This window comes from Anastrepha obliqua, chromosome 3, assembly GCF_027943255.1.
Source record: "Anastrepha obliqua isolate idAnaObli1 chromosome 3, idAnaObli1_1.0, whole genome shotgun sequence".
Classification (NCBI taxonomy): Eukaryota; Metazoa; Arthropoda; class Insecta; order Diptera; family Tephritidae; genus Anastrepha; species Anastrepha obliqua.
This window is the reverse complement of record NC_072894.1, coordinates 104016906-104088994: the sequence shown is the minus strand read 5'-3', so window position 1 is coordinate 104088994 and position 72089 is coordinate 104016906. Positions and strand designations below refer to the sequence as shown.

General features: G+C 35.8%; 1 protein-coding gene across 1 annotated transcript; it reads right to left on the bottom strand.

Annotated features, from left to right (window-relative positions):
- Positions 1-26687: 26687 nt before the first annotated feature.
- Positions 26688-62715, bottom strand: LOC129242829 (protein embryonic gonad). The gene is made up of 2 exons (XM_054879688.1): positions 62638-62715; positions 26688-28016 (listed from the first exon to the last, which is right to left on the bottom strand). Exons 1-2 carry the CDS (start codon positions 62713-62715, stop codon positions 26688-26690), a joined length of 1407 nt encoding a protein of 468 aa, XP_054735663.1.
- Between the last annotated feature and the right edge of the window lie 9374 nt (positions 62716-72089).

Sequence of the window (72089 nt, the reverse complement as noted above, 5' to 3'; positions counted from 1 at the left end):
TTATTCCGATAGCCAAGCGGCGATTAAATCTCCTGGTGGGGTTGCCACTAACTCCATCATTGCATCACATGACCTTTCCATTATCCTGGGAGTTTTCCTCGCTAGGGATATTTTTTAAGAACAGGTGTCTTATTTAGAATGAAAAAAAATTTGTAAATTTTTCTCTCTGCTTTTCAAAATTTCAGGATCCTTTTCCTTCATATTACGCTAAATGGCCTGCAGCAGGTCAGCGTATCACCCTGAAACCCTTATATATATATATATAATTGACGCGTACACTCTTTTTGGGTGTTTGGCCGAGCTCCTGCTCCTATTTGTGGTGTGCGCGTTTTGATGTTGTTCCACAAATGGAGGGACCTACAGTTTTAAGCCGACTCCGAACGGCAGATATTTTTATGAGGAACTTTTTCATGGCAGAAAAACACTCGGAGGTTTGCCATTGCCTGCCACCGAGATTTGAACCGACGTTCTCTCTGTGAATTGCGAATGGTAGTCGCGCACCAACCCATTCGGCTACGGCGGCCGCCACCCTGAAACCCTTAGTAGAGGGATAATAATTTCACTCAGTGTTATGTTCGCTTCTATTCGTAGTGTTCTCTTTACTCCTTTTCTATTGAAACGAGTTTATTTTCTCGCTTTACATAAAACTCTTCGAGTCAGATAAATCTGCTTTCTGGAGTGCGTCACGACTCTCTTAAAACTTTTGAAAGAACTCAGCGAATTCTTAAAATAGCTTGAAGTGGGTTTTTCTAGTGACAAGACTAAATTCAAATCAATATTGAATGCCTGCTTCGACACATTTGAAATTTGAAGAAATACCCAAAAGACTTAAGACACAAACCTCACTCGCATTCAAGCGGCTAGTGGCCTGTCGAATAGCAACGCATATTAATGCGTACAAATTTCAACTGTCAACAATGTGACGAAATAGAAATCTCATGTCAAATGTGAAACACTAAACGAAAAACGAAAACATGCAATAAAGTGCAGCAACAACAAATATTAGCTATGTACACACACGCATAGAGGTACATATATAAGTACATACATAAGTATATGGCATAGTGCCGCAACGCGCTGGGTGGCAGCTTGCAGTGGCCGATTCCAGTATACAAGCGGCTGGCCAAAACAATTCCCACAGCGATATGGAGAGAGATGTGTGCAGCGACAGAAAAAGTAATAATAATAATTATACAACAACAACATTGCCAATAGCCAGCGTCTTTTGGGGACATGCGTTGCAAGCAGGCCAAATTGTTGTTTGCAAAAGCGTTGTTTGTAAACATTTACTCTACCACTTCACTCTTCCCTGCCGCTTGCGCATTGGGCTTTCGTTACGCTACGTAGCCGCGCAGCTGCTAGCTGGTGGGCCGGCTGCTTGACTGGTCACTTGGCCAACAAAGTTTAGCTGATTCGCAGATTATTATCAGCGACACCAATAAAATGATTGCCAACACACAGCACACACGACGACAGTTGAGACTAAGACAATCGACGTAGCTGCGGCTGTGGTTGTGGCCATGGCTGGCGACAATTGCGGCGACAATAATCGTCGGTCGATTGCTGGAAAATCTGCACTACAACAACAGCGAGCACATTTGGGTTATGTGAGCGCAAAAAGAGTGCAACAACAAACCAGGCAATTGTCTGTGCAGCGCGTGTGCGCATCTTCTGCACTACTACGGCGTATTTTTGCCGCACTCTGCCGCTCTGCCCCGCTGGCGGTGGGCCACCATCACATTCACTGCGCATAAATGCATTTCATTTGCGCTTCACCATAAATGGCGGCCAAAGCTAACAAATGTCAAATTGTTGTCGGCCAACTGTGTTCGTTCCTTCGTTTCGTGGTTGGTGTTGTTGCACTTGTAGTTTGATGCCAAAGCTTTCTATTGCCGCCATTGTGTTGCGCGTGCAATAATTGCCGTGGCTGTTGTTGTTGTTTATGCCGCTGTTACAACTTCACCGCTGTTGCTGTGACTACTCTGCGCCGCTTGGCCGCTCTTCCCAAGGGGCGTGTTTGTAAAAATTGTTCGCCAGCGCGCATGCTCGTCGCTTCCATATGCATGCGTGTGTGTGTGCTTGTGTGTGTTTGTGGCTGTGTGAGCATTGCGCACGAGTGCGAATAAGTTGCAAAGCTTTTTATTATGCGCTTTTAATTTGCTATATTGTTTTTGTAGTTAAAGCATTTTCTTTTTTACTTTGTGATTTATTTGCTTTCAGTAAAGTGCCAAAGTGTTAAAAGCGACAAATAAAGACGAGCATTTTATGGCGCAACCCATTGGGAAAATTTTGTGGAAAATCTGGGAAGATTCTATAAGGGTTTGGAGTGACTTAGGAGCTTACAAATGGAGTTTACAAATTATTTTACGAAATTTATGGATTTAAAAAATAAATTGGCGTTAACAATTTTTAGTGTAAAGAGTAAGAGTAATTTCCGGTAGACCTGCAGACAAGATACATTGCGCGCAGTGCGGCAATAAGGCTGAGCACTTTAAGTAAGTGGTCAAACACAGACTATGGCCACGGTAAAGTCCTGGATGGCACGTTGGGGCTTCCCGGACAGGTGGACTATACAGTGCCGCTTATACTTGCCATTACAACGTTCATGACCCTCCTACCCTCGAGGAAAGAGTGGGTACGGGACGAGATAAGACAGGGCGAGTCCATCCATGTATACAAAGATGGCTCAAAGCTCGAAGACGTGGTGAGCGGAGGTGCACATTTTTGGCTTCACAACTACTGTAGTGTCCTGTAGGCTGAACTGATCGCACCCTTACAAACATGTAAACTACGTATTCTCGAAGAAATTGTAAGAGTAGCGAATAAAAGATGGCGTAAAGAAGCCACTTGCAAATTCGCCCGACAGCTGTGGCCGGCTCTCAATGCTAAACGCACAGAACTTTTACGAAGACGAGATAAGCACTGTCTTAACACACTGATTTCAGTTATTACAGGGCACTGTTTAATCGGAAGGCACGCCCAGAAAATGGGTGTGCAAATACATGACTTCTGCAGAAGTTGTCTAGATGAGGAAGAGATAGTCCCGTACTTTCTGTGTCACTGTCCTGCTCTATCCAGACGTAGACTCGCTATTTTGGGTAGACAATCCTTTAACCAGTTAACTGTGGCGCTCCCATTTAAAAGTGCGCACAGTTTTGTGTCGCCAGAATTGAGCTATGACGAGTATATTCGTCAATCACAGAGTAAGTTGCGCTGTTAAGATATTGGATGAAAAAGATAGTTGGATAGTTGCTCATTTTGGGGACAAATGAACTAAAAATAAAAAAATAGTAATTTACAGAACTTCTGGACAACTTTATAATATTTACGCACTTGAAATTCTTACGTTACACCATACTTATTTGATAAGAACCGCCGACACTTGGTAAGATATGCACTGACACACACGTGTTAGCTATCTAGTTTATAAATCCACTTTTTGACTTTTGCCTTTGCCCCTTTTAGGTTAACATCTAAAAAACGTTATCATCGCACATAAATAAATTCATTATGCGAACTGGTGAACTTTTTCAACCAGTGCATACGGGGAAGCATGACATTATCTCAAACTGTTTATATTTTCTATTTGTTTGTTTTATTCCGGCATAGCCTCAAAATATTCTAAACATCTTGAAATTTGAGAATATGTGTTGTTTTTCTCAAAAATTGTAATTTAAATAGCCAATGGTCACTAATTTATACGCATGACGAGTATACTCGTCAATACACAAAATTTTGCCACTTCTGCATGACGAGTATACTCGTCAATCACAGTTAACTGGTTAATGAATTGGAAGATCTCTGCTCTGTCGGAATTAAGGATCTTACAAAAATTTTGATAAGTAGACTCACTCAGAAAATTCATAATATATAAATTTATTTCTTCCCATCACTGCAACGCGCTTATGACAGCGTTTCTTCTTCTGATACGTTCATGCCTCTCGTCAAGGGCTGTTTTCTTTAGAGTGTCCTTACCGCAACAGTTTCACAATATTTGTATCGTTTTCACACCATCCATTCACAATCCATTTCTAACGCAAAATTTAAGACAAAAGCGTTGTTCCAGATTAAAATCCATTTTTAAAACTGTAAAAAATTTTTAGAAATGCCAAGTAATGGGGATAAAATTTTGGTGTGAATGTTGATCATAGAATTGGCAACCTAACAAAAAACAAAAAGAGACCTGAAATCAGTTCACTTAGAACATAACCTGGCGATTGTTCCGGAAACTTTTTGATCATACCACTTGGAAGATTTTTAGAGCTATAAAAAGAAAAGTAATAGAATAAGATGGTGTTTGGCCGAGCTCCTCCTCCTATTAGTGGTGTGCGTCTTGACTTTGTTCCACAAATGGAGGGACCTACAGTTTCAAGCCGACTCCGAACGGCAGATATTTTTATGAGGAGCTTTTTCATGGCAGAAATACACTGGGTGGTTTGTCATTGCCTGCCGAGGGGCGACCGCTATTAGAAAACACTTTTTCTTAATTTTTGATCTTTCACCGAGATTCTCTCTGTGTATTCCGAATGGTAGTCACGCACCAACCCATTCGGCCACGGCGGCCGCTGATTATACTTTATACAAAAAACACATGGCCGTCCTACAAAATCCAAAGGACGAATCCCCTGTTAGGATGTTTTCGACCAAACATTTCACGCATCACTGCAAACCTTACAGGTCACTGGTACGTAGGGGGATCATGCAGTCAGACTCAACCTACTCTCGATTACCATCTGCAGAAGCTGTCAAGCGGAAGGGGTGAAGGAAAGTCTTTTCCACTACTTACGTGAATGTCCAGGGCTAGCTAGGATACGACTCCGCTCCTTCGGTAAACCTTTCTTACAGCAAATTAATGAAATTTCAGATATCGAGATAAAGAATTTGTTGTTATACTTGGACCTCACTAAATGGATCTGACCAGTGGTAGTAAAATCGTCCTGGTCACTAATTATTATTATTTCAGGGATATTCAGCCACTTCAACAGCAACAACAACATACTTGCTTTGGATTCACCACTTCTCTGCTCGCTATAGAACTCCGCTGCTCGCCAAGAGAAAAATTTGTATATGAAAACAATTAGTTTACAAGTGCCATGCTAAGGCCCGTGCTTCCAGGAATGAGTAGGTATTTATTCTTCGAATCATATTGCATACTTTCAGGCCGTATATTATGAAAAGCAATGGAATTGCGTAACACTCTGGTTAGATGCAGGACGCTTGTCTTATATTGTATATAGTAGGCCTCTTCTATTCGCCACTTCCCTGCTCTGCTAACTTGACGAAAAATTTGCATATGAATACAACAGCAAAGTTATCGAGCAAGATTTTCCGCTAACAAGTATGTGTATAACTCTTACAACTGGTGTAACTCACTATTTTCAGTGTTGCCAAATCTATTTTTCTGATATTAGGCAAGTTTCATGTGACCGCAAATTAATTCAAATAAAATTTTGTTTTTTCAAGTGTTACCAATATATATTTATTTATACCAGTGGCTTCATTTAGTCGCAACTTGCTAACGCTTGGCGAAATAAAGAGGCCTATTATAGCATTTACAAAACATGCCATTAATCCGGCTTCCCAAGTAGTTCATCTGATTAAATTTGTAGTGTGACAGACTCGGATTATTGGTTGTTACGCAGGTGAGCGAACAGCTGATTATTGGTTAGTGTTGTCATTAAAAAATGGCTCGCAAGCAAAACATACGGGTATTAGCTACCCTGATACTAACAACTTATTATTTATTATAATAAAAAACAAAAGAAAATATTTAAACTGTAATTTCTCAAACTGCTCCGAAATATCAAATCATCAAATGTACGTTTAAGCGTGTTAGTGCAAATTAGCATTGATCCAGTCTTTTTTGCTCTTCTCTTTAAAAGTTTCATTATTTTTCATTCACAATTGATATTAATTGTAATTTTTCGGCAATGTTGCCATCGAAGATTCGGCGGATCCGCTCAGGCTAGTTGTCAATCCGTATTAGTTGCACTTAATTTCTGAGATAATTTCTTATTAAGTCGCTAATCTCGATTAACGTCATCTCCTGTCTATGCTACCAGATAGTTAAAAGGGCAGGACGAGATTAAAAAATTTGCATACTTTCAGGCGACATGATTTGCAATGGAATGACATCACATCACAGTTTGTCAAAACAAAAATAATGCAGTGACGCCAAATCGTAGGCAATGTTGGCTTCAAGGGAAATTTCTTGTTCTATTCGCTACTCGCTAGGTGGTCGGTGAATTCAAAAGGGTATAAATTACCCAATTAACAACTAGCAATTGTGGTTATCGGCCTAAGGCAACTATAAATACGTAGTGTTTTCTAAGATATCGAATAATCTCTTAAATGCAAATTTCCAATTTTTTTGAAGAATTTGTTTTAAAAAAAGTTTTACCCTCATTTGTTTCAAATAAGTTTTTAGTATTTGTTTTATAAAAATATATTTTATTCATAATAAAAACCACATAAATTTACGCTTAAAACTTTATGAAAAATTTGAAACCTTTAACCAATTTTCTTCAAAGATTCATACATTTCATTTAGAATTTTTAGGGAATTTTTGGGTATGCAGTTTCAGGGTTATTTAATTAATATTAGTGTAATAAAGTGTGAACCTGTAAAGGCTCAAAATTCTTGTTGATTTTGGAGAATTTTTTTCTCCAATTTTTCTCTCTCTTTTTAGAAAGCTATATAATCGAGTTAAGTTAATCGTTAATCAAAAATTAATCGATCGAATACGAAATTAATTGAAATAAAATATCTAATGGCAGCAATGTCACTCAAAACCTTTTTTTCATAGCGAAATTCGTAGCACATCTTGCTTCAAAACATATCAAAATGACTACCCTTTTTTTGATTAAAATAACTCTGCTATTTTTTAAAATCACATCACTGATCTCAATAAAAGGGCATACCCAAAGAAGGTTGTTTATACAAAACTTTACTTGTCCATTTCCAGAGCTAGCACAATATTTTTTGGGTATTTAGCTGAGCTCTTCCTTCTATTTGTGGTGCGGGTCTGGAAGTTGTTTCACAAATCGAGACCTACAGTTTACAGCTGACTCCGAACGGCAGATGTTTTTCTTTGTTCCTAAGGAACTTTTTGTTAGCAGAAATGCACTCAGAAGCTTGCCATTGATGGCCGAGGGACGACCGCAACTATTATAGAAACGACTTTTTCTACCAATAGTTGATTCGTGTCCGCTGTTTCGACACTGCATAGTTTCGAATGGTAGTCACGCACCAACTCATTCGGCTTTGGAGGTTTTTTATATGTGGTTATAATCAATAAAAAAAATTTGAAATAAGTTTTGTAGCATTTAAACACTAAAGATCAATTAATTGCAATTAATTTTTGTATATAGCAATCGAGAATTAAATGTTGGTTTGCCATCCTTACATTCCTTATATACAGAAAATGCGTAATATTTTCAGAGAAAATTCTGATCAAATTCCTTCAAATTTCGATCAAATTTTGTCGAGTTTTTATTAGTATGAACCTTGTTTCTATATGGCCTTTGTTATAAAATAGATTACCTGGTTTGCTATTGAGCTCTGGGGAAAAACAAAATTATAAGTAGAAATATTTGCGACTTGGGAGATTCAGCCGAATTCTTCACGATCATTTTACACTCGTCCAATCAGTCGTTGCTCAGATTCATCAGCTCAGCAGCTCATTCTTTCAAATTCACTCAGAGCCGAATAATGGTGTGCTGAAGACCGAACCTCTAAAAATATTTTCACCATGTGACTTGGGAGATTCAGCCGAATTCTTCACGATCATTTTACACTCGTCCAATCAGTCGTTGCTCAGATTCATCAGCTCAGCAGCTCATTCTTTCAAATTCACTCAGAGCCGAATAATGGTGTGCTGAAGACCGAACCTCTAAAAATATTTTCACCATAACTTCGGCTGCCACGGCATCGAGGACTCGATACGAGAATTCTGTACGCTCATTTCTCACGTGCTCACACATTCGTCCAATCAGTCGTTGTTTAGACGCCATCGAAGCAACTTGGAGGGGGGCTCCGCTGATTTTTTTCGTAAAAAACCAACACATACTCAGTTTTTTAGTAAAGAACTGTTAGCCTGACCCTAGCTACGTCAGCCAATCAGTTGATTCTTTCAAATTCACTCTGAGCCGAATAACGGTCTGATCTTGGTCACACCTCTAAAAATCTTTTCATCATAGATGCTTTCGCCAAAAATATATAAACTATAATACCGTTGCTTAATGGCTTTTTCAGAAAATCTCAATTAAATTTCCACAGTGCCAACTTTTCTCACTTTCTTACTGGGCGCGCATAAATAAATCGATAAGTAATTGCTTCTATTTATTTCCGTGTTTTCTATTTCCTACTCCACATGTCGCTTGCCTACTTTCTACCCTCCGCTCGTTCACCACTTACCTACCGATTTGTTCTGTCTGGCAAGTGTAAATGTATGTTCGGAATTATTCATGCCCAGTTGCTGTGGGCATTCGAGTTACCCATGTCTGAATATGTTTCCGAGTGCTGGCGCAACACATACAATAACACGCATTGGTGGCGCAAATTGTGTCGATTCGGTGCCGCTGATGCTGGCAACATACGCAGTCGGGCAATTTGTTAGAAATTTCACACTTTTTATTTATGTCTAGCTTAGATAGAAAAGTCGATTATTTTTTTCGCGTTGGAGCAAAGTGGTAAGAATAGCAAGTAACGCTTTATTGTACTTAATATAGTTTTAATTGGCGAGGAAAACTTTCATATGTGTCTGCTATAATTATTTATTAATTCAGCGAATATAGGCTAGGCAAGTGAATACTGTATCAAATGAAAAAATGTTGTGATGAAATTTTTTCGAATTATCAAACAAAATTATTGAGTTTTTACTTAATCAAGCTGATGGAGAGTAGACCACCGTAGTGGAGTTTCTATATCAAATATTTGTGAAGGATTTCTTTATAGTTGGAGTAGAAGTTGTTAAGCTTGTAGGCAACCACAGCTTCCCATAAAACACCACCGTTCGAAGGTGGCATAAAACTGTATAGTAAAAGCCTCCATTAATGATGATGGAATGTTTTATGGACATTCAGGAACACCCAATTATTTACTCTCAATCAGGCGATACATGATAGTAGACCCCTTGACTTATCCAAATCATATAGGCAACTCAGTCTAACAGACTATTCAAATATTATAGGTCTTGCAAATGAGATGCAAATTGCATTCCTCCATTTTCTTGTAATCCATTTACTTTTCTTGTAATAAAAGGTAAGTATTTCAACCCTCTAGCATTGGTCTTAAGAATCCAAGGATACAACTTTCAGTACCACCAGATATCGACGAGATTTCGACAGACCTGCTTGCGATACTTTGTTCAGTGATAGCTTTGGTGGCTAAAAGTTTCCTCGGGGGAGCTGCAACTACGAATATCTGATAGGAAATTGCCAGAAGATAAAGCATGAAGCGTAAACTGATATATTTGGAAATGTGATGGTTTTCTATTTCAACAACCAAATTAATTGGCTTTGTCAAGAAATTGCTAGTTAAATTCCTAAATCGGGTTGGTTGGAGAAATGAAAGTTTGTAAGTGATTAAGGTCAGCGCACATATCGAAAACAAAAGGGACATCAGGTAACATTCTTAATACACCTTTAGTAGGAAAATCTACTGCTCCTGGTGGGTCTACACGCTGAGCCAAAGTGGCTGAAAAGTCTAGAGATTAGTATAATAAGAGTTCTTTATACATTTGATGTGAATGTCTGATCTTGGCTGTTGTTCAAAAATCATTAAAAATAATGACTGATAAGAGCGCAGATAGCGACTAAAGCTGCAATAAAATAGTAGATCTCACTAGGGGAGAATGGGGAGTTGTGAGACGGGTTTTGTTTTTGGACCCGTATTACTCAAAATCTTAATATTCTGCATATGTCAACGATGGAATCTTTAGTCAATGAATACTGGAAGCTATTGGTATGACCTATTTAACAAAACTACAATTTTCCTTAAAATTAAAATTGTATATAATAATATAAAATATAATACAAAATACAAAAATGTGGGGAGTTGTGAGACACCCTGGTTTAAATCAATAAAAATGACTTATTTTAGTTGTTAGTTCTTTATTAAGATGAAAAATAAAAAAGAAAAGACAATTGTTATAAAAAAGTGTATAAAAAATGCAATGCCATCAATCTGATGATTCGAGGTGAGAACATGTGTAATAACCAGTTCGTAAATTGGCACACTTTAGGTGCACAGCTCGATCGCATACATTGCAATGAATGAAGTTGTTTCTGCTTAACTTTTTCGGCTTGCACCTTTGCAGATGATGCAAAAATCTTCTTCTTCTTCAAATTCTGATGAACTTGAAATTATTGCTGCTGAAAGATGCGTTAAAACGTCGAAAAAAACGGTGTCTCACAACTCCCCACATTTGTTGTCTTACAACTCCCCAAATCGTTTTTTTTATAAATGGCCGCGTAGTCATAAACACATCGAACGTTCATTCCCAAGTGAATGTGTAAATTCAAAGCTAATAGGACAATTAATAACACTGAATAACAACCCAAAAATATCTTGTTTGATGATTACATTTTCTAAAGCAGTTTTTCATGCTGATTACAAATCTGAAAACCGTTTTTCTCTATCACGTCAGGTTTTTAAGATATTAACATAAACATACATTTTTTAATCCCTTATTGTTACGAATGAATAAGAAAATAGAGTTTAGTTTACTAAGTTAATAACATATTTGCTATTTTTTTCAGTGAAAACAATGGCGTCTAGAGGCGGCATCAATTCACCAGACTTGTTTTGTTTTGTGTGCGGCTATCTCACAGACAAAATACACCGAAAGACATTTACACCATTTCTGAGAAAAGCTTATGAACTATACTTTGATTCAAAGGTTGACAGCGGCAAGTTATGGGCACCACAGTTCATTTGTTTAACATGTGCATGCAACTTACGAGGTTGGATAAGGAAGGCTAAAAATAACAACCATCTGGTATTTGGAGTTCCTATGATATGGCGTGAGTCAAGCAACCACATCACTGACTGTTATTTCTGTTTGACAAATGTCACAGGTTTCTCATACAAGACTCGTTCATCTGTGATCCAGTCAGTTGTCCAATACCAACATCACCTACAGAATACAGAGTCGATGATGCAACACAAGAAGAAAGTTCGTCTTTCAGCAACATGGCAGACTCTGACTACAATCCTGATGATGATGAAATTCATTTGATTAATAATGATGATCTTTGCGAGCTTGTACGGGACCTGGCACTAACAAAAGGTCAAGCTGAACTGCTAGGTTCACGTCTGAAAGAGTTTAATTTGCTATCACCAGGTACAAGAACTTCACAATTTCGACATAGACACAAAGAACTCGTGCAGTTCTTTGCAATGAGTGACAATATGTGCTACTGCACTGACATCCAAGGTCTTATGTCAAGCCTCGGTGTAGAACATAAGACTGAAGCATGGCGTCTATTTATTGATTCCTCCAAGGCAAGTTTGAAGGCTGTATTATTACACAATGGAAACATGTATGCATCAGTACCGGTTGGTTATTCTACTCATCTAAAAGAGACGTACGAAACCATGTCGCTACTTCTTGAAAAAATTTGCTATCGCGATTACAATTGGAATATGTGTGGTGATTTAAAAGTGATCACTATTCTCATGGGAATGCAGATAGGGTACACCAAGTACTGCTGCTTTATTTGCGAGTGGGACAGCAGAGATAGGAAGCACCACTATATAAATAAGAATTGGCGTATTAGAGATAAAATGGAGCCAGGTAGTAAAAACGTCCTGCGTGTGCCATTGGTTGAGCGTGAAAAAGTTATTATGCCTCCACTTCATATAAAGCTGGGGCTCATGAAAAACTTCGTGAAGGCACTAGAAAAAAACTCAGATGCTTTTCGGTACCTATGCAACAAGTTTCCAGAGTTGAGTTATGCGAAAGTGAAAGAAGGTGTATTCATAGGTCCACAAATAAGGAAGATCATAGCAGACAGTCACTTCGAAGATTTACTCAGCAGAACTGAAAAAAAACATGGCTGGCATTTAAGTCTGTTGTAGCCAATTTCCTTGGAAATAATAAATCTCCTGACTATGTAAATATTGTGCAGAAGTGCATTAGTGCGTACAAGTTAATGGGTTGTAACATGTCCCTCAAGATTCATCTCCTCGACTCACATCTCGACTTCTTTCCAGAAAACCTAGGTTCTGTTAGTGATGAACATGGTGAACGTTTCCATCAGGACATCTCGGTGATGGAGTCACGCTATCAAAGTCGATGGAGTGCAGCAATGTTAGCCGACTATTGCTGGATGCTTCAGCGCAACATGCCAAATTGTCAGCACAAACGCAAGTCTACAGCCAAGAAATTCAAACCAAACTAACTTTTAATTTAAGGAACTTTACGTTATACCTATGTGTTTTACAAATGTATTATATCTTAAACTATGTGTATTTATGTTAAGTAGTACTCTATTCAGCGATATATGCTCTACTGTGACTTGCCTGCGAGTTGTTTGCTTTGATACAATATTAAACATATATAAATGGTCAATGCCAAATATCTCAACAACGGTGGGTGATAGAAACAAACGGTTTCTATATTTGTAATCAGCATGTCTTACTTGTCTTGAAACAAGTGTTGGTTTCCAAGATATTTTCCGAAAGTTTTTTTTTGTTGATCAGTGTAATTTGTATATATTAACATTTGCAATTTGCTTCAACAACTGATCGAATGTATCGCAAAACAAAAGATGAAAAAAACTTACCGAGAAATTCCGAAACACAGTAACTGGAGAGACGCGTCGAATGCGAGTAAATATGATCAATGCTAGCTGAAAAGTGAGATCGCATCGAGAACACTTGTTGACACTTAAAATCGAATGTAAACAAACGAATAATGCCGAAAGGTAACAATGTCTCACAACTCCCCATTTTCCCCTACTATTTAAGTTTGAAAGCAAAACAAATCGATTAGAACATACTTAGGTATCCGTTTGAATATCGAAATCTTTGTATATATTTCAATAAAAATTGAGAGAAATGTTCCAAAAAAAAAAAAAAACAATGGTACAATTATTACAGTACACCACTTCATTCCACAAATGATTAATGAAAGTAATGAGAATAATTCTAAGAAAAATGAAAATAATTAGTGAAAATAAATAACATAGATTTGGGCGTTCAAATGTAGCGAAATTCAGAAATACAATGATGATAGAGAGATGATGAAATTTTACTCTATATGCATTTTAGTTATATACATCTTTTTAAGCTGTTTTTATGTCATTTCAATCATTACTTATTACAGCTATAAATCCTTTCATTAGGTGATTTAAAACTATTTACAATTTTTTTTACTATGTTTTGTACAGCTGCTTGAGCGCATTTTTTTGTATATTGAATGATTCTGTGTTGGTGATCCAATTATATAGGACATTCTCGCCAATTTTGCTGAAGATGTGTTTATTTTAAGGGTTGGATATAATGCAAAATAAACCAAGAAGATTTCGAAAAAATTTAATAATTTTGAAATTTATTCAATGTTGAAAATTTTGGTATAGAGAGTTCTTAAAGTGAAATATCTTCGGTAATTTTTAACATTTAACACAACAACAAATTTGTTTTTTAATTTTGAGGGAAAAACTTCATAGTTTTAATGAAAATTTGTAAGAAAAAATTTTCTCCAAAAAAAATTGTATGTGTTTATTGAAAATTACAAAAAAACAACAGTTCTTTTTTGAAAAATTATTTTTGTTAAATATTTTTACACAACGAATTGTTTCCGAAAAAATATTTTTTTTTAGTTTTTAGGAAAAGATTTACCTTCGAAAAAAAAATGTATAATTTTTTCGAAAGTTTGTAGCAAAAAAATTTTCTTCGAGAAAAACTTTATATTGTTTGTTGAAAATTTTTCGAAAAAAAGCTTAAATTTTATATTTTTGATGAAAAATTTTTAGAAAAAAAAAATTTTCTTTGAAAAAAATTTTATGTGTTTGTTAAAGGTTACAAAAAAAAAAACAAATTAAAAAAAAAAATTTTGTTAAAAGCTTTTAGGAAACTTTCGAAAAAACATTATATTTTTAATGAAAATTTGTAGGAAAAAATTTTATGTTATTGTTAAAAATTAAAAAAAAAAACAAATTCTTTTAAGAACAAATATTTTTGCTTAAAAATTTCTAGGAAGAAATTTTTCTTCAAAAAAACTTTTTATTTTTGTTGAAAATTTGTAATATAAAATTTTTCTTCGAAAAAACTTTATATTTTTCTTGGATGTGTGTAGAAAACAATTTTTCTTCGCAGAAAACCTTATGTTTTTGTTAAAAATTACTAAAAAAGAAACAAATTTTTTTTCGAAAAAATATTTTTTTAAAAGTGTTTAGGAAAATAATTTTCTTCGAAAAAACTTTATGTTTTTGATGAAAATTTTTAGAAAAAAATTTGTTCTTCCAAAAAAATTTTTATGTTAAAAATTAAAGAACTGATTTCGAAAAAATATTTTTGTTAAAAATTTTTGGACAAAATTTTTTCTTTTGTTAAAAACTTTAAGATTTTTCGTCGAAGAAAACTTTATATTTTATGGTTAAAATTTTTGGGAAAAATGTTTTCTCTGAAAAAAAAGGTTTATTTTTTTTGAAATTTTTTTGAAAAAAATTAATATACTTATTAAAATTGTTAAGGGAAAAAATTTTTGCTTGTAATTTTTGATAAACCTTAACCCTCAGACTTTTTTGCTAATTTTTTTAATAATGCATGAGACTATACTCAGGTAATCTCTGAATGTTTCATATAGGGATTCACATTACTCTTCACGTTATATTCAAAAACTTGGAGCAAATTAGTGAAAAGTACTGTGTATATGCTTACTAATGTACGAAGCGACGCTCTGATCGTTTTGCAAACGGACGTAATATATGAGGACGTATACTAGCGCTTCGCTAGTGCACTGATTTTTCACTAGCTCGCTGTTCGTATTTGAATATAAACTTTCAGGGTGTAGCCTCAGGTATTGAACGTTTTGAATATATTTCAAAAATAAAAAATTCCTAAAAATTTGTATAAAAAATGTACAATTTTTTTCGAAAAACAATTTTTTCCCACAAATTTTTAAGAAAAATACTTTTCGAAATATATCTTAAAACATTTTGTTTCTTAAAATTTTTAACCAAAATATTTTTTCGTAAACATTTTTTTTTTCAATTTTTAGCAAAAATACTTTTTTCGAAATATTTTTTCTTTCTTAAAAAAGTAAAGAAATGCTTAAAAATTATGCGAGACATTTCACTTAAAAGGAGTTGAGATTCGCTCCTTCCATAGGGTAATGTTAAATCGTTTCCGTTTTCTCTGTGACAGTGTGCATTGTGAGAGATACCCATTTTGACTGCTTGTTCCCCGATAGACAAAAAACCAGGTGTGGCTGTCGTGAGTCTTCCCGTCGTTACATGTTTATCAATGTTGATGTTTGTTTGTGGTTGTAGCGTCGGTTGCAACGTCCTGTTATTTTTGCATGTCGTCTGGACTCCCCATCTACAATCCGCAATTTGGAGATATTTTAAAGAAATTTCATTCTTGATGGGACCCAGTGGGGGGAATACCTATTCGACAATAATGTAATTCAAGGCAGATCTCGCTCTTCTAAGTTCATCTGCTTTTTCGTTACCTTCAATGTTTCGATGACTCGAAATAAAGTCCCATTGTGGTAGGGCTATGTTGACTAGAGCAATCAATGAGTTATCAATCTTATCGCTAGTCTTTGTTCACAGCACTACACCAACATAAACACATGCATGGGGACCTATTTAAAATTTCCTCTGCTTTTATCGCAGTTCCAACAGAAACGCCCCTGACTTGACCAGTGAGTTCTTCCGCTTCATTATGATTTAGCGGTGCATAAATTTTGTTTCTCTTCCTAACAATACTAATACTTTCCACAAAACCTTGCCAAGTACCCATTTCCCACAAAAAAAAAATTAAAAAAATATGTATTAAGGCCTCTTCTAAATTTAATTTAAATGACAATTTTTTTATCTATTTTCCATTTTCTTAGCTTTATTTTTCCCATAGCTCTCTTGCGCATCCTCAGAGTGAATGTCGAATATTGCTGCCAAAGATTTATGCGCACAAATGTCAACCTAAATTATGTGAGCGCGATAAAATATATAGCGCGCAATAAACAAATGAATATTCAGAGAATACAAAAGACTTATGAATCTACGATTTTTAAGCAAAACTAAGACTCTTCAATTTCATACTTACATACACACTTACACATGCGCACACACAGAGTAGGCACACACATATGCACGTAGGTATACATACAGCTCTGTGAAGAAGCTATTGCTGCCAGCTGCCTGGTGCTGGTCAAAGGTGCGCCAAGTGCACTCGCAAATCAAGTGAATTCCTTCAGCGGCATTGGCGGCTTTTGACAATATTTACAGAAAACCAAGCCAAAACAAATAATATTTGTATGAAAAATGTCTTTTGGCCAAAAGTCATGCCAGCTACTGGCAGTGCCTATCTACTTGTCTACCTACCTACATGGTGGACTGCCTACCGTCCAGCTTGCTGGCCTGCTTGCCTGCCTTGCTTGCTTAACTGCCTCAAGTAGCGGTGGCAAGTACATACATTAGCAACGGCCAGTGGCAACAAATAATGGCAAGAGCAACAACAACACCAATGCCTTTGGGTCAATATTGTCGCCGAATGCGTTGCCTTTTTTCTATTACAGCCGGCCATTATTGTTGTTGTTGTTGCTGTTTTTTCTATTGATATTGCCTACTTATGCTGCACGCTATTTTCTCTACAGCTTCGTTTTTTGTTGCATTGTCTTGTTCGGCGTCGCTCCCCAAGTTGACAGCTAAAATGAGTAATGGACAGTTTGACTTTTTGGCGTTGACTTTTTTCGAGTCGCGCGCCCTTGCGCTCCTTTCGTGCCAAACGCAATGTGCCAATGTGTATGTGTATGTGTGTGAGTGTGTTATTTGTGCTACTCCTAGTAAAGGCTTTTGACCACCGCCTCGTTGTCAGCAACTGCCCGGCGTTTTGAATTGATGGATTGTCATTGCTATTGCTGTTCTTGTTGCTGTGTTCTGCTGTGCCATGACAGCGGCAATATGCGTTGTCATCGTACCTGAGTAGTAGGCAGCAGCAACAAAATGCAGCAAGCACATGAGGCACATATGAGCAATGGCTTCTGTATGGTGTTAGTGTTACTAAAGTCAACAGCAACAACCACAAAAACAGCATTGAAACCAAACGCTCATGTTGCTGCTTTGACCGTTGCTGGTATGTTGTTGGCCAGCAGCAGCAGCAAGCAATTGAGTTGAAGTCAATGCAGTCGACCAGTGGACGTTGCAATATTGTCCGATTGATGCTGTGCTGACATGAGTTCTTCGATTTTGGCTGCAGCCACTACTACGGCTGACGACGACTGGCATTATTGAGTTGTTTTGCGTCAACTGTTGGGTGGCGGTTAAGAGACTTGTGAGAAAAAAGTGAAAATAACGGAGATATATTCAGAAGTGAGCGATGTTAAGATCCTTTCAAAAAATTTCCTGAAAGGTTTTATTAAAAAAAAAAAACAACTGCTCAACCATCTACCATTCGAAGGCGGCATAAAGCTGTAGGTTCCTCTATTTATGGATCAGAATTGGTGTAGGAGTTCCAATGAAATATATTTAGATATATAGGTATATATATGAAGACTGATCAGATCTCAATAAATACCTTGAAAGCATGCCATTCTACATTTCCAAAAGTTAGATGATTGATTTTGTTTAGACCGCAAACAGGAAAAAATTTTTAGTTAGCATCAGTTAATGGGTATGCCAAGCCTGATTGAGATATATAGTATCAATAAAGGATTGTTTTAACGTCTCGGTTAGAATTTCGAGCAAAATTAGAATATTTTTTTTTACAAACCTTATTAAATCAGTTACACTAATCTGACTCCTTAGCTGCTGGGTTTTATATAAATAATGGGTTTTATCACTTTTCGGTCATTTTAGAGCCATGAGCTTGATTTGGTGTCATAATAAGGGTAAATTGAATAAAAGGCAAAATCAGTAGTATAAAAAATGACACATATCTCATACATACATGAAAAGTCCATGAGTATAAAGTCAATGAACCGTTTCCGATGGTCCTAATTTCGGCGAGAAAACTAACATACTTGGATACTACATAGGATTATCCGATGTAAAGCAAATAGGTACCATTTTGTGCCAAAACTTTTGCCCATTCTAAAAGAGATTTGAGATTTCATAACTTCGAAAGTAAAGGAGTACTCTTTAGCAAAAAGTGTGACCAGTTTCTTCTCACAAGCTCATCTAAAAACCCATTTTGAATCATGAAGTTAAATTGCGTAAATTTTTAAAAACGTTGGAAAAAGGAAATTTGCTTAGTCTTTCGAGTCTTGGCGATTAGTTGAACAAGCTCATCGCAATATTTTTTGGCTATTGTTTTCATATGTCAACTACTTTTTTATAGCTATTTACCATCCGCCCGCCATAGCCGAATTCGTTTGTGCATGACTACTATTCGGTGAGGCCCTGGTAGACACGAGGCATCAAATTATGTAATAGAATAAGTTTTTTTTCCTATGAAAATGCTCCTCATAAAAATTGGCTGCCGTTCGGAGACAGAAAAGTATAGGTGAGCAACATCAGCATAAAATGAGTTGACTTTGTAAAGTTTCAGCATAGAGTGGTAAGCACCGATTTCATTCAAAAGACGTTAGCCTCAATAGCCCCAATTTATGTAGCATTCCAGCATCACCCTTTATTTGCGACCAACCCTATGGAAATGGTTTCAGATTTTCTTGTGGCAAATTTTCAGTTAATCTTTCTATATAAAAATGTATGTTTGTCTGTATGTCATCGATGAACTCAAAAACTAATGGACCGCTTATTACAAAAATTGGTACATGTATGTATTTTTCCACGGAGAAGGTTCGTAGAATATGCTCATTGATGCCACTCGCCATCAGGTGGCGCTGCAGAGTAGCCACTTCTGCCCCGTTCACCGATTGTCGTAAAAATTAGTATGCCCACAGAGGAAACGAATATGACATGTTCATAGATGGAAGCGCTTGATCGTACACTGCGAGATTTGAGAGGGAACAGACGTATCTTCGGTGGCGCACTCATTTTATTGTCTGGTGATTTTCGACAAACACTGCCCATTATATCATGTTCAACACCCGCTGATGAACTTAATGCATTCTTAAATCATCAGTTCTATGGCGACATTCACAGAAATTGACTTTGAAAACTAACATGCGAGTACAACTACAACCGGATGCATCGGGTGGAAATTTTGCAAAACAATTATTGAATATCGGAAATGGGCGGATGGAAATTGATGAATCTATACAATGTATCACCCTGCCAGCAAACTTCTGTAAGATCACAGAAAGCATCGACGAATTGGTGCAAAAAGATTTCCCAAACATTGCACAAAGCTACAAAAACCATTAGTGGCTCACTACGCGTGCTATATTAGCAGCCGAAAACATCGATGTCAATACCATCAACTTCACCATTCAGCATGGAATACCCAGTGAAACGACAACATATAAGTCCATTGATACTGTGGACAATCAAGACGAGGTTGTCAACTATCCAACTGAATTCTTGAATTCGCTTGATTTGCCAGGCATGCCGCCGCACGTTCTTACATTGAAAATTGGGGTACCCATTATTTTTATTCGAAACATAAATCCACCACGACTTTGCAACGGAACCAGACTCTAAGTCAAGAAAACGATGAACAATGTTATCGAGGCAACAATTTTGAAGGGAAAATTCAAAGATGAAGACGTGCTGTTGCCACGTATCCCAATGATCCCGACAGATATGCCATTCGAATTCAAACGTTTACAGTTCCCTGTGCGACTCGCTTTCGCAATGACTATTAACAAAGCACAAGGACAATCGTTACAAGTGTGTGGATTAAATTTGGAGAATCCATGCTTCTCACATGAACAGCTCAATGTGGCTTGCTGACGTGTCGGAAAACCTTCTGATTTATTCGTCTACGCACCAGATGGAAAAACAAGAAATATCGTATATCCCACAGCACTTGTAATGTCAGAATTTTTTCGAAATAAACAAAATCAATAAAATGGTTTAGAATGAGTTAAATATTTGTGTACTGATTTTTCTTTAAAGTTATTTTTCTTAAATTTGTTTTAGTTGTTGGCGTAGCAACGCGCGCCAGGTACAGCTAGTGAACAATAAAATAAAAGCTTTCATGCCGGTTCCACTCTACGATTTCCATGACATATGCGACGATTGGCATACCAGGAGAGCTTTTTAATTTTCATGTCCATATCACCGGAATGTAATTATTGCAACCACCATTTTGCCATTGAATTCTGTACATAAATATCAACAAATTTTTTACTTCGACGCAACATATCGCACAGTTTTCACGTATTTGTAAATACGAATCTTTTAGGTAACCAGCGTTTAGAAAATTCTCTGAAATTCTATTGAAATTTTCTGTCCTTAGTTGTGACTTTAAGAGTTTATTAAAATTTTCAGTCACAGTAATCGTAATGCCAGATAGGCTATGTTCACTACAGAGGTTAAATTTGAATCAATATTTCTACTATTGAGGGTTTTTGTACCAGTGAGACCACGCGACGGCCGAAATACCGAAATAATCACGCATCTCAATGATTCGCTTCAAGATGAACCAATTCAGTCGATCTACACTGTTAACAGGGACTGGTAATCTTTCAGTCCACAGCGTGGCGAATTTTTTCTAAAAGTTCTAGCTAGCAGCCTCATAACATCAAATTAGTTCCAGAAGTGAAGTTTCTGTGAAGCCTAACTGTGGAGGAGCTGCGGCCGATTGTTGAAAGTTGTATAACGCCTTTCGAAACCAAGTGAGCATACTTTTTTTAATAATTTTTTTTCAATTATCATTTTTTTTCTATTTATTTTGCATCTGCTTTAATAAACTCATATTTTCATGTCATAATAGTCAATGCTGCTCCTTTCATTTTGTTACAAAATTTATTTTATTTTATTTTATATTATTTTATTACAAAATTTATTACCCACAAAAAGTGTCAAATGCCCTTAAAAAATTATACGAAAAGACGAAAAAATAATTTCTTTCTATAAACTTTATTTTATGCCACTAATTTTTATTGCTTTAATTTATTTGATTTTCCATAAATTTTTTCTTGCTAAATTTCTATCAACTTGTACAAAAATAAATAAACTTATGCGTATTAATAAATTATTTATACAGAAAAAATTTCATTACTTATTAAAATAGTCAATAATAATATTCAATAGTAATAAAACAAAAAAATATTTATGCATGTAAAACAATGGAAAAACGAAAACAATACATTTAATTTAAAATTAAAACTAAAATTCATATTTTACATATTTTTTGACACATTAAATTAAGCTAAAAACAAACTATTTGTTGAAATATAAATTAAATTATTTTCTTGAAATTACATAAAACAGATTCGTATACAAAACAAAATTAGCTAATACATTTCATAGATCTTCATTTGTATTTTATTCAAAATTCTATTAACACTAACGCTTAAATTCTATTACAAAAAATTGACTTAAGCTAAAACTATTTATGTTGTATTGTATAAGAAATAATTCACTATTAAGTATAAAATTTTAAGTTGACTGGTTTTTAATTTATTTCAGTATTTAATACAGTGAAACTGTAGACTGGGTTTTGGACGTTTGTGCCTCTAAAGGATTAGCTGCATATTTTACTCGTGTTTTGAAATAGAAATTGGCATACTTTTAATATATTTTATACATACATTTTTTCAGTTTATTATGCAAAATATGTCCAACTTGCAATGAAAAGTTGTATTTTTTAGTTATGTTTTTACTAATACTTAAAAATTATAAAATTCGAAAATGATAGTTTGTAGGCTTGCAATTCCATAATTTTGAGCGTCAAATTTGTGAGAGTTATATTTTTGGTAAGAAAAAAAGTATTATATGTATTTTAAGGAAAATATTTCTTAAAAGAAATATTATGGAAAAAATGGAATAATATATTTGGGAGGAGAAAAGTATTTAAGAAGAGATAAATTTAGGTGCGAAACATTTTTTATAATATTAAGAATATATTATTAAAAAGCAAATTATGTGGTGGGCGAAATATATTTAAAATATTTTTTAAAATATTTTTTTTTTGACGGAAAATATTAAGAAATTTATACGATGAAGTCATTTTATGGACAAAAATTTATAAAACTAGTAAGAAATTTTTTTGGAAATTTTGGTATCTACAGCAAAATTAAAAAAAAATTGAGGAAAATATTTATTATTAAGATATTATTATTTATTATACAATATTATTATATTTATAACAACAAAGAAAAAATGAGGAATATATAAAATATTATATTTTGGGAAAGAAAATCGGAAAACAAGTTTTGAAGCAAAATTTAATTTTAGGAAAAAAATGTATGGAAAAAATAATATTTAAAAAAATTAGGAGAAAGGGAAAATTAGACTTTACAGACTTATTATTTTATTTGTGGAAAAGATAAATATTTTTAAGGAAAATTAGACTTTACAGAAAAAAGGAAAGAAGAGGAAAACAAAATCGTGTAAAAAAGATTTCCTTCAATTGAAAAGAAACATCCTTTAATGTGATTTAATGAAAATAAAATATTAAAAAATTATAAATAAAAAATTTAAAAATTATAAAATATTAAAGAATAAAATATGAAAAAATTATAAAATTTTTTAAAGAAAAGTAAATTTTAGAAGAAAAGCATTTAAAGCAAAAAGAATTTTTTTAGAAAATGAGTTCCTAAGGAAAAGTTAATTTTAGGGCCCAAAAAATTTCAAGCAGAACATTTTTAAAAGGAAATGAATTACCAAAAAAAAAATTAAAAAAATTATTCCCAAAAAAAAAATAAGTTTAAGAAACGAAAAAAATCAGGAGAAGAGTTATAAAAAAAATTCAAGATATATATTTCAGGGGAAAAATTTGTTTTTGGGAAAAATATGTTAGGCATTTATTATATATGTAAGGAAAAATAGTTTTAAGAAAGAAACCGAACTATTTTTAAATCAGAAACTTGAATGCGAAAAGAAAACAATTTTAAAATAACAAAACAGTTTTAAAAATTTGAAAAAATGCTCGAAGAATTGAAAAAAGAAGTTTTGTTAAAAATGATGTAACAATATTACGAAAAATATAAAAAAATTCAAAAAATATTAAAATATTACAATAAAAAAAAAATATTGAAATATTATAAGAGAAAATTTGGTTTTGGGGGGGAACAATTACGCTGTTATTATATTTTTACCAAATTTGTGTTTCAAATGATTGAAAAAAATAGAGATAAAAAATTTTAAGGGAAATAAGTATTTTTAACCACAAACTTGAAACAGAAAAAAATGTTCAGCAAAAATAAAGTAATTTAATAAATAAAAAATATTTCTGGAAGGATTAATATATGTACACTATTAGTAAACTCCTGTACAGAAGAAATCAAATCTCTTGGGTGTGCAGGGAGCATTTCTCTAATCTAGGCTCCAGGACATAGGAACATAGAGGGAAAGAAAATTGCTGATGAACTTGCCAGTAAGGCGACTGAATTGGCCTCAGAGACCTCCTACCCGGTCATCGGCATTCCCTTGACAGTTTAAAGGGGAACTGCACAAATTATTTCTCAGGAAAGCGCAGAAAAGGTGGAGCTCGATTTCTTCATGTGCTATTTCGAAAACCCTTTGCTCCCGATACGATATACGAAGAACTCAGAAAGTTGTTTGGACTCCTTGCAATTCAATTTCCAAACTCGTAGCTGTGTTTACCGGTGACTGGATGATCGGCACACACGCGGAAAAGCTAGGGTTACCATTAAACCCCCGTTGCAGAAGCTGTGGGGACCTTTCAGAGAAGGAGACTGTAGGTGTAATGTCGGGGTTTGGCAGCTAGACGACTAAGGTTATATATATATATAATTGACCCTTTTTGGGTGTTTGGCCGAGCTTCTCCTCCTAATTGTGGTGAGCGTCTTGATGTTGTTCCACAAATAGAGGGACCTACAGTTTCAAGCCGACTCCGAACGGCAGATATGTTTTATGAGGAGCGTTTTCATGGCAGAAATACACTCGAAGGTTCGCCATTGCCTGCCGCGGGGCGACCGCTATTGGAAAAATATTTTTCTTAATTTTGGTGTTTCACCGAGATTCGAACCAACGTTCTCTCTGTGAATTCCGAATGGTAGTCACGCATCAACCCATTCGGCTACGGCGGCCGCCGTACGACGACTAATGTTACTGGGAGCTAAATCCAATCAATCCTCTCCTTTATATCAATAGCTCTGATATCTACCTGTTGGAGGTCTCATAATGGTATCAAAACAGCGCTTTAGTGCTACTTGAAGAGTGCCAGGTGCACTTCAACCATTTTACCTACCTACCTACCTACCTACCCTACGACCAGAAAGTACCGTGAATGTTTAAATAAAAAAAAGAGTTAAAATTCAGGAAAATTTATTTTATCACAAAGTGGAAACTTCAACTTGGGAAACAAAAAGAAGTCGCTTGGGGTCATATCAGGAGCTTGCACGATGGTATTTACTTGGTGTTTGTTCAAATAATCCAGCACAATTTCGGCTCGGTGCGATGGCGCGTTATCATAATGCAAAATCCAAGTATTATTGTTTGCCCACATTTTCGGCCGTTTGCGACGTACAGCATCGCTCAAATGCTTCAAAACGGATAAATAATATTCTTTATTGACTGTCTGGCCCGATGGAAGCTACTTATGGTGCACTACGCCTTGGCAATCGAAGAAACAGTCAACATCACCTTCACTTTACTTTTTGATCGCAGGGTAAAAAGAACTTTTTTAAGAGTAATTGAAAATATTTTAAGGGAAAAATTAGTTTTTAGAAAAAAAAAATGTTCGGCTAATATTAATTTTTCAACAAATTTTGCAAAAAAAAAACTTTAAGAGGAAAAATATTAAGGAAGAAAAGATTGTAAAAATAGTGTTTTTAAGGAAAAAAAAAACAAAAATTAAAGAAAAAAAGATTTAGGTTAGCCTGGTTGGCTATAAGCCTTTTGGTCCCTAGCTATAGAAAAAAATATTTAATGGAAACACAAGTTTTTTAAGGAAACATAAGTTTTTTAAAATTGAAAAAAAAAAAAAAAAAAAATATTTAAGAAAGTAAAAACAGAAGAAAATCTTATAGGGGAGAAAATTTAGGGCTATTTTTAATTGCTTACCCAAATTTTTGTTCAAAAAGATTTTGTAAAGAAAGAATATTTAAAGGGGAAAAAAATATTTTTTTTTAAACCAGGAATGTGTGAGGATAAATAAGATTTTACTAAAAAAGTGCTTAAGGAAAAAACTTCATTGAGAAAAAAAAAAAAAAATTTAAGAAAGTTCTTTAGGGAATAAAGAAATAAATAGTAAAGCAAAAATAACAATGTTTAAAGGACAGAAAATTCAGGGGTATTATTACTATTCCCTCCAAATACTTTTGCTATTAACTAATTTTCCATTTTTTGTACAAATATTTCATATTTAATTCACCAGGGTTTTTACTATGGCACAAGGGAATTCTCAGGTGTGACTTGGCCAATTGAATATTTACAAAAAATTTAAAAAAACTATTTCATAAATATATAAACAACAAATAAAAATATTTTCAATAATGCATGTATGATGAATACAAAATATAAAATAAAAAAACAAGTAATAGAAAAAAAATATTTTCAAATAAAGAAAAACAAAAAAGGAATATAAAAATTATGAGTTTGGAACAAAGGTTTTGGAACTAGCATAAATATTTCAATTTAATAAATTCAGTGAAAGATAAAAATTCAAGTAAAGAAGTTTAGTATGTTTTTCATGAAAGATGCAGTCCAAAATATGTTTAATATAAATTAATAGAAGAATTAGGAACAGCAAAAGCTCGATAATTTGCAACTGTTCGTTTGGTTTTTTAAGTAACGCGTGCAAAAAATGTGGCGGTAATTCAGATATTGAATACGTACAGTTGTGGGCAAAATAATAAGTGTGCGACGAATTAGTGGATTCTACAAAAAAATGCATATAACTCAAAGCGTAAAACTGTGTACAAAATTCACAAAAATAACCAATAAAAAAATACACTAAAATTTTGAATAGTTTGAAAAATTTCAGGTATGTAGCTTTGCTTGTGTAGCCCATTTATCTTTTGGTAAAACATGTAAGTTAGAAGACGCACAAAGAACGCGTTGATTTTTGACAATTTTTGTTCGAGAAGGCGTTGAGGATTTCCTTCCATGCAAAAGACTTTCGAAAATGTGTTTTATATGAAAGAAAATTCTTAGCATCGTAAATAATTCAACATAAAAAAGTAAAAACCAAACTGAAACTTGGTAATATCTTGCGCTCCCATTATTTTGCACACAGAGGTAACTAAAGACTTCTAGAAGAGAGAAATTTCCATAGGCGTAGGTATATCGAGTCATACTCATGATGCCAATCAGCTTTGAATGTCGGAATTTAGCTTTATCAAGCTTTTACTGTTAAATAAATATAAATAAGTGAAAAACAGAAAAACCTAAAATATATAACAAATAACAAATAACAGATAAGAACACAAAAAAACAAAAAAAAATACAAACGAATGTCAACAATTCCCATTATGTCTACCCTCACCCCGTTAGCGTCTGTGAGCGCACCAACGTCAAGTCCAACGGCGTTGGTTTGTGTATCACAGCGTGCGACAACGCCGACGCTTCCGCATTTAGTTTAGCAGGTGACGCGTTCGCATATGGCGGCGTTGTGGAAGTAAGTGAATTGCCCCCACCATCCGCCAAATGTTGATCATAACTCGCACGTGCCGCTGCAAGCCGCCGTTCCAATTCACGCCCCTTCAATGACAAGTCGATGGGTTCCTCTTGCGCACCACCAACGGCAGAACAGTCAACCGTTGCTGTGACTGCTGCCGCCGCTGCCGCTGCAGCTGCTGCTTCGCTAACACGTTTGATTTCCTCCTTCAAAGCGGCGGGCATAAGATGCGCTGGTGGACTACCTGCAGCAGCACTGGTGGAAAGTAACGTTACTGGTGGTGCGCCCAGCGGGGATACATGCGGCGGTAAGGCAAAGTGAACGAACGGGCTGCGCAAAGGTTCTGAGTGGGAACGATATATTTGCAAGAGTTGCTGGTGACGACGCTCTCGCGCTTCTGCTTCCTCCATATCATCGCAGGTTATAGAAGCGAGATGTTGTGCTGAATTGCAATTGCGTTCTTGACGGCCCGAAACGCTGCTGCGAGCATCATCCGCCGCATCGCCAGCGGAAGATGCGCCTGAATCGCTAGGCGTTTCGCTGAGCCGGGTTTCCGCCTTGCCATAGCCAAACGGGACTAAGTGGTGCTGTGACTGCTGGTGTTGGTGTTGTTGTTGATGTTGTAGCTGGTGCTGCGACTGCTGGTGATGATGTCGCGCGCTGTCTGCCACGCCATTGAGAAATTTCGCCGCGTTGCTTAGTAGCGCGTGTTGCGCAGGTGGCTGCGGTGAGCCTCTGCTATTCGCAGCAACTGCCGCCGCTGCTGCTGCACTAAGCGCCAAGGCTGTTGGTGACATGCTGGCTGATTTGATGCAGGGATTCGTTTTGTCTTGGTATGTTTGACGCGCCTGCAGTTGATGCAGTCGCGCTAGTTGTTCAAAGCTGGCTCTGTTTGTACTACTGTCACCGATGGAGCCACCACCCCCACCACCACCACCGCCAATGCCACCTCCGCCTCCACCACCGGGACCATTGCCGGGTACGCTTTGTTGTTCCTGCAGTAGGCAGTGTATCTTAAACCAATTTGAACGACGTCCATAACGTGAACCGCTCTTTGACATGCCCACCAACAGACACTTGCGCAGGCGACACGCCTTGCAGGCAGTGCGATTTTTCTTGTTGATCACACAGTCACCGTTGTTTTTGCAGCCAGCGATGGCAGAAATGTTATTGTACGTGCGGCCAAAGAAGGACTGTAAAGAGAAGAGAGGAAAATTAAGAGAGGCATCAAATAAAAAGTTCAGAAAAAGTGACATGTCGAGCTTAAGCTATGAAACTGGAGTTTCAGAAAAATATTAAAAAATATAGATATATTTTTACAAAAATTAATGTAGGCAATGCAAGTGGCTTAAACCGTTAGCTTTTTAATTCTTTAAGGACTCCGCAAATTCTAAAAAAGATAAGACAAAATTTAAAATAAATCTTTTTTAATATTTTAAAATAAATTAGTTTTAAAATAATACACAAGATTTTACTAAAAAGTCTGAGTAAAACATACGAAATTTCGATGAAAATTAGGTGTTTGATTATAAATGAGGTACTCGGTTTTAAACCTGAATTGATGTGATTTTCGTTACAGACTCAAATTTATTTTTCCATCCGTACGCCGCTATGCAGAACTGCTGTCGGGATTCCTAGATTTTGCTTTTGAGGTACCGCGACAAAGAAAAAGTTCATTGGGGTAAGGTTGGACGAATTGGGTGGCCAGAATATGTCATTGAAATGGCTTGTCAGTTTCTTAAAAAAGAAATCACGCAATAGCGCCATGATATCGTTGGCTAACCACCCCGTGGGAGTACTGAAGGAAGGATGTTCTCTCATTAACGACATAAAATAATCGTCCATCCATAGACATTTGAAAAAAAATATTGTCCAATTATTTCACTGCTTCATGAAGACAACAAACTGTTACTTTGGGAATGTGTCGTTGATATTTTATAGTGAGTTTTGTCTTTTAGGTGACCAATAATGGCAAGTTTGCTCATTTACACCTCCAAATGAAAATTTACTTCATCACTCCAAAATATATAGGTTGTGCTTACTGTACGATATCGCTCCAACATTGTCTTGTAGAAATTTTTTTACGCATTTTTCTTTTTGTCGGAACAGACTAACAAGCACAGACATATTTAGACATAATTAAGTCATTTGTACTGCACTCGAATTCCCTTTTTTATTTTCTTTAAACCTACTCGACCTCCGAAGAAATCCGAGTGGTGCCAAGGAGCCAAGGTGGCCGCTTCTTAACACATCAGTGCCAAAGACCTCAAGCCTTAATCGAGCGAAGGCTAATTACATACTGGGCAGAGTGCACTGTCTGAGTTGCCTACCTTTTCCATGTGCTTTGCCCATAGAAAGTGGCCCGTCATCAGTCCAACCAGCCTTCTACAGCCCCTCTGCTTAGTGACAAAAGGAACTGCGACAGTCAGTCGGACATGACAAGTAACACCAGTTTTGTCCAACTGCAGCTGTAGACCCCAAAGCCGGAACCGTGCTCAGTCCTGGAACCATCCTTGAAAATGCGAAAACAGTGTTTGCCAGGGTCATTTTCTGAGTTTGACCAAAATTGAACTTCTAGCAGCACCACACTGTATCTCTTGTCAAGCACGACTCTGGATGGCATGAAGTCAAGGGGCATGACGAGGATCACTAGGCATAAGAGCTTGCACGACTTGATTTGTGAAGCATTAAAGTCTAAAATTTTTCTTAATAATACTAGTTCTTGTAAGTCTCACGGCAGACTCTTTATTTCACTTAGACTGACGAGGACAAACTTGTAGCGTCGAGTACAAAGTTAATGCGGTCCCCTATCCACGCATACGTTCAACTATTAGAGAGAAGCTTTAGATTTAAAGTTTAGTTCCGCCATCGTACACCCTGTTCTCTGCATGCCCTTGATTGCTATAATTGGGAAATATAGAGAGCTTGGTGTACTTTGAAATCACTGGTATCCGTCTGAGACTCCATTTTATCAGTGACATTTTGTACTGCGTCTACTCAGGAGTAAAATCTGCTCTCGATATATAAAACCACCATTCATAAGTACCTTACCACCAGATGAGCTTTTAATTCGAGGCACAGGAGGTTGGTCTAGAAAAATATGCAAAGCGACGACCCTGGATGGAAGAAAGTATTCGATGGAAGAAAGTATTAGCAGCAGGCCTTCTAAAGGTACATTGTATAGTATACAATGAAGAAGTTAGTACGGGCTTGACGTACTAGCACGGACACCAAATAATTCAATTAGAAAAAGCAGAAAATTTATTCGTGATTTGTTGAATTCGGTCCATGTGCCACTCAGATGGAAGAAAATGGTATAGAGGCGCTTCTGGAATAAAAGTGAAAAAGTGATCGACTTAAGCGAATGAAACTAGCAAATAGGAACGGAGTATACCCGATCAGTAGTCATTACTTCTCCTATTAAAAAGTCGTAAGATAGCATTAGAATTTCGCATGACATCATAATTAATTTATGCCGATATTGCAACTGTCACTTTAACCTAATCTAATTGTACCAAGTTCTATAGTAGAGATACAGACATATGTAACCCGCACACTAGTAACAGTAAGTCGACATTAATGCTATCAACATCAAACAAAAGACTTAAGCAACAAACTTGACACAAATTTCATTCTTTCAAAGCCACCAAAAGCCAGCCAGGAATATTGAAACGCTACTTCTACATCTCCACAAATATGAATACGAATTCATTCCGAAGCATACAATGGTCCCATTATATGCTTTTACGCTAATAGCGAATTAATTAACACCTTTCAACACTGACTTGACTTGTAAATTATATACTTTCTTATAGATGCGTATGCACACATCTACATATACGAGTATGGACATATGTATGAGTGCATTAAGTGATGCCAAACCTTCTTTGTGCGCTCTCTTGAGGCAACAATTAATTTGTATGGAGTGGAGTAAAAATAGGCATACGCCAAGAAAATGGGGCACATTTTTCGATATATAAATATTACTACGATTATTTGTGTGTATGTATGAGTGTAAGTGTAACGCTAACAGTTGGGTTTCGCAGGCACACTAGACTTATCTATTCATGTCTACATTAGGGTGCATAACTCTCGATACAAAAAAAAAAAAAACATCGGTACTGTTCTTCCACCTGAATTGTAACTAAAATTTTAAAGTTGAATCGTAAATAATTTTTAAGACCTCCGCCAAAATATTTCGGGGAAATTTTAAGATTTGTGTGAGCTAAACCGATTTTAAAGTAACTTCAAAAATATCATTATTTTGATCCTATTGGTAAGATTTTTGAACAATTTTATGCAGTCCCTTAAAAACAATGTCCTCTACTACCTGAAGAGAACTTTTGGAAAAAATATTTTTATTATATTTTTTGAAATTATACATAAATATATAATATTTTATTCATAAAAAATCAAACCATTCAAAAAAATATTTTAAAAAACTAATTTTATTCATAGAAAAATCAAATCATTCCAAGAATTATTTTTCAAAACTAATTTTATTCATAAAAGAAATCAAATCATTCCAAAAAATACTTTTAAAAAGTAATTTTATTCATAAAAAAATCAAATCATTCCAAGAAATATTTTTCAAAACTAATTTTATTCATAAAAGAAATCAAATCATTCCAAAAAATATTTTTCAAAACTAATTTTATTCATAAAAAAATCAAATCATTCCAAAAAATATTTTTCAAAACTAATTTTATTCATAAAAAAATCAAATTATTCCAAGAAATATTTTCAGAAACTTATTTCATTCATAAAAGAAATCAATTCATTCAAAAAAATATTTTTCAAAATTAATTTAATTCATAAAAAAATCAAATTATTGCAAGAAATATTTTCAGAAACTTATTTCATTCATAAAAGAAATCAATTCATTCAAAAAAATATTTTTCAAAACTAATTTTATTCATAAAAAAATCAAATCATTCCAAAAAATATTTTTCAAAACTAATTTTATTCACAAAAAAATCAAATTATACCAAGAAATATTTTTAAAAATTAATTTAATTCATAAAAAAATCAAATTATTGCAAGAAATATTTTCAGAAACTTATTTCATTCATAAAAGAAATCAATTCATTCCAAAAAATATTTTTCAAAACTAATTTTATTCATAAAAAAATCAAATTATTCCAAGAAATATTTTCAGAAACTTATTGTATTCATAAAAGAAATCAATTCATTCAAAAAAATATTTTTCAAAACTAATTTTATTCATAAAAAAATCAAATCATTCCAAAAAATATTTTTCAAAACTAATTTTATTCACAAAAAAATCAAATTATACCAAGAAATATTTTTAAAAATTAATTTAATTCATAAAAGAATCAAATTATTCCAAGAAATATTTTCAGAAACTTATTTTATTCTTAAAAGAAATCAAATCATTCCAAAAAATAAACTAATTTTATTCATAAAAAAGTCAAATCATTCCAAAAAATATTTTTCAAAACTAATTTTATTCACAAAAAAATCAAATTATTCCAAGAAATATTTTTAAACAATAATTTTATTTACAATAAATTTAAATATCCCAAAAAATATTTTTCATAAGTAAATCCAATCATTCCAAGAAATGTTTTTCAAAACTAATTTTATTCATAATAAAATCAAATAATTACAAAAATTTTTCCAAAAACTAATGTTATTCATAAAAAAATCAATTCATTCCAAAAAATTCTTTCAAAAACTTATTTTATTCATAAAAAATACAAACATGTCAAAAAATATTTTTAAAAAGTAATTTTGTGCATAAAAAAATCAAATTATCTTCAATTCTAAATCATTTTGCTGCTCACGTAAATTTTGAGATTTATGAAATTTTTTTTATAATAATACATATTTTTGTTGTTATACATTTTTAAATTAAACCTTAAAAACCTCACCTGTGCTTTGGTGAGTCACCCTAATATATACATACATATGCACATCTCCTATCGTAGCAAGTATCAGTTAGAAATAGCGGCAAGTGAATAGGTCACAATTACTGTTATACATAGAAGATTTTACACAGTGGTTTTTGTTGTTGTTGTGTAAGATAATGTAGCACATTAGTGTAAAGTGTGCGAGTACAAGAAATTCACTCCTTTTTGCTTCATTTGGCCTGCAATGCTGATGGCCTTTTAAGTGTGGCTTTTGTTCAGCGCTGAACTAATTACACACCAACACACACACACATGCATATTTAAGAGCTCGTACGCACTAGTATTTACATTTATTTTTCATTTAATGTTGAGCCAATTATGCATGAATGGCAATTATAATTACACAGCAAATATTAAAAAAAAATTGGAAAGAAAAAAAAAATTAAAAAATTAAAAAAGGAGTTAAAAAACCGAGGCATAATGCATTTAAAAGCCAGCCACAAGTATGAGTGAGTATGTGTGCCAAAAGAGTACGAACGAGAAATATTTGATTCGACTTCCGCCGACGTGTATGGAGAAGGGGTCATAGGTAAGTCTACAGCGCGGAAATGGTTTGCAAAGTTCAGAAAAGGGCGATGGTCACCAAAGTAGTCGTGAATTGGTGGAAAAAATGAATAAAACGATTCTCAGTAATCTTGATTCAATTAGATTACCGAAAAATTGTGAACCTGGCTGCTTCACGAGCTCAACGAAAAAAACAAGTCAAGTCGCCTTCAAATTGCTTCTCAGCATCTCGCCCGCCATCGAGTAACACGAGGTCGTAAACAGCGCTTTTTGTACCAAATCGTCACTGGAGATAAGAAATGGTACCTATACATCAATATAAAGCAAAGACTGGATGGCGCCAGGAGATACGCCAAAGAAGTTCATTATAAAGGCTAATTTTTTAAGAGTTATAGGAAAGTTTTTCAAAAAAACCCACGGAAAATTCCGAAAAATACATGAAATTTTTATTTAAATCGATAGTACTTTCCATATAATTTAATATTTGAAGATTATTTCAAGCAAATGTTGACCGCGACTGCGCCTCAAATAATCCATTCGCTTAGTCCAATTTTGGCATACTCTTTCCAATATTTCGGCCGGTATCTCACATATAAATGCTTTAATGTTGTCTTCCAATTCGTTAATTGAGGCAGGTTTGTCTGAATAGACACGAGCTTTAACATAGCCTCACAAAAAATAATCTAAAGGCGTTATATCGCACGATCTGGGTGGCCAATTGACAGGTCCTGAACGTGAAAGAAAATGTTCACTGAACTCGCTTCTCAACAAGTCCATTGTTACGCGTGCTGTGTGGCATGTGGCACCGTCTTGCTGAAACCACATGTCATGCAAGTCAAGCTCTTACATTTTGGGCAAAAAAAGTTGGATATCATTTCACGGTAGCGCTCACCATTCACAGTTACGTTACGATTCGCGGCATCTTTGAAGAAGTACGGTCCAATGATACCTCCAGCCCATAAACAGCACCAAACTGTGACCTTTTCTGAATACATTGGTAGCTCCTGCAATTCTTCTAATTGATCTTCACTCCAAAATCGACAATTCTGCTTATTTACGTACCCATTGATCCAAAAATGAGCTTCGTCGCTGAAAACAATTTTTCGACTTTAAACTTTCTTAACAGAGCACGCATTTTTTAATAAAATTCAATGATTTGCCGGCGTTGTTCGTTTGTAAGACGATTTCTAGTTAAACTATAGACCAAACTGAAGATGTTCGACAGTGAAACAAAACACAAAACGTGCGTCAGCTGTTTAAATCAACTGTTTAAAAAGACAATAGCTAAAAAATCACCCGTTATATTGGAAAAGGAATAGCAGAAATTTCATATCGTGTGTGCAAAATATTATAAATTAATCAACGCAAATTTTTAAACATTGAAACAAGTTTTAAGGAACGCTACCAGGAATTGAAAGAAATTGACATATTTTCTCACGAGAAAAATAAAAAAAATGCCTTTTCAGCGCAGGAATACCAAATAATCTCTTCCCTGTACTTAGTTCATTCGTATTTGATAATTATTTGTAAGCCAGTGTTACGTATTTAAACCTTAGTATCTTGAAATAATTTTGTTTTGTTTGTTTTTTTTTTTTTTGTATCGGGACACTCAGACACAATTAAGTCCATTGTACTGCACTTGGATTCCCTTTTTAATTTTCTTTAAATATACTCGACCTCCAAAGAAATCTGAGTGGCGCCAAGGAGCCAAGGTGGTCGCTTCTTAACACATCAGGGCCAAGGGCCTCAAGCCTGATTCGAGCGAAGGCTGGGCAGACGCACAGAAAGTGGTCCGCCGTCTCTTCCTCCTCTCCACATGTCCATAGAAAGTGGCCCGGGATCCATGTTAGCATCAGGCCATTTTATCTACCGACATAGTTCAGCCTGGATTTAAGGATACTAATGAGAAATTTTCATTTCATAATTTAAATTGATTTAAGATCATTTCACAACATAATCGCTATTGACTCTCCATAAAATCGAGCGTCTCCATAAGGGACCTGCATCGTTAATAGAATTTTTTAATCACTATTTGTGAGCCATGGCAAATTGTTTCGCTACTCCAGTCACAATTGGTATGACACGATCATTTCTTACCATGAATTGTATAACGATTTGCCCACGATGTAGTTTCATACTTTGGAAAAGTTTCGATTTTTTTATACAAAAATTATATAAAATTCTATTATCGAGTTTTTGCCGTAAAATCTCATCCGCTTCCATAATTTTTTTTAATATCATATTTGCTTTTGTGAAGTTCATGTTTCCATTATATTCCATTATTAAAAGATATTTTTTGCTTTTTATACAATCAACCATTTTTGAAGCTGTTGTTAGTAATTTTATTTATTCTTAGTTGTATCAGGTGCACATCAACCGTGCCATATTATAATAACAGCGAGCTTCAATAACATTTGGCACACAAATTACCTTAAGCCAGCTGAAAAAAGTTACTAAAATAATGCTTTTGCATCCAATAAATTTCATATCTACTATTTGCTGGTATTCGTTCGCTCTCCCTTTTTGGTTTATTTTCAACGATAGCGCTCTTAAATTTTTTTCTTCTCTTTTTCATATCATTGCCAGCACATTTGATGCTTACATAAATATATACGTGTGTACACCTGTAATTGTGTTGCATGTTTAATGAAAATTAATGATTTTTAATGCCATAACAATAATGGACGAGCAAAAAGCACTGCAACAACAGCAACAGCAATTGCTGCTTCCACACAGCATCCTCCATTTGTTTGTATATTCATTGATATTGCCGTTGTTGTTGTTGTTGTTGTTGTTGTTGTGAAGGTATTGCTCATATTTTTAAATCAGCCTTTGTTTAACACACTGCCATCTGCATAAAATGTTGGCAACCAAAAAAGCAAGACAAAGCACAAAAAGTGAAAAAGAAAAACCAACATCTTATTAAATGAGAAACAAAAAGGTTTTTATTTCATTTCTGCTACTACTAAAGCAATTGTTGCTGTTGTTGCCTCCTACTTTGTGTCATTAATGCACTGGTTGTTTGCTTGTTCGCTTGTTTGTTCGGCGACCTTGACTTTTTCACCAAGCACCAGCTGCTTAGCCAGCTGCTCAATCGCTCATCAGCAGCCATACACTCTCGGCAGCACACCTTTGTTTGGCTGATTAGTGATGCTCATTTTTGTTGTTATTTTTTTCATTTTTAGTTTTTTGAAAGCTCTGTTGTTCGCGGCTTCTGCGCGGCGTTCTTATTGTTTCTTGTTGCCAGCTGATGCACGTCGTGCCTCAGCCATTGGCGTTAATGCGCTACCCACTGATTTGCCGCTCTGTATGTAGTGGCTGTTGCACTTAATACGATGCTGTTTCGTATGTATGCATGCATGTATGTATGCATGCATGTGAATGTGTGGGGATTGTCTTCCTACCATACAGTAGCTTAATTTGGTAGGGCTTTTTGCCTCGCAAAAGCCGTTATTAAAATGTCATAATAGTGACGCTTGCATTCAAAATTAATTTCGAAGATTATGAATTTAGATATTTCACTGGCAATGTCTAACTTTTTTGGGCAGCTGAACGCAGGTGCAAAACGTGGGTGAATATCTGTAAATAACTTAGTTAGTCTTAGCTTATGCTTTAGAAAAATGAGTCTTTTGCGGAATATAATAAATGTGTGTGTATATATTTTTTTATAAATGAGAACTGAATATGCGAGACAATCGAGAAAGAGGTGGAAACTGAAAGAAGGTTTTTTGTCATTATCTGTGTCGCTAGTTTTTATACGGGGAAAATGGGAATAGGAAAATGTGATTTTTTGTATGGGTGAAACACTGCCAGGGGAAAAAATTATCAAAAATCAACCAGAATTTTTAGCCACTGTAAACTAGCACTTTATCATATTAAAATTTAATGAGCTACAAAATTGAATGCGCAATATTTCTCTAAAAATTCGAATTAAAATTGTAGGATTGTGATGAAAAGTTTGTGTAACTTTTCTTATTTTTGTAAAAAAAAAATAATTCGGGTTTATTTATTTTTTTTTTTTACTTATAGATATATTAGGTTCTTTTTTAGCTGTATATCGATATCGATAACTTTGGTTTGACAGCTGAAAATGGCAAACTATGTTGACATCTCTGTTCAATAAGGTTGACAAGTCATCATGAATGATAGAAAAATGCTTCCTAATTGTAGGCCGCCGTAGCCGAATGGGTTGGTGCGTGATTACCATTCGGAATTCACAGAGAGAACGTTGCTTCGAATCTCGGTGAAACACCAAAATTAAGAAAAACATTTTTGTAATAGCGGTCGCGCCTCGGCAGGCAATGGCAAACCTCTAAGTATATTTCTGCCATGAAAAATCTCCTCATAAAAATATCTGCCGTTCGGAGTCGGCTTGAAACTTTAGGGACCTCCATTTGTGGAACAACATCAAGACGCACAACACAAATAGGAGGAGGAGCTCGGCCAAACACCCAAAAAGGGCGTATATAAATATTTCAATTATGTTATGTTAAAAATATTCAATTATTTGAAAATACAGGGGGAAAGCGGAGAAATATTGCAAAAATTGTTAAAGAACATGATTATTTATCAGATCAAATATTTAACGCTGATACGCTGACACAGGTTTATGGTGGAAAAAATGCCGTCAAGAACTTTTAAGAAAAACGGAAAAACAGCACCTGACTTTAAGGTTTCTTAGGACCGAATAAAATTGTTACTTTGCAGTAATGCATCTAGTGATTTCATGAACACGCCATTATTTATTAACCGATCATTAAATCCACGATATATGAAAGGAGGCAACAAAAACAATCTTCCAGTTTATTGGAGAGCGAACAAAAAAGCATGGATGACTGCCAGTTTATTTAATGAATGGTTTCATCATTGCTTTGTTCCTGACGTAGAAAATTAAAAAAAGGAAGAAAAGCATTTAAAGTTTTACGCCTTTGCATTGCCTATGCTCCATCACATGCCACTGATTTATGCCATCCTAATATTCAAGTTGAATTTTTACCGCCCACTACATCGTTATTGCAGCCTTTAGATCAAGGAATAAAGCAACATTTAAAGCATACTACATACGCAAATCACTTGAGCTAATATTGCAGAAGATGGAATAATCAAATGTGGCGGCCAAGGAAATCTGGAAACAGCTCTCAATTTTAAATTGTGTTGAACTCGTTGGTACGTCACTTAAAGAAATCTTACAATTAACAATGAGAGCTTGCTGGAAAGCACTATTACCAGAGATTGTAGCTCAGGAAACTGTTGCTAATCCAGAAGAGGACGAATATAGAAATGTAGCAAGACTGGCGAGCGTAATAAGAGACGATGGATTCGATGAAATTACTATGGATGATATTCGAGAATTAGTTACGGATGATGGATGAAGAACATTTAGTGGGAATGACAAACGAAGCATTATCGATTGGAGATAGCTCTGATAATATTCAGGATGTAGAAGAAAAAATCTTTCACCAAAAAGTGTGGAGAAAATTTTAAATCTGGGGAATGAGTTGAAAGAGTATGTTTTAGAAAACGATTCTCTAAAGAATAGAGCAGAAATATTCAAAAGAAATCTAGAAAATAATTTATCTGCCAACCAGGAAATCTATAAAGATTTACGAAGTAAGGGGAAACAGACTTCAATACAAGATTTTTTAAAATAATATAAGTAATCGCTAAAAAGAATCAGTGGATCAGGCTCTGACTTTGAATTAGGACAACCACGAGCAAAACGTTTCAAACATACTCAAATTATAATAAGTGATCCCGAGGAGGAAGATTTGTGGAAGGTTGTGACTTGAATTTGGTTTAATGCATTGTTAAGTAGATTAGAAAGGGAAATCTACCGAGTCAGCCTTGCATGAGGTAGTAGGGACCGTAGAGAAATCCCTGGAGGGAAAACAATTCACTTTGGCGGCCTTTATAGACATAGAGAGCACCTTTAATAATATTACGGCTGAGACAATTGTCACTGCTTTAAATAGGCTAGGAGTGGAAAGACCTATCTACCTCTGGATCTCGTCCCTGCTTGGTGGTAGGGAAATAAATGCTGTGGCAGGAGGGGCAAGAATAACTAGATTCGTACATAGGGGTACACCGCAGGGCGGCGTCCTCTCACCTCTCCTTTGGCTAGTAGCTGCGGATGAAGCTTTAACTCGCTTAAACAGAGGTGGGGTAAAGGTGGTAGCATATGCCGATGACTATGGTCTGAGAACCCTTCCCATCAGCAATGGCTGAAATTTTGGAAGGTGCACTGGCTACACTCAGTAGATAGTCTGTCAGCTGCGGTTTCAGAGTCAACTCTGACAAAACAGAGTTGATGCTATTCTCCAGAAAATACAAGCCTCCACCTTTTAAGCTTCAAAGACTTAACAACCAGTGTCTTACTCTTTCATCGGAGGTCAAGTATCTGGGTGTAATACTTGACCCAAGCTCCAATGGAAGCTGCACATAGAAAATCGAGTTAAGAAGGCCAATATAGCCTTCTACGCCTGTAAATCTATGTTCGGCAAAAAATGGGGTCTCAAGCCACGTGTCGTACTTTGGATGTACAACTTAGTGGTTCTGCCAATTTTGACATACGGTTGCCTAATTTGGTGGGGAGCTCTTCAGAAGGGCTACAACACCACTAAACTAGAGAGAGTGCAGAGAACTGCATGTGTGGGCATCACTGGTGCTTGCAGAACATATTCCACTGTTGCGGTTAACGTTATTCTGCACTTATTTTCTGTGGATCTGCTGGTTAAATCTATTGCTGCTCCGAGTGCTATTAGGTTGAGGGTTATTGGCCTTTGGAGACAACTTCTTGTAGGACATAGTAGCATCTTGAAGCAGATATGCCATTCCTTCTCTGTTATTCGCACTGACATCTCCATCCGCAAACTGTGCTTTGAGGGTTGTGCTAGGGCTATCTTTCCGAGCAGGCAAGATTGGAAAGAGGAGAGAGTCGGTACGGATATAGATACCTCTCTTTTCACTGACGGATCCAAAATGGTGTCTGAAGTGGGAGCGGGGGTTTACTCTAAATCAGCCTGCATTTCGGTCTCCTTTAAACTGCCGGAAATAAGCAACCTTTTTCAAGCAGAGGTCTTCGCGATTCTGCAGGCATGCAAAATGCTTCGGGATCGCTGTTGGGAGGGGCCATTAATTTTTTTTTCGATACTCAAGCTGCGATCAAGGCCCTGCCGTCGCCGTATTGCAGCTCTCTTCTGGTGAACTCCTGTAAAGAGGAACTCAAACGTCTCGAACGTGCAGGAAACATTTCCCTTATCTGGGTTCCTGGGCACAGGAATATAGAGGGAAAGCAGAAAAAGAGACAGTGGAACACTTTCTCTGCAAATGTCTGGCTCTGGCGGCTAGGCGCTTGAGATTCCTTATCGTGCCCTTTAAGGATGATTTGAAGAAATTCTCCAGCCTGGATCCCTTTTTTCTTCTCCACTCCATCAACAGTACTGGATGGTTGCAGACGGGGTTTTCTCTTAATCTTTTCACAGGTGGTGGTCCACATTATGGTATCAAAATGGCACGTAAGTGCTATTTGAAGTGTACCTGGGGTACTCTTGCCATATTACCTACCTACCTAGATTAGAAATTCTCTTTTTATTTTGTTTTTTTTTTCAGTTGTTTTTTATTTGGTTTTGTGTTGTATAAGTAAATGAATTGTTATTAATTTATGTTGTTATAATGAATTGAATAAATGGAAAAATATCTTAAGTAAAACATATAAAAACTATTTTTTTCGAATAGGAACTTAAACCTGATTTTTGTTTGAAGTAAAAGTCTCCTACAACGCTATTTTCTACAATGTGGATTTTTTCAGGAACCTATTGACCGTGTTGGAGGAGAGTTACCTGTATATCTTTTCGTGTATCATCGATTCTTATTACTTTCGAAATGAGGAAGGAGATGCCGTTATGGCGCTCGCTATCGAGCTAATAGCAAGACGGCAAGACTTCCCTTACAGGGCAATTAACACTCGATTTAATCAAATATTCAAGCCACCATTATCGCCATACGGCCAGATTTACTCCAAAAGGTAGTCAAAAATTGGACTGACCGAATGGGTCATGTAACTCGTAGACGCGGCGGACATGGGTCGCATCAGGACTAGGGAAAACAAAATCGAAATTAGTGGAAACAATTTGTTGAGGACCTTTGTCCGCCTTTTTAGAAAATAAATTTGGTGACAATATACTAGAACAACAACAATCAAAACATACTAAAGGGGCTTGGTTGCTCACGCATCGGGGTGCTTTTTATAATGCCTATAAATCAACAGTGAAATTTGAAATTGATACTTTGATTCACACTTGAGTCTAATCTAAGACTTACATTTGCTTTAAATTTATCTGCATATGCCTTAAATAAATTCGGCACTGAAAGGGTTAAATAAAAATAACCACTTAAATAAGTAAATAAATTTTATTATATGAACAACTAATTTAACTTTTATGGCAAGCCTCAAGTTTCCACCACATGACTTTACGACTCTGCTGCGCCCTATTTGTTTGCTTTAGTATCTATGCATGTAATATTATTTGTAATATGAATGTTTTTTTCGAAATTGGTACTACAGGCATTGGCAAACTTAGTCATGGAGCGGTAGTCACCGTAAAAGTGATCCAAATGCATTTTATACCTTTTTTCAATTTTTTTTTTCAGAAAATTGGTACTACAGGCTTCAGCTAATTTAGTCATGGAATGACACTCAGCGTAAAAGTGATTCAAATGCATTTTCTCCATCTAACGCATGCTCAATAACTTTTTATTTATATGGAAGAAAATACGTAACACCTCAACGAAAAAAAAATTGCCAAAAATCAACGCGAGTTTTGAGCCACTTTAAACTTGCACATTATTATACTAAAATTGAACGAGCTGCAAAACTACATACAAAAATGTTTTTCTTTTCTAAATTTTGACTAAAAAGTTAGAAATTTTTTTGTAAGAATTTACGAATTTTTTTTTTTTAATTTTTTGTAGCTTGCGATTTGGCTTTATTGGCCTTTCAGGGGCTATATGAAAAGGGTCGCCTATGACAACGAGCTCGAGAATATTCTAGAGCTGAGTAATTCAATAGTGCCCATTATAAATTATATACCGCTCGAACTATGTACGCTTAAGACTCATGGAAAATTTGTATATGCGCATTTTGTGCCACCAAAAGAGTTGTGACGGGCATTTAACAGATATTATGGTTCGTAAAATTTACATAAATAAATGCCATAGAATAAAAAAATTATAAAAACAGTTTTCGACAAATTTGGTTGTGTTTTATTAAAAAAAAATCTTCTTTTTATTGCATCACCCCGTATAGCGACACGCTAGCTTATTCCGCACTAGAACGTCTAATGAAGTTGTAGTAAAAGCCATAGATTTTAAATTTAAATATAATAAAATCATATAAAAATTTGCTTAGTACAATAAAAAGTGAATAACTGTGGCAACGTGGGGCCAGCACAAAATATCATCAGTACAGTTCTTCTAACATGCAGCGCTTTTTAATTACAAGCAATAAATACTGGGCAAAATTACATAAGAATTTCTCATAAGTACTATTTTCAGTTTTCAGTACATTTTTTAAGACAATATTTTATTTCCCCATTTTGCGCTTGAAGCAAAGTTTTTTCTCCTTATTTCTCCAAGTAAGAGTTTTTCACTGCTTTGCAATCAGGCATAAAACAGTGAGACGCATTGCAACTTACCAACAGCAGCAGATGAGAGTTTAAGTGTTCCGATGGAAACTTAACGCACTGTCAATGATCTTCTGGATTAGCATGCATTGATTTGCCACTTGATTGAGTGAGCATAAAAAACACAGCAGTTAGCGACCAATGGAACAAGTGTCCAGCTGTTGGGCGAATTAAAGTGTGTTTTTATGAATTGGCGCCCTATTAAAAGCGCACTAAAGTCCAGCCAACTAGAGACGAGACAGCGGAATGAGACAGAGAGTGAGAGGGAGTGGTAGTGAGTAGTAGAGAGAGCGAGATGAAGAAAGAGTTGACCAGCACCAATTATGCGCCACAGCACAGCGAGTAACTAATTAAATTAAATAAATTTTATGATACAAGCAGCCGACTAAGAATAATGGTGACATTTAACAAATTGCAGCCGATGCACTGCACTGCAATGGAATGGGCGGCAATAAAATGGTTGGCTGTAATATCTTTATGCGCTTAAGCCATAGTGAAGTGGAAAATAAATTGTCTAGTGTCATTCGTAGTGGGAGTGGAGAGGCGGTTGAGCGCTAGCTGAGCGGAGAAAGTAATGCACCGGTAAGGAGGCGCGCGCTCTAGCAGAACCATGTGGTGACAAGCTAAATTACACCGTCTTGTATTTGCACAGCAGGCGTTCGAATGAGCAAGCATTTTGAATTGAATGAAATTATAAAAATAAAAATGGTGATTAAAAATGCTGTGGTCGAAACCTAAGCTGCGGTGGACACCAGTGTTATTTTGCCATAAACTTCAACGTTCGGTTTATGTGCTCATCGGTGCAGCTGAGCTTAAGCCGAGGTCCTTGGCGATGATTACACAGGCTTACAAATAATTAGCAATTTTTTTACTCAAGAACGAGAATATTCAATTCGGGTGCAAAATCGGTCGCTAGTGAAATCAACTAATTATATCGCAAGTATCGATTTTGTGTTAGCCACTTGTTAAACTAAATAGACTCCTGCAGCGGTAGGAGTCGCCTGAGAATTATGTAGATTCCTGAGTAGTAGACTCCTGGGTATTATTATTCGCATACGAATATATTTTATGTCTATATTTATCGTTGAGTTTTAATAATTTTTTCTCTCTGACTGCGCATTTTCTCCAGGTCGAAAAAATTCGTGGATTTGTTATATGGAGAAAATGCGCAACACCACTGAGGAAGAAAATATCCAAAATCTACTGGGTTTTCTAGCAACTACAAACTTTTTAAGGCATTATCAAATTTTTTCAAAAGCAAAATTTCTTAAAGTTATATTTTAAAGAAATAAAAATATAAAAAAGAAATTGAAGATATCTCACTTTAAAAAGCTCTACACCAAAATGAGAGTAAAACTCAAACAACTGTAAACTTTTTAACAAATCATCAAATTTTTGCAAAATATTTTTTTTAAATTATATTTTATCCTAGAAAATGAAAAAAAAAATTTTTAACAATGTAAAAAAAGAAGAAATTGAAGATATCTCAATGTTAAAGAAAAAAATCTATTTATTAAAATTTTCAACTTGGCATACATCTTAATTACTATTATTTTTTTTCAGAAAACAAAAAAAAAATTTAATTGTTGTTTAACCTAATTTTCGCAAAAAAAAGTTTTTTTAAGGATATTCTTTTCCAAAGTCGAAGATATTTTACTTAAAAAAATCTCAAAATTATTAAATTTTTTCCATAACAAAATTTGTTTTCCAAAGATTTTTAACAAAAAATAAAATTGTTTTTCGAAAAACGTATTTTGAAAAATATATTTTATCCTAAAGAAAAAAGAAGTAGTTTGTAGAAATATTAAAGGAGATCGAAGACAATTCACTTTAAAAAGCTTTCTATCAAAATTTTCAACTTAGCATAAATCTCAGTTATTAATTTGTTTTAAAACAACAAAACAAAAATATTACGTTTTAATTAATATAATAAAAAAAAATTTTTTTTTTTCAGAAAACAAAAAAAAAATATTAAATATTTGTTTTAAAAAAATTTCTCAAAAAAGAAGTTTATTGTTTTAAGGATATTCTTTCCCAAATTGAAGATATTTCGTATTAAAAAAGTCTACACCAAAATTTTCAACATTGAATAAATCTCAAACAGCGTCAAACTTTTTAACAAATTATCAAATTTTTGTAAAAATTTTTTTAAATTATATTTTATCCTGGAAAATTAACAAAAAAAAAAAACCATAAAAATATAAAAAGCAACTGAAAATTGAAAAACTGTATTTTGAAATTATCAAGATTGAATAAATCTCGAAGTTATTAAATATTTTCGACAAAAAAAATTTTTTTTCGAAAATTTTTAACAATATATCAAATTTTTTTTCGAAGAATACTTTTTAAAAAGAATAATTTTTCCTAAAGAAATAATGAATTAGATTATAGAAATATTAAAGGAATTCGAAGACAATTCACGTTAAAAAACTTTGTATAAAAATTTTCAGCTTAGCATAAATCTCAATTATTATATTGTTTTTTTTTTTCAGAAAAAAAAAAAAAAAAAATATTTGTTTTCTAAATTTCAAAAAAAAAATTTTTTTTAAGGAAATTCTTCCCCAAATTCGAAGATATTTTACTTTAAAAAACTCTGCACCAAAATTTTCTACATTGAATGAATCCCAAAGTTATAAAATTAAAATACAAAAAAGGAGTTTTCAAAAATTAGAAAAAAACTAAATTGTTTTTTTCAAAAAGCACTTTTTAAGAGGTATGGTTGGTTGGTTGGTTTAAGTGGTGATTCTTCCAGAATCCAACTAGCGCTTCCGCACCACTTTGTTGCCACATCCTCGCTACCAGCTTGTTTACCAGTTATTTACGGGATGACATATCCAGTCTGTGCCGTTCAGAAACCTTATCAGACTCTCGAACAGCGGTTTGCCAGGGTTAACATTCTGTCCTTCCATAGGGCAGGTCATTCACAGAGGAAATGGAAGATTGTTTCCTTTTCCTCCGGTTGAGAGGGATCCCCATTTTAGCTGCTTGTTCTTCGATAGACCAAAAGCCAGTTTTTACTGCCGTTAGTCAACAGGCGTCCCCTCGTTTCATGTTTATCAATGTTTATGACAGCTTAGTTTGTAGATGGGCCATAACGTTCTGCTAATTTTGCAATTCGTCTGGTCTTTCCATCTACAATCTGCGATTCGGAGGTATTTTAGTGAAATTACCCTCTTGATTGGACCCAATGGTGTGAATACCGATTCTGCAAGAGTGTTATTCATGGCAGATCCCCTTCTTGCCAGTTCATCCGCTTTTTCATTATCTTCAATGCTCCGATGTCCTAGGACCCAGATTAAGGTAACTTTATGGTTTTCGCTCAAGGTGGTAAGGCTAGTCCTGCTTTCTTCCACTGCTTTAGAAGTTGTTGTAGCCGAACCCAGTGCCTGGATTGCAGCTTGGCTATCTGAAAGAATAGCGATATTGCCTTAAAGAGGGATCTGCGATTAGTAGCCTACAAGCTTCCCCAATTGCCAGTACTTCCGCCTGAAAGACACTGCAAGCGTTAATGAGACGCACAGATCTTTCAATTTAAAGTCTATGAGAATATAAGTATATCAGCTCCAACACCATAATCCATTTTACTGCCATCTTTATAGATTGTAGGGTCGAACTTGTTTAGTGATTTAAGAGGTATAATTTATCCTATCAGCATTGAATAAATCGCATAGTTATTTAATTTGCTTCTTTTTAGCTTACTTCTTATTATACGTATAAACTAATTTTTGAAAAAATGTAGGACAATACTTAAAATACTTGGTACACTTGTGATGGAATCGCTTAATAAGCGATCCTATTTTTCCCACAGAAGCATGAAATTCAACTACATTCAGAATTGTGGTAAATTCAACTCTTATGGAGTGATGCATAAGGAATTCTGCGCACTGAACCAACAAAGATGATTTCGGAAAATGGGATATAATACTAAAAAAAAGGCGCTATAAGATGTCAAAGCCATTCACAGACCCCATAGCACCACAAACTACCTCGCATGCGCCATCGTTACCCATTAGACACCAGAAGCGATTTTCTTTCAATTACAAAAAATAAAAATTATCTACACTAAATCAATTTTTGTTTTTTAATTTGGATTTTTTAATTTTGCTTAATTGGTGCATAGATTTAATTTGATATGCATAACAATCTACCGTTGATAATAAAATTTTACGAAAATTCCATTGCTTCTGCTAACGTCAAACGAAATCTTTTCACCTGTGTCCCCGCTTTTCCAACTTCTCATTCCTGTTTGATCTGCTTCACAGTAGGTCACAACTATCAATTGCATAATAAATTACACTCACCGCAGTTTGTATGCGTCCGCATCATTAAAGTGTTATTAGTATGACGCCATAGCCGTGCACATACATACATCCATACATGCGTCATAACGAAATACTCAAGACACCAACAGGTTGGCTGGCGCTTGTCAGACATTATGGGGTATTGCTCCATATGATTTCCTGTTTATTTTAGTGGCATGTGGTATATATTTGTTCGGTACATTCATGCAGACGCTTACCAGTGATGCTATGCTTTTTTATGCGCCTTAATGGCCATCAATTTGGTTACACTTGATCAACTTTGGCGCACTAATTTCCAATGTGCGCTTTACCATCACCACTGTGCGCTCATAGTTTTTATTATAGAATTAGTTGTTGGATTTTTCTTGTACTATTTTTTTGTTTCTCTGATTTAATTTTTTGTTCACTGCTGCACATTGTTCACGTATCATCATTAATTTTGTATGGTGCAACGTATCAGTTACGATTTAATGAAATATGCGGAACGAAAAGTGTGGTGTGAAATCATTTGATCATTAGCCAGCTAAGCTGATACTAATTTAATTTGTTATTAAAAGCAGATTTGTATGGGCATTGGAGATTTAAAATATTTTGTATAGTTGCATATATGTAAATATGTACGCCAATGAAGCAGTGAATGTAATTTAATAGAATTTCCGTACCCATTAACTAATTTGACGCAATCTGCTGGCCCACAAAATGCTGGATATGGGTGAGTTAAGGGGTTACACTACTCTATGATTTCGAAAAATTGGACTGTTTTTTTTGTGCTTGAACAATACCTCCGGGCCGTCACCCTTTCAAGGGAAATTTTAGTAATTTACAGACTTATTTAGTTCCACGATTCTTTTAAAGCTTGTATTAAGTGGCCAACTCATTGCAGCAATAACACTTATTGTGCGCTTTACTGTAAATCAGTGAACACTACACTAAATATACGTACTGTTATAATTACTTTTGCGCCCCATGCTATTGCCTCAGATTTCTGTAACTGTTTCCGCATGATTTGCACTGTATACAGCAAGCCCCTGGCTCTAAAACAAGCAGACACTCGACAGTCACGCCTATTGTTGAGCAGACCTTTGCAGTTTTTGTAATGAGTTCATTAGCTGAATATGTCGGAGTTACCCCTCATCATTTTCCTTGGCTTTCTAGCTCGCCCCCAAATGGGAGTTTGGTTATTTTCCAGAGCAGGTGAGTACTTTAACGAAGTTAGAAGTACTGAGCTAATGGAAGCGTGGCAAAATATGACACAAGTGTTTGGCCCCCGAAATGTTCCAATTGTTGCATTTAGCAAAAATCTACTAGTGCATCTTTCCGATAAAGTTAAATATCTAGGAGTAATCTTGAATAAGAAGCTGACATGGGAGACACACTTTTCACTGAAAGTGTATCGCGCATTAAGGATTTTTGAGCAATGCGGCAGAGCCTTTGGTAAAACCTGGAGTCTGAAACCTGCTGTGGCCTTATAGATATACACAGCATTTATCAGACCAATCATCACTTACGCCTTTGTGGCGACGGACCATGGTTAAGTCCACAATCCGGGAACTATACAGGCTTCAAAGAAGTGTATGCTCTAAATGCTATGCTTAACTTGCTCCCCTTGGATTTTAAGATACAACAGGAAACAATAATAGTGAGCTTAGGCTCCATAAATATGGTTTTGGGCAAGAAGGCGGAACATCGGGACACAGACAAATCTTTAAGATGCTATCTGAGCAGTATCAACTGTTTTGACACCTAAAGACGACCTGATACCCACAGTTTAATTTGGAAGGCAATTTGAGGTCAGATGAGCAATGGATCAATCCAGAATGCATTCAGGAAGGTTTGATGGACATTTTATTTACCGATGGATCCAAGAATGAAATAGGGTCTGGAGCCGGATGGTACTGAAACGATAGTAATAAGTATCACTATGCTATGGGGGGAATGGCAACTGTTTTCCAAACAGAAGTTTTTGCCATCCTAAAAGTAGCCGAATGGATAATCGAGAGGAGATTGAGCGGGAAACAGATTGGAGTTTTCAGTGACAGCCAGGCTGCACTGGAGAACACGAAGCAAACCTCAAAGATTGTACAAGAATGTAAGAAGAAGCTCAATTCTGTCGCAAGACAGGCTTGTAATTATTTGGGTTCCAAGACACTCCGGTGTTCAAGGAAACGAAATCGCCGACGAATTGGCCAACCGTGGATCAGCGGTGCCCCTACAGGGGCCAGAGCCTATAATCGGAACCAGTTCCGCATGAATCATGAATTGGATCAGCGATTATGTATGCAATCTACATAAAGAGCGGTGGTCTGGTCTAGAATGCTGCAAAACTACAAAATATTTTGTGACAAATCTGAACAGAAAACTGTTAAACTTTCTACTAAAACTTGGAAGGAAAGACGTTCGGTTGAAGGTCGATATTATTACAGGGTACAATCCATGGGATCAGCATGTGACCGCCATTGGAATCATTGAGGACCCGATGTGCCTGTCTTGCTTGGAGGAGGCGGATGACGCTGAGCATTTTCTTTGTGAGTGTCCCGTATTTGCTAGATCAAGGTTACAAATTTTGGATTCCGATGTAATGACAAGAAGTAAAATTCGTTCTCTCAAACTGGAGGATATTTTCAGATTTGTCAAAAAATCTGGATATTCTAAGTACTTCTATTCCTCTATTCTATCCTATATTTTTCCTTCTGTTACTTCTCTCCTGTCCTCCTTGACTTCACTTTTCAGAGCTTTAGTCTGAGTGTTTTAGGAGCCACCAAATGCCTTGGTGCTCCTTGGCTCGACCAATCCAAATGTCAATTTCATTAGTGCATCAGGATTACAAGCAAAGAAAATTTTACTCTAAGAAGACCCAGTAATCGGCTGTTACTATATACTAGACTTGATGCACGACTTGTGCGGAGTCTTTTGCAAAAAAGCCATCGGATGAGTGTCGCTCAAGAAACAATTTTCTTGGGCCAAAGTCTTATTGAGTGCATTATCATTGGTGGCCGATGCAAATAAAAACAAAGCGTATCAACAATCAAAGCTTTTAGATTGAGTTTATACCCCAGCAGTCCAATCAAGAGAATGCTTTGTATATTACTTTCTTTGATTTTCATGTAGTGCTCCAAATGGAATTCTATGCTCCACAGTAAACAGCAACTGAAGTGTATTCAGTGAACACACTGAAGTGTTTTGAGAGGGAGTTTTTGTTTCAAGAGGTGTTTGTTTGTCGAAAAACACGATAATAATAAGAAAAGTGATGGATGTTTACCCCCGCGAGTTAGAGGTTAGAATTTGCCCGAAGTAACGAATGCCTGTCGTATGTTAAGAGGCGACTAAAAACCATACCTTAGCCTGTTACTTATGAGTTAACTCAACTATAATAGGCTGAGCGAAACAGAAACGGCTTGGTGACGATGAGAACAATGTCGTCATTGGAGCGTTCAACCACCTAACAGTGCATAATTTTACATTTGCTTGCCGTGCTTGCATGTCATTCCGCATTTGGGGTTTGGTCCCACGTGCAAGTGATTGTAACATAACAGAGACTCAATCTGCTTGTATACTCTGTCGACCGAGTCCAGGCGATATAACCTTGTCAGCACTTTAAGCCAAGGTGTTGAGGTACCCGTGCCAAGAGCTGCATGACTGGTAGTGCCTAAAAAACCAGCCGTTAACGATGCCCCCGATGCCCAGGCAATCGAGCTATCTGCCTATTCCATAAGCTATGTATTCACGTGATATGACTCATTATCCTTTTTCGTCTCGAGTTGTCACTTTAGGGAATGCGTTTTAAAGCGAATTCGCAGAACGATGGGGGGAAAACGATACCAATTCTATGAAAATTATTTTAGAGACAAAGAAAGGTAGCGAAATATTTATATTATTCCTCATTGTATTGGGAAGTAAAGTACTGCCTGACACAGTTTTTGATTTAAAAACCAGATTACACATTTTCGAAGATTTTTGATACACCGAATTCGTACATGAACACAGAATAACTAAAGACGACCGCATTATACTGGTCAGGTCAACCAAGATATCGTCTGTGGATAATACAGGCTTGGACTCATATGATTGGATCCCGAAAAAAACACAATAAATAGAAAGAAAGTAAACACTGTAAATTCAACAGAAGGTACTAGGAGATCAGTAAAGGGTTTTTACGTGAAGAAATGTGTTGAAAAATAAAGTAGTTGTATTTTGAGACTCTATTAAGACGTAAAAAAACATATATCCCACACATATAACCACATAAACTTATTTTTTATCACTTAATATGTTAACTGTATATGCAGTATTTTTCTTACGAAAGTTTGTTCGTTAATTTTTAATAGAAATAAAGTTTATTGTATAACAAAAACTTTATATATTAAACCTGCAATATTTGTACAAATCTTACAAAAATTTTACTAATTGCAAAAAACTTCAAAAGTTGTCATACAAATTTTATGTATACTCGACATCGTAGAGAGTTGTCCTCCTAATAAAAGGCTTTCAAACATATGCCTTATAGCAGAAAATACTGTTGTTGTTGTTGTAGCAGCAATAATAAACCCTGTCAGTGTAGTGTATATTACCGCCCGTCTTCGTCTAACTCATCTAAAGGTAGGCCTAGGAAACTTGCTGTTTCGACAGGTTGGGTCAAGAGGGAGAGAAGTGTTAGATGAGTCGGTTTAGCTGGGCATGTGAAAAGGTGGTTAGTATCGTGCTGGGAGCCTTGACATGCAGGGCACAAGTTTAACCTGCCACAATATCCAGAACGTAATTGTGCCAATGTTACGTAGGTCTCACGGGGAAGCTGGAGCTCTTCATCTGCTGTAGGTGGTGGTTGGGCTCCGATAACGGCATTTGATGGTCGGAAGCTTATAAAGGTGGTGATGGTCTCCTGATGAATGTTGTTTATTGTCTGTCTAAATATTGTATGGTCCAGTAGATGTCTGTTCGTTTTGTCCTGGATCTCGTCGGCTTAATTGAGGAGGTGTCCCCTGACGTGCCTGGCTCAAGCAGGTGTTTACATGGGGGGAATCTGCGGTAGCAACCTAGTAGAAACTGCTAGCTGAGTAGTTAGTTGGAAGCATCTGTGCCTCATTGTAACGGTGTTGAAGAGGGAACATCAGGAGGCAACCCGTCGCTGTCCGAATAGCAGTGTTTTGGCAAGTCTGGAACTTTGTCCATTGCATATCATTAGTTCCAGGCGACCAGATAGGCACAGCGTAGTTTAGAACCGGCCGGCCAATTGCTTTAAATGTCAATAGCAACATTTCTTTGATTTTGCCCCAAGTGCTGCCGGCAAGCGATTTGAGGACCTTGTTGCGATTTTTATCTTTAGTGGTAATTGCGGTTGTGCGAGCAGAGAAGAAGAGCAAACTGTCAAAGGTTACACCCAAAATTTTGGGATTGTTAACAGTCGGAATTGTTGTGTCATCGACCTGAGTTGCAGAAGCTGACCTCCTTTGTCCAGGTGGTAAAGAGGGTCGCAGTGGACTTTGTGGGGAAAATTTGGAGATTCCTTGCAGTGAAAAAGCGAGAAAAATCGCTGAGGTAGAAGTTCACTTTGGCGCACAGGCTATCAATGTGATTGCCCGACGCCATTATAGTGCAGTCTTCAGCGTATGAGACCAGGGAGACTCTCTCTGGTGACTGGGGCAGCTTCGATACATACATAGAAGTTGAACAGCAAGGGTTGAAGGACCCCACCCTGCGGAACACCTTGCTTTATCTTTCTCTCTTTCGATACTGGATCTCTAAAAATCACTGACGAGTAACGACCACTCAGATAGTTGGCGGACCACTTCTTCAGCTCTGGCGAGAGTGTCGACTGTAAAATGCAATCTGGTATGTAGTATGGAATGACTGACAGTATCGAAAGCCTTCTTCAAGTTCAACGCTACTAAGACAGTCCTCTCGCAGGGGCGGTTTTGGTCAAGCCAGCAGTTTTTCGGCGGAAGCCATGCTGATGTGGGTCTAGGGCCAGGTTTTTCGGCAAGAGTGAGAGTAGAAGAATTTCAAGTGTCTTCACTACTGGGAAAAATTCTCAACTTTGTTTGTTAAAAAAACTTTACAAATATCAACGAACTTTTTGAGCAATTTTACACTTTGCTGTGCTAAATGAACTATTAAATTGCATTGCCAGAAGCTTTCTAAAGATTCTCATAAAGAAGGTGAATATTTTCAGGCAATTTTTTTTTTAATTCTTAAATTTCTGTGAATTTTGTACTTGTGTTTAGAACTTTAATTTGGAAAGTTTTTGTTATACAATGAACTAAACAAATCCAAAGAAGAGTCTCATTTCAAATTTATTTACTGAGCGACTCGATCTCGGCCCTCTTATAGCCATTGAAAATGCCATGCCACAAAAATAAACTTTTTTATACAGTAAAAAATATGTGCGTGAAACTGTAAGTTTAATACCCGCATCCTCCATAGTCAGTTTTTCATTTTTCCTTTAGTTTAATTTTATAAATAACTTTAAGGCTCCAAGAAGGAAGCACAAACAGAAGTATCCACTGCGTACACTATATTTAAAAGGAAAGGAAAGTTGGTTTCTTTACTTAACAAAAAGAGCAGTAAGAATGACGTTGAGTTATATGTTGGTACAAATAAATATACGAACCTTTATCTTATATATAAAAATGCATATTCTTTTGCTTGTATTTTAAAATCTGCCAAGCCATTCATCTGATTGCAATGAAACTTCGTCAACTTATTGCTTGTAATTGGCAAAAGGATATAGGCATAATAAAATTAATGGCACGCTTCCCATACAAACCACTTTTTGAATGTTATATATTTTCGGAAACACTCATGCATACTGAAATACTTTAATTTATAGTATGATTGCAAGGCCCCTAGTAGTTCACTTAGACAGCAGACTTAAAAGCCTGGATAAAAAAAATTTTAGTTTTCCTGCCCGCTATCATAAGGTTAGAATATCTCTAAAACGTGTTTACTGGTTATATTTTTAGATCAGATTCAGACCAAACTCACTAAGGAGGAGCCTGCTTTAGAGGCTTCAAAAAATCGATTTTTGGTTTTTTGCATAAATGTCTTCCCAAACTATCCAAGAATGTGTCCTCAAAATTTCAGAAGCAAATTCAAAATATTTTCGGAGTTACAGAAGAAATTGTGAGCAAGCGTCGAGCAGGTATACGAGCGTATATATAACCTGGCTGCTTCGGCTTGAGCAAAGCCATATTTAGCATTTAAGTTCAGTTTTAATTTGTTTTTCGACACGTGCATATCTTGAAATCATGCAGAGCTATCCAAAAGGGAACAAATCTTCAAGTGAATTGCCTGGAAAACCACGGAAGCGCAGATTCCACGGCGATGAGTTTCATAATGTTTCATCATAGGATGATGGAGAAGCAAATACTAGCCGATTTCTTGGTTTTTTATTTTTACGATTTTTCCTAATTGGCGGGAAAGATAGGGAAAAAGTTAAACGTCCTATCGAAACGAGATAACATTGGTAATATTCGGAATTAAATTCTCTTCTAGTTGAACTTAAAAAACCTTAAGAAAACTATGATTAACCCACTCTTTAAACAATCTAAAGTGAATTTGTTTTTCCAAAAAAATGATTTTTTTTTAATTAGCGAAAAATTTTTGAATTTCTCACTTCTTGTTTAATTTTCTTGGCTTAACTAGAAGCTATACTAACTAGAAGATACTATTAACCTAACCTAGCTATACTATACTAAAATAAAATTTTTTTTGGGTTTTTGGTTTTAGATGAAAATTGCGACCTGCATCTTTCCCGCCGCACGACACATGCACACTCGAGACGCCTCGGCTTGTACCAGGCATAATATGACATATATTTTAATGAAAAAATTTGAGAAGACTGCTGAAATATATAACAATAAAACCTGAAAGTTTCGTTTCGATCGAATATTTCTTTCCCTCCAAAAAAATCCACCATAAAATCGATTTTCTGAAACCTCTAAAGCAGGCTCCCTCCTTAAGCATCTTCAGAAAATTGTAATTACCTTCTTGGATCTGATAGTCAGCCCAAAATTGCTGTCTCAAGCAATTGAACCAGTTTCGTTTTTTCGATGGATTCTGAGTATTCATAACTCCTCCATTGCTATTGTTGATCTAAAATTACACACCCGTAAACAGATGAAGAATAAAGCAAAATCGATTCTTTTTCTTGAAATATTCGCAGCGTGAGTGGAATTTCTTTCTATTCAGCCATTATGCGGCATCCACATCAGCTCAATTGGATATCACATTTGCTAGTCAACTATTCCTGCTAAGAACTATTGTCCTTTTACTTTCATATGGTAATTTCTGTCTCAAGTCTCATAGCTCCATTAAACCAGCAGACAGGAGCTAAAAACTCACAGACCACAAACACAATTGAGTCTGAAAAATAAGGCATTTACGAATTTATGAGAGAACGCATTAAGACGAACATGAAGTGGGCGAAATAGATCATAAAAGAAAGCAATAACAATATAAATTCAGGCAATAAAATACTAGCAAACCAAACCAATAAAGTGATGCACGTTTACTTTGGCCTAATATAGAGCAGTGAATAATTAAAAGAAGAAAAACAAAAAAAAAAAAAATGCCAGCAACCCAAGCAAATTGTGGGAAAATATTTGTTTCGCAAAAACACAAAAAAAAGGGTACAAGCCCCAAGAGAATTCAAAATATTAATATGAAAAATACAGTAGCAAATAATTGACGGCCGAGCATTAAAAGTATGACAAGAAAAAAAAAACGCACCAAAACTGAAAGCAAAATTGAATTACACGCAAATGCGGCCAATGAATGAGCGAAGTAATGAATGCAGAGCATGCAAGCCGGCTATCAGTCAGTTTGTTGGTGGGTTCGTCACCTCACACTAACCGCGGCAACTTGCACTGATCACTTGTGGCCGTGCATAAGCTCACATGGAAAATGGCAATGAGGCGAGTTCATAAGCCAATTGAATGGTGCAAACCACTTCTCAATGCTGCTACACATTTGCGCGCCGCTTTTGAACCACTTTTGTGCGCATTTGAATTTAACAGCAATACTCTTTTACTCATTTGTTTGAATTTTATTGATTTTGTTTCGTTAGGTTTCGGTTTTGTTTTTTGTATCGTATTATCGGTCGCGCTGATTGTGCTTATGCGTGCAAAATGCAGTCAATCAAATCGATATTAGATGCGTATTAGATGATTTTGCAACATTCGCTGCGGTCAAGCAAAAAACACTAAACGTGGAGATCCGATGCGAGCTATTACTTTACTTTCAATGCAGTGAGAAAGAAAAATTAGTGCTTATGAGTTATTGTGTGCATAGACTTTTAGTACAGTGAGAGCTCGATTATGTCAACAATAATAATAATGTTTGGCGTCTACCCTCTTTTGTTGGGTATTTAACAGAGCTACTTCTCGACGACGAATCGACATTTCGGCATCTTTTCCACACTTCGCTTTATGAACTTTGTGAACAAATTTATTTTTAAATTTTTTTTAATTTTTAAATTTCCACTCGGAATCGTTTGTCTGGCGCTAAACGACTAATAATGAGTTGTTAGTTGTTAAACTAGAAGTGCCAGCCGAGGTTTCAAACCAGAGCATCCATTTCGCTTTGGCAGCTACGGTATGTTAGGTATTAGAAATAAATAAATGGAAGTAGTACACAATCTTTACATCGGTTTTGATTAAAGCTACGTATCATTGATTTTGATTGCGATAAACCGGGTATATGGTCTCAGAATGCTCTTCTGTGCCTTTCCTCTATTTGCTGAAGAGGAGAGAAGCTACACTTTCCTTAGCCACAAAACGTATCTGAGGTTACAAACATGAAAACCATATTGGAAATTTATGACGATGATCTATTTAAATTATCACGAAAACTCATATCAACTCATTGATGCGGCAAAAATCGTACAGTACGAAGACAATTGCAAAGAATCAAAAGCACGGTAAAGTCGCCTGCAAAATTTCCTACATAAGTGCGAAAAATTTAGAAAAATAAGTGAATTCTATGAAGAGCACATAAGAACACCTCAAAGTTTTTGGAATACTATATTTTGGATCGATGTGTACAAAATCGAATTAAAATACTCGGATATTATGGTGTTTGTGTGGCGTTGAGCTACCGAAAATTCTCGTCTACGTGTGCTTCACCCACTGTTAAATCGGCTGAGGAAGGATTAATGGCCTGGGGGCGTTTGTCAGCTCATGAAAAATGCAACATTTTAATTTTATATGGCAAACTTATCGGGCGTGGAGTTCATTTTAGTTTACTTTTTTTTGTCATGAAATTTTCGAGATATCAACATATAGATTCAAGTTTTAGATTAAAGAAAAAAGGCCAGCCAGTGATGTATCTGGTAAGCGATTCATCAAATTAAAGACTATTTAATTTGTTAATCTTATATAGTATTTAAAATTAAAATTAAAATTAAACAAATTGTTTTTTTGGTTTTTATAAAAATATGACAATTTTCGATATACCGCCTGCGTCAGAATGAAGTGTACACCGAATATTGAAATGTTTATATCAATTATTTATTTTTTAACTTCAATTCAATTATTTTTTTTTTTATAAAATTATAGTTTATACAGGAACAAGAGCCATATAAAGCAAAGTTTCGGATTTAGAGTAAATTAAAAAAAAAAAATCAAATTTCCTTAAAAAAGTTGCAAACTTTTTACTCAGAACTTTTAGAAAAATTTCGGGTATGCAGTTTTATAGATCATTGTATTTTGATATCATAAAGTGAAAGTTCCAATTGGTTCAGAAATCGCCTTGATTTTTGAAAATTTTTTCTGCTGATGCTGTTGGCGGCTTTCGTTCATATAAAAAAATGTGTAGTAGGCGTTAAATGGAGAAAATGCACAAAACTGCATTCGAAAAAAATTCTCAAAAATCAGTGAGATTTTTGATTTACTTGAAATTTGCATTCAAATTCAATGATTTATAAAACTGCATACTTGCAGGTTTTCTCAAAATTCTGAGTAAAAAATTTGATAGTTTGATGAAAATTTTCCGCATTTGCAGGGAAGTTTCTACTGTGTATTTGGTGGGACTTCAAATCAATCATTTATTATTAGCTGCTTCCGCATGGCCAACCACAAAATTCAGATCTCTACTGTTAGCAAATACACCGTTTGAAGCTACCGATTGACCAGAAACGGTAGACGGCAAGGCTATGCACGTTTGTAGTGACTTGCCAAAAACTCCGGGAGGTTGGTTGACAAGTTTTAATGCAGCCATCATATAGTCCGGGCTTGGCACCAAGCGATTACCAGCTTTTTCGTTCATTGCAGAACTCTCTGGGTGATAAAAAATTGGTATCAAGAGAAGATTTTGAAAATCGATTACTAGAGTTTTTGCTAAGGGCTAAGAGGGCTATGAGAAACGCATTATAAAGGCAAATTACACAACAAAACAGTGTGTACTTAACCTAAATCAGACAAACCGAAACATCTTAAATATAGTTTTGAATTTTGTGATAATTGAAAATAGAGCATTTTTTCCAAGATAATATTATATGGTAATATGTGGGTTTGTGGACTCGGAGACGGATTTTACATAATTAGGAATTTGATGGATTAGTTTTTGGGTCGTTTTTTGCTGTAAACTAGTTTTTTAATTAGTGTTATCTCCTTGGATTTCCTAATTAGTGGAATTATTTGTGCTCCAAAGGTTAATTTTACCAAACAGTTCACTTTACAAAAATTTTCATTTTATTGAGTTGTTACTGTAAACATATGCACGCACGTTTATTGTTTATTGTGTTTTTGTTTTTTTTGTTTTGCTTTCGTTTTTTGATTTTTTCAATACCAGATTTTTCAAAAAATAATGAAAACCAATTGAAAAATGGAAATGGATCATAAGTGTAAAAGTGAAAAACTGTTTTCTGCTCTACAGATCGATACAAAAATACAGTGCACGCCTAGTATGAAGACAAAATGTTATAGAAAACCTCTTCGATAATGACACATCTAAAAAAAGCTTTGAACAACGTGACCTTACGGGCCATTTTCAAATTAATAAATATTCTGAATAACAAATTTGGGGTGAAAGTCAGCTAATCAAATGCGAGTCTCGATTACTCACGGTGAACAAAAGCGGATGCAGGTGCCAATGGCGTAGCAGAATCTGGAACTCATTAAGCAAAGAAGTTGATTGTGTTGTTTTCATCGATGAAAAGTGGATATTTTTTCATAGACCAGAGACCTTGTGACTGTTAAAAGAAAGAAATCTTTAGAGTGAGTTTAACTCGCGGACTGCAAAAGCGAGGCAGTCGCATGCAGGAGTATTTAGCTGAAATACAGTATGTTCAAAAAACAAGATACATTTTCAAATTTCGCGGGCTACGTACATTTGACTTTCGATTATTATTATATATATTATATTGGTGCACTAAGTGCTCAAGCCCCTCGAAATGTTGACAGTGGCATACGGAGAGGTTAGGTTAGGTTAGGTTAGCCTGGCCGGCAATAAGCCACGCCTAGACCTTTTGGTCCCTAGCGATACCAGATAGTGACCGACCTTTATGAATACTGAAAGTGGACATCATGTAGGATGTCAGCGCTTTTGGCGAATCTAAGCAGAGCTGGGAGATTCGCTTTTGAGACGTCCTGCAGACCCTCAAACAATGGAGCTCCCAGGCATTTTAAGCGCGTTTTGAGTTCTTTCTTGTTCTTGTGTAGACTAGCTCCACGGCTTTTTCTACAACAAAAACTTCCGCTTGGAAAATATTGCTGTGGTCTGGCAGCTTAATAGGCTGCCTAATCCCTAGCTTTGAGCCCGCTCCCACTCCGTATAAAGTTTTAGAGCCGTCTGTGCAGATGTGAAAAGTCCTATGGCCAGGCTGCATGCCTTTGTGCCACCCCTCCTCTTCAATTGTAGTACGGAACCTTCTCTCCCAATTAAAGTACGGAGTTATTTAGTCTGTGCAACCTGAACTCCTCGTTCCTATTGAGCTGTGTCCGAAGGTTCTATAGGTGAATACTCCAGCAGCCACTAACTTTCTCGCGGATTTCGCTACCAGGTTTTCCGCCATAAGGTGAATAGGTGGCATGCTGAGTATCATTCCATACGGTGAGTGTACTCTCAGTCAAAAAAATGTTTACAAGTCGTACAAGTTTTCCATAGAAGGTCGAAAAGATGTGAATGACAACTCTCGCTCTGGACGCCCCAGCATATCAACAACCGATGAAAATGTTGAGAAAGTGAAGAAAATTGTTATGAAGAATCGTGGGATCACAATAAGAGAAGTTGCTGCGCTGTCGGCATATCGGTTGGCTCATGCCATGCAATCTTTCCAGAAATTTTAGATAAAAAAAGAAATTATTGAATGACCTCAACGGGTTATCGTTTGGTTAAAAGTATCATAACTGGTGACAAATCATGGGTATATTATTATGACATCGACATCAAAGCCCAATCGTCCTAATGGAAGAGTCCAGGAGAGCCAAGATGAAAAAAAGCACGCCAAGTTCGACCAAATGCCAAGGTTTTGCTCACTGTTTTCTTCGATTACCATGACATACTGCATCAGCTTGAAGTTGTGCTCCGTTTACGTGAAGCTATATGAAAGAAAAACCCGGAATTGTGGAAAAATACATGGCTTTTGCATCATGATAATGCACCTGCTCACTCACCTTTGCTCGTGAGAGAGCACCGTTTTCATGCCTCAGCCACCGTATTTGCCAGATTCGGCCCCCTGCGACTTTTTCCTGTTTCCAAGATTGAAGATACCCACGACGACGTTTTGCGACGATTGAGTAGATAAAAACCGAATCACTGAGATAACGCAAGGACATACCAAAAGGTGCATATCTGAACTGATTCGAGGATTGGGAAAAATGCGGCGGAAAAAATAAGTGTATTATATCTGAGGGGTACTATTTTGAAGAAGATAAAATAGAAATTTATGAAAAAATAAATAATTTTGGAGGTAAATGAAAATTCACTTCATTTTTTGAACACACCTCGTATGCGGCAAAAATAATTTTTGTGAAAGCTTTAGCTCCTTAGCTTTTTAGAAAGAAGTGATGTGACATTTAAAATTAAAGTCAGTCAAATAGTGATTGGAGATGTCCAATTATGCCACAAAAAAAGTCAAAAAGCTATTTTTTATTTACAATTTGACTCGCTAAGTATAAGATATAACAAGAAGAAGTTTTTGTTGCTGATTCGAATAATCTATAAGAAGGACTGTATAAGAGCGACTATTCTCTCTCTCATTTTCGTTCTCGTTATACATTACTCGATCAAACTAATATTAATGTTCCTCAGCGAAGCTTACGAAATCATGAGATTTTCTAGTTAGAGACGGTTAGCACTAATTATGCTTCCAATGCTTCGATTTCTGGAACATTGGCAGAATTTAATTTGCTTTCAAATCATATTGATCTAGATTTTTCTGCCATAAGGTCTTATTTCAGAATGTTGCTAAACACATTTTTTGTATGCTAAGTATTCTCGAATATTCTTTCTCGATAAGCTATTGGAATATTTGCGTTTTCTTTCATTCATTACAATGAAAGAAACAAATTATAAGTTTAATTTATTTTTCCTTGAATTATTTTGCATTCTTGTGCTCCTCACAGTCTATAAAAAATACTGCATTTTTAAATTATTTTTTAATTTATTTAATAAATAAATAAATCTCGTATTTGCTGTGAGTCAAACCAGTCGCAATGCACATCAAAAGAGCTTCGAAGTTTAATTGCTGTTCGTTTAATTTCGAGTTCGATCAACTCTTTGGGTATTGAATTTTATATTTCCTATGTCCTCTCTTCTGTTATAAAAGGAAAAAAGTGTGTTTACAAAATTCGACTTTTAGACATCTTAATTCCCGGAATACACCTTTATTCCTCAGGCGGATACATTTTTGAGATTACGATACTATAATTTTGTGATACCGAAATGGAGATACTCTGTGATTGCGAATTTGTCAGTCCTTGAGCATCCGGAGAAAAACTTTAGTGATTTCTTGCTACTTGTCCAATTCTTCGTTTCATTATTCAAGCATCTCAAGAGAATGAAGACAAATAAAATATAATAAGGACTCTTCTACTACATTTCACGTATACCTTTTTCATATTAAACTTACATATAATCGGCTTAAATTATTAATATTTTTCAGAGTAAGGATAACCTAACTTGCTTTGCAGATTTCTTAGACGCTAAAATATAGTCATACAATTTCGACAATAGAAATAAATGAGCTACGTTTTTACTCACAACATTCATTGAGTCCTCAGTTACATCGAAAGATCGAAAGGAAACTCAAGATATCTATGGTGGGAAAATAATAGCTGATCTCTCTAGAACTGCCCACTTAATAGTTTTCAAATATCTGAGTTATATCTGGCATGTCCAAATCGTTTTTCAATGGCTTGGAACTCACCTTTACGATAAATAATTAATTTTAGAGACACCTACCTTGCAACCTTCACATGTGAATGCGCCAAAATGAAATCCAGCCGCAGGCTCACCGCACACTTTGCACAGCTGGTTCATCTGAAAGCAAATGGTAAAACTGAATGTTAATACTTATGAAGTAGCAAAGTGAACCGCTAAGCCGAAGGCTACCAAATTCTATATTCCCATAACAAAATTTTATAATAAAAATTTATATTGGTTTATTGGTCGTATATCTTCAAGCAAAGTGTAACGCATGGAATCGCAAACAAAAGGAGTAGCTTATAAGAAAAATAGCAAAATAGCTTATAAGAAATAACAACAAGCTACTGTTTATTTAATTGAAACACAAAGTAAACGAGACATAAAAACTCATAAAAAATAAATATTACTTACGTTCTGCCTTCATTTACTTAACAAATATAAACTCAAGTATATTAAAGCTATTACTTGCTTGCAATATATTTCAATTTATTTTCGCATAAAAATGAAATATTGCGCAGGTCAGCAATAACCATTTGTGGTTGAGCCAATGCTTGGCAAACAGCAAAAAAAAAAAAAAAATAATTATTTTACAATATTTTCCGCAAAGAAAATGTTATATATAGTTACTTATGTGTGTGTAGAACAACTTGTTGACAGCAAGTGCTTTTGTATGCCCATCAGCATCTCGTATACTACCGTTTTACGTACCCATATGTATATAGGTATATGTATGGCTGACGTTAACCGCAAAGTGTGTGTTGCACTTGTCCGAATAGATTAGATTTTGTTTGCGCCCATGGCGGTATTGTTTTACCGATGTCACTGTTTTTGTTGTTTTTGCAATTTCTTATGCTCACACAGCCATTGTGTAAAGTGTGAGAAAATGCTGCTATTTATTTGAGAAAGTATTGAGAGTATGCAAACTATTGGCGTTGGGTTTGTGTCTTAAGTCTTTTGTTGAAGCGGCTAACTTGCCTACCTTTCTTAGTTACTGCGGTAAGATGTGTGAATGAAAGGGTAGCCACGCTTAAATGGTAACGGTAGAAATTATAGAATATTTTTTTGCCTGGGGCATGCATTTAGATATATGCCCAGTGTAAAAATTTATTGCTTAATGACTGGAAGTGAGAGCGCTTGGGGGCGTTGGGTTGGATAGGAAAAAGCGTATAAATATTAATAAACTATCAGGTCAGTCCATAAGTTCGTGCGTATTTTACCCATAATTTCACTTTTGTATGATTTTTGCATACGAAAAATTATTCGCGGAATATAATGGAACTATTTATATTTTCTTTGATATATTGAGCATGCAACAAGTGAGTTTAATCGTGTGTTTTTAAAAAATAAAATGGAATCTTCGAACGCGTATAAGAGGCATATTTGGCATTTTTTTATAAAAGTGGTAAAAATGCAACAACTGCTGCTGCATAAACAAACACTGTTCACGGAGAGAATACCGTGAGTGCAATGACTACGCAAAAGTGATTTTGAAAATTCCGAGGTGGTAACTGCGACGTGGAGGATGCCCCGAGCGCTGATCGTCCTGAGGTCTTTAACTCCGACGCCTTACTCGAACTCGTGGAAGCTGAGCCAAATTTCACAGTCGATATGACAGATCAGAAGCTAAGTTCATCACATGGAACAGTTCACAGGCACCTGGTTTAGTTGGGAAAGGTTTCAAGGCTGGGAAAATGGACTCCGCATAGACTTTCCGTCGCCAACTTTCAGCAGGGAGTGAATGTGTGTTCCCAGCTGCTGCAACCGCTTGAAAATTAAAGGTTTTTGAACCGTATCGTTACTGTTGATGAAAAATTGGTTCTCTACAATAATCCTGTTTGCAAACGCCAATGATTAGATAAAGATGAAACACCAGAATCGACCCCTAGAGATGGCCTTCACCCCAAGAAGATTCTCCTGTCTATTTGGTGGGATATGGCTGGTATTGTTTGCTCGGATGGGAGCTAATGCCGCATCCACCATACTCTCCGGAAATTGCACCTTGTGATTATCACCTGTTCCGTGGACTTCAATTCCATATGAGTAACAAGATGTATTCCTCAGAAGAAACTATAAAAAGGGATATCGAAGCGTATTTTGGCTCCAAGGACCACAAATTTTTTGAGCAGGGAATTAAAAATTTGCCTAAACGTTGGGAAGACATTGAAAGTAATGAAGAGAATATATTATTGATTAATAAATTTAAAACCACCTTTAAAAAATGCACGAACTTACGGACTCACCTGATAGTTGTGAATAAAGTATTTATAATAGTTATGACAATTGTAACAGTAATTATACTTGTATGTACAATAACATTAATTTAAATTTTAAGTTTAATACCAGCAAGTGTTAGTTTCATAGTAATAATATTTGTAAACTAAAAAAAAATTCTAAATTAATTTTTGTATGCCTCTCACTATTTCTGTGTGCTTACATATCTGTGGTCACATGCATGGTTGACATGATTCCAACCCTTGTACTGATCTAAAACAAACAAATTAAGAAAATTCTTCATTTGTTAGGATGTCGCTATCGAATTACGCCAAATCAAAGAAAAAAAATTCACAAAATGGTGTCAACTTGAACAAAAAGAAAATTGTTTACCCTCTTTTTTTACCTTTTCAAATTTTTTAAAAATACTTCAAACTTAATTTTTTCAAAATTCGAGGGAGGCGCGATAGACAGATGTATAATAAACAATTCTTATCAAACTTCATTGCGATCGGTCAAGTAGAACTTGAGATATCATGACGACCATCTCAATAAAAGTAGTTTTGAAAATATCGCGTTTGATTCCAATAAAATAACTTAGATCGTAATATTTACTACTCACTTTGGATTAATCGGTGATATATTTTCAGGTATATACTACAATATAAAAGTATAAAAGTATATATATGTATAGAGTAAATAAAGGTTGTGTGGGATACAAAAGATTTTCTGGAAACGACGAGTCCTCAAGTCATCCGGTAACATCTGCCGTTCATTGTGCGATTCGCTCCACTCGGCTGGCTTAGACGCCACGTCACAAAATCCGCTGTATCTCCGAAAATAGTTCGAATTTTGAAAAATCCGTTGAAGGGTATATTTTTGAAGGCCTAAACTTTGAAAATATGCAAAAACAAAAATCAATTTTTTCAAACTTCTAGACCAGAATACCCCCTTTAGTTAAAAAGAGAATTGTTTTTGAATCGTTCTAAATACTCAGCCTTTAGAAAAGGGGAAAAATTAATTCTAAGAAAAATAATCAATGGAACAAGTTAACATAGAGATTGAACAAAGGTAAATACATGCCCACACTTCCCTTTCGGCTTAAGCTACTACGTCAAACGACTAAAATATACATGTTTACAGTAAATATTTATGTATATAGTCAGAGTAAAATTCTGACTGTCAAGTTCGTTTCTTAAGTCTTTCATACATAAGAGTATTCCAAATGATAGCCTCAGCGTCAAAAGAAAATGAAGAAATAGCTTTGTCTATATAATTATTATTATTAACACACTTTTATTAGGTCGGGTTGTTATTCATACAAACCAAAGTTTTCAATTTTGTACAAGATTTATAAAATTTCCAGAATAAGTGGTACCATTTGCCGAAAATGGGGATAAATTGGTGGAAATTGTCAAGTGCGAACATAACTTTTTCGGCTTTCCAGAAGATAAAAGTACACAAGAATTCATTTGGTAGAAAAAATGGGTACACATAAGTTAACGCAAATACACTTCATGCATCTAATTTCCAACGGTGAACTGCTGCTGATGATTAGATTGAGTAGATTATCTACAACAACAGCAAGTGAGAAAGGTCGAGCCGGCATAAAGTGTAGAGAAGCTAGCATTGACGGTCTACCATGAGCGGCTCACCTACGTCCACCTACTCTTGATTCGGATTTGTACTGCCAACCACATGATGAAAGTGACCAGATGTGCTCAATGCGGTGGAAATTGTGTTCTATGAGGACAATACCAAACCAATCATATCGAAAGTGACTCACAAGGAGCCCCAGTAGCTTCATAAAAGAGTTTTAAAATTTGACTTACTTTTTTGCCAGTAAGGATAAGAACTTCTGCGAGAGGCATAATGAAAACACCTTCAAAATGGCAGCAGGTTATGGACTAAAACTATGCTTCACCTAATTTAATTAGCAAAGTCTAAGCTGAATAAACCCTTAAGAGTCATGCAAAAGAAAAAATTGCACCACGTAAGAGTAGTGATGTGCATTTTGATAGCTGATCCTATGAAATGATGCTTCTCACCTCTCACTATTAATCTCTTTGCTTTTCTTTCACGTTGGTGGTGCTGTTAACCGTTACTCGAGACTGGATGGGTCATCATCGCATGGAAAATCTCTGTGGGGAGTAAGGGAACAACCAAAATAAGGTGAGCTCCGTTCGAATACGGACTAGAGTCTCGAGAAGGGATTGATCATCGAACCCATGTCATGTCGAATTGTTAATCGAGTGTCATGAAGAAGCAGAAGTCATACAAAAATAAAATTTTTGCTATGCCACTTTATATAACGCAGGCCTTGCATGCTTTTGTAAGTCTTTTGGGAAGGATTGGTAATTTTTTATAAACTTTTATATGCTGAATTGGAATCTAGACATATAATTGTTCACCTCATCAGAGTTTTAGAAAAATGCATGTTGAAACCCCAAATATCATGGTTTTAGGGATTTTGGGAAAATTTGTATCTACTAAATCTGAGATACTGAGAATTTTTCTGAATAGTTAGTATTTAATTTGAAATGAAAGAAATAACAAGTCGCCCTTTGTCATCTAATTTGATTTTTGACTGAAAACAAGCAGACAAAATTACTCCTTACTCCTCTAAGAGTTGCACAGAAGCAAATGGAAACATCAAATTCGTTGAATAAAGGCGGCTCACGAATTGCGGAAATTTTTTGGATGACTTAAAATGTTTCTTATAAATGCATTTCTTGATGAAGAAAAGCAGGTGCATTAACTTTCTGCAAAACATTTCCATCAGCGATCAAAAATATTCACTCACCTTAGGTTTAGACTGCCAAAATTGCAGCCTTGAGTCAGATAAAGCAAACTCTCAGGGAATTATTTAGAATCTTTTGAACTCAAGTAAACTGTAAATTCTTCGTCTCTAATAAGTTTTGGCGTATGTAGATATTATATTTTCCCATTTCATTTATGTGCATGCAACATGCCGCATGCCTTGCGCGTGTAATTTTTTAGCCAACAATTTTTTATTTGCAATTACATTTTTCCATTACCCAGTAAATTTTCGTCTCTCGCCTTTTTCGTGGACACCAATTTTTCTTGTTCACCTACTAAATAAATGCGGCAAATAGCATAATTTCCTTGCGGCATTCAGTAGGTCAAACATGTTCACAGGCCGTTCAGGCCAGACGATGCCGAAGTGGCGCTGCTAGAGCGATAGCTGAACGGGCAGAAAGCGGAAAAGGAGGAAGCAAATAAAGGACGATAATATTGGAAAAAACAATGAAAATAAAAATGAGAAATGCAAAACAAAAAAATGCAGAAAGAAAAATATACAAAAAAAGGAAACCAGCATAGAAGCTTAACAATAGCAACAACAACGGCATACGCTGCTTTGCCGTTTAGGTTAAACTTCACATTGAAAAATTTTCTGGCTGCGCCGTCGATGCGCCAATATTGCAGGCGAGACGACTGTTGCTTCTTCATTGCCGCTGTTTACAAGATTTTTTCTGTTTTTTTGTGTTTTTTTAATTTTTTTGTGTTTTTTCCATACGGCTGCCATGCCAGGCTAAAGCTGTTTTGTTTTTTTTTCTTTTCCTTTGTTGGTGCAGCAGACTTTTTGGCATTGTTGTTGTTGTAGTTGCGAGCACGCCTGTGAAAATTTTTTACGCTGCCGTTTTTTCCGCTGCTGCTGCTGGCATTGCCTTTGACTTTGCCATCGCCTATTGCTGGTTGGCGCTGGCGCTGGTTACCTTCTTGGCTGCTTGGCTTCAATATTGAACTCTGCAATCGTTTGCTGTTGCTGTTGTTTTTGCTGGTGCTTTCCCACTTCTTTGTTTCTGGGGAAGCAACATCACGCCGCTGCCTTGAGTGTTGAGTAGGTGGCAGGTCGTTTTGGTCGCGGCTTTGGAGGCGCATCAAAAAAAAAAAAGGAGAGATAAAAAGAAACACATGGAAACAAGCAAAGGTACAGCAAACTGTGGGAGAGAAGAGAAGAGTGGAGAAAAACGTAGGCTGGTAGTATTTGTGGGAAGGTGCGGGAAGCACAGAAGGCACAATGGCAGATCACTTTAGCAATATCGGCAGCAGCAACGACACATGCAACTCAGCAACAATTGGTGTAATGACCCGCTGAGACTAACGAAAATTATGTTGCGGCAATCCAGAAAAAAAAGTTAAAATAAAAAATAAAAAAAATTAGAAAAAGACAAGAAAAAATTAAGAATTACTACCCTGCATTTACAACCGGTTTTTGTGCTGCATTATTTTTTTTTCCAAGTATTTTCTCATTTTTGCTCAACAGCAAGCTGCACCCAAAGTTGCCAGCACACACACATACACACACTTGCATTACACAAAAAATTGCCCAAACAAGTAACGCCTGCTGCAGCTCATAAAGTTTAGGTCAACAAAATAATAAGTTAGTAAGTGTAGATGCTTGAGAACAGGCCGGCGCGCAATGAAGTGGTGAAAGACTGGGAAGATGCCGCTGAATCAGCAGCAGCGCTACATTGTCGTCTAGCAGTCAGTGGGTCGCCTGGCCGTAAGTTTTGCGCGCCTACAAAATGTGCAGTGAAAAGAATTTCACTGCATTGCTTTGCCACTTTGCCACTGCATTGTGCCTCTGCATGTATGTATGTGGCATGCAGTAAGCATAACAATACCATTGCTGCTGCTGTGCTGTGCTGTGCTGCTGCACGCTCTTCAATACGCTTTTGCATTTTTAATGAAATGATAATTTTTTCTAAGGCACTCGATTCGTTTATTCGCAATCTCGAGCTGTGCCATTGATTTGCTCTTGACTTTTTGCGCTTGCGATCGTTTTTTGTGCAGATTTTTTTCTTCGCATTTTTATTGGTTTTTAAAATTCTCAGGTTCTCAGTTTTTTCAACGACATATCGCGGCAGGTAAGGTGCATTCCTCGTGGCCATCTTCCGCACCGCGTACATGAAAACGCACACGTATACTCATACATACATATGCACATACATGCATACATATGCACTTGCATACACATCTGCATGGCAATTTCACGATGAATTGCTGTTGAATTACTGCATATTTCCATACTTTGGTAACTCAATGGCTTATCGGTTCTATGTACGCTGACATACGAGTAAGTGCCATATGTTGCAATATAATGCATGTGTGAACACTTTACCCATGTACTTGTGCCTCTAGCGTTGTATTTTTTACTTTCTTTTTATTTTGATTTTTGATTTTTATTTTAAATTTTTTTGTTCTGCTTTGACTTATGAACTATTTGCCAATGCCTGGGTCGCGGCCATGCCTTGCTCGTTGATTGCCACTAACCGGCATACGATTTGTTGTATTTTCTTTGTTTTTGTTTACTGCTTGTTCATTGCCAGCGCCTTTGCTAAAAGCATCGCTTCTGATGTATTTGAGACTCTCTTCAGCGACTACATTGAATTTTGGGTATTTTCTGCATATCGACTTAATTCATGTTACCATTCAAGCCTTAAAAGTCCATAGATATTTGATTAGAAATCATCAAGTCACCGGAATTACTTCCTTTCCAATCAAACTGAGTAATTACACTGTACAACAAAGTTTAACTTCTTTCAAAGTTATTAACAATCAGGCTCTTCGCTAATAAGCGCAAAAAATACACATATGAGAAGGAAATAGAGGTTGAGTAAAGGGTCTTGCAAAAGGCGCGTGTGTCTACTTGAAAAATGTCAAAGATGACGTAAGACACATCATCAAATCATCGAAAAAAGTAGGTACCATGTAGGAATTATGCAGTACAGACATCTAGATGTCACATTTGAAAGACCCTTTATATTCCAAAAAAAATATATTCGAAGTATTTAATATACAATTTTACACATTTTGCACCTCTACGATGCGAGGATACTCTGATTTGGTAAGTCCCTAAGAAGGGAGAGCTCACCCCCTTCAAAAAAAAAGAAAATAAAAAAAAATAAAAACAAAAAAATCAGTTGTGAATTTCATAAACTTTGTGTTACAGAAAGTATTCCGTGACCTGTTTACCTTTTTATTTTATTTTTTTCTTGTTCACTCCTTTCGGGAGCATAGGGCCTCGACAAGACTTGTCTTGCCATGGTTTTGTTAACCTATTTGATTTCTGACAGGGTAGGTAATTTGCCTGCCGCCAGTCCTAAGTGGCGAAAATGCCTACCTGTCGTTGCTTAAGAACATCGCCTTCTTTTACCGCTTAGAGCGTCATCTGTGCTTCACAATTTTCTGCAGAAGGATCGCATAGATGGTTGAGGACTTCGCTAAATTTGGTGTGTCTGCACTTTTACCCGCTTCCTTTTGCTGGCGCGACTGATGTAATATGTAACTGTGTGTGTTTCTTTGTTTCTGCTTGTTTTAGTAGCCACAATGCAAGTAATGCGCCGACTATTATGCGGGAGTAAGGATGGAATAAATAAGGTTTTGGGTTTGAGGAAAGATAATTTTTTTGTGTTTTTTTTCTTTTGTTGTTTTTTTTTAAACAGGGTAAGTTAGTAAATGTGGAAAAGTGCGAGTACCGTGCTTTACGTGGGATTCGAACCCACGACCTCTGAGATGACAGGCTAGAGCACTTACGCTAGACTACCGAGGCCGCCACCTGTTTACCATACGCCAGTGTTACTTTTTAGTGCTGCAAAGTCTTACTAAGTATTGTTGACATATTAAGTCTGTCCATGAATTGATTATTCTCAACAAAACGAGATATTATGGCAAGAATTTGTTTCAGATTCTGAAAAATCGGCCCAAAACAAAATTTTCTGCTTACCCAGATATTTAGAAAGCCTCGTTTGTTTAGGAATATGAAACACCAGCTCCTAATGTTTGTTACACAATTTTGAAAAACATTCAAAAATTGCCTGGTTTTCATTTCGTTTTGAGCATCATTCATTTATTTATTCAATAATTACAAATTTTCGCTTGTACGGCCAACATTGACAGCCTTAAGGTATGATGGCCATGAGCAATAACAAATGAGGAGCTGTGGAGAATTACACGACAAAAAAGCATCAACAATGAAAAAAGAACAAAAATAGGGCTGGATAGGGCACACTCTGCGAAAGCCTTAAGATGAAATACCACATGCCGCCTTGACTTGGAACCTACAAGCAAATAGAAGCAGAGACAGACCACTGATGAATTGGACTATTTATAATGGAACTGGAATATCGTTAAAAATGTTTGGACTATGGCTATGTTTTGGATCTATTACTAAAAACAAAAATGCTTGGAAAGCTTTTGTTGAATCCTTATGCTCCTAAAGGTGTGTGGAATAAATATAATATTAATAAGGC

What these genes read in the sequence shown, in the direction of transcription:
- LOC129242829 (XM_054879688.1), bottom strand. Translation starts at nt 62,715, where the DNA reads ATGAACCAGCTGTGCAAAGTGTGCGGTGAGCCTGCGGCTGGATTTCAT. An exon ending in TCACATGTGAAGGTTGCAAG is followed by an intron (nt 28,017 to 62,637) that starts GTAGGTGTCTCT and finishes TTCTCTTTACAG; the next exon opens with TCCTTCTTTGGCCGCACGTA.